This window comes from Procambarus clarkii, chromosome 50 (assembly GCF_040958095.1).
Source record: "Procambarus clarkii isolate CNS0578487 chromosome 50, FALCON_Pclarkii_2.0, whole genome shotgun sequence".
Taxonomy (NCBI): Eukaryota; Metazoa; Arthropoda; class Malacostraca; order Decapoda; family Cambaridae; genus Procambarus; species Procambarus clarkii.
The window spans coordinates 16,050,839-16,122,927 of record NC_091199.1 but is presented as its reverse complement, the minus strand read 5'-3'; the positions used below and the strand labels follow the sequence as shown (position 1 = coordinate 16,122,927).

General features: G+C 40.3%; 1 protein-coding gene across 1 annotated transcript; it reads right to left on the bottom strand.

Moving 5' to 3' along the window:
• Positions 1–22,189: 22,189 nt before the first annotated feature.
• LOC123772622 (zinc finger protein 84) lies at positions 22,190–47,561 on the bottom strand. Its single transcript, XM_045765871.2, has 2 exons — positions 46,273–47,561; positions 22,190–26,541 (listed from the first exon to the last, which is right to left on the bottom strand). The coding sequence occupies exon 2, from the start codon at positions 25,055–25,057 to the stop codon at positions 23,492–23,494; it is 1,566 nt and encodes a 521-aa protein (XP_045621827.2). The 5' UTR covers positions 25,058–26,541; positions 46,273–47,561; the 3' UTR covers positions 22,190–23,491.
• Positions 47,562–72,089: the final 24,528 nt, after the last annotated feature.

Here is a 72,089-nt window from a genome sequence, read left to right as displayed (position 1 = left end):
GGTGACCAGCCGGCCTCCACCACCCTGCACCCTGGTGACCAGCCGGCCTCCACCACTCTGCACCCTGGTGACCAGCCGGCCTCCACCACCCTGCACCATGGTGATGAACATCATCTGTCAGGTGCATCCTTTCTTTCCTTCACTGATGCCATCAAAGACCCTGAGAACTGCAGTGGCCACGGCCTGCTATCAGTTGAGGCCATCACCTCCCTCCCTGATGAGAACAAGAGCCAAGGCTAGCTTTCTAGCGAGCCCACCTGCTCCTCCTGTGACTAAACTGGAGATAGATTTTAACAGTGGGTTAGAAGAGCGTTTCCCTAGTTTGAGTCTCCCTGGTCCTAAGTCTCTGACGAATCGCTGGACGCTGATGACAAGCTGGAGTGGGCTAACACAGACATGCCCACAGTTCAGTATTGGGACAGAATGGCAGATAAGATATTGGAGATTATTGAATTGCTGGAATTTGTTATTGATAAAAGACAGTTGAAAAAAAATTTGGTGGAGAACGAGAAACTGAAGAAGTTCGAGGAAAGATTAAAGCAAAATGCTGAGAAAATGAAGGTGGCGAAGGAAACAAAGCAGCGAAAGGAAGAGAGAAAGATAAAAAAATTGATCAAATAAGAGAGAATGAGGAAAAAGCAGGAAGAACGGATGAAGTAAAGAGAGGAGGAGGAAAGGATAGAAAAGATGATGTGGGACAAGGAGAAGAGATAAAGGGAGGAGAGGACAGACCAGGTGAAGTTGGACATGGAAAAGAAGGGATAGGGGAAAGACAAGATGCAGAAGAAGACAAAGAACGAGGTAAAGAGAAAAAGTTAGAAGTAACAAAAGAAGGCACAGTTATAGAACCTGGCAAAAAATAGAAAAAGACAGAGAAAGAAAAAAAAAAGGATGAAACAATAGAAGAGAAAACTGTAGAGGAAGACGCTATAAAATTAACTTCAGGAATACACATCTCAGGACAAAGAGAAAAGATCTAAGAGGACCCTCTCTCTGGCTGAGGGAGAGAGCGGGTCTAAGAAAGCCCGCTTTTAGACTAAACAAGAAGTAAAGTTGAAATGTGCACACTCTCCGGCTGACGGAAAGAGAGGGCTGAAGTGGGCACACTCTCCAGCTGACGGAAAGAGAGGGCTGAAGTGGGCACACTCTCCGGCTGACGGAAAGAGTATGTCCACATCATCTAAATATTCCACACTGTTAAAAAGGAGCAACAGATAAGGTCGAGGAGACAAGGAAGAAGAGTGTTGAAGAGGCATATAGCAGCTACAGCAGGTAGTAAAGAGGCAGGTATACTGGATTTATTTATTTATTTATTTATATATATACAAGAAAGTACATTGAGGGTTAAGAGAGAACATAGAGTTTAAGTTGGAATTACAATCTTGTAAAGTCACTAGCACGTATAGCGTTTCGAGCAGGTCCTTAAACTAACCTTAGAGCAAATCCTTAAACTAACATAAAGTTTTAGAGAAATAAGAGTATAATTGATAAAAAGTGTTTAACAGGTACATTACAGCTTTACTTTACAAGTACAGATGATTTTAAGTAGAATAATTACAGTAAAATGGTAAAAAAAATGTTTACAGGTACATTGCAAGAATTTTTGATACAGAAGCAAATCAGAACAATACACAATAATAACAGTACACAATAATGAACAAGGAATCCTAACTACAATTAGGAAAACATCTCAGGGTTATACATTAAATCACTGAAGCACAATATGAGGATCATTACAAGGAGTAATGCAGTAGAATATGCACTCAATACAACAACCGTGATAACAGATGATCTAAGATTACAATGGTGAAGAATATGGCTTAAGTACAAAGAATGGGGGATTGGGTAGCACTAGAAACAGAGTGAAGATAAAGCACTAGGTAGAAGACTATAAAGATGAAATTAGGTACATTTGGTTTTATTTTTGAATAAGGCAAAAGTTGGACAGCTTTTTAGTTCATTAGGGAGTGAGTTCCATAGACTAGGTCCCTTTATTTGCATAGAGTGTTTACACAGATTTAGTTTGACTCTCGGGATATCAAAGAGATATTTTTGTCTGGTGTGGTGATTATGTGTTCTATTACATCTGTCCAGGAAGAGTTTACAGGGTGTGCACTTAAAAAAAGGGTTTTATAAATGTAATTAGCACAAGAGAATGTATGGAGTGAACTTATGTTTAGCATGTTTAGGGATTTAAACAGGGGAGCTGTGTTTTCTGAGAGCAGAGTTTGTTATTATCCTGATAGCAGATTTCTGCTGGGTGATAATGGGCTTGAGGTAGTTAGCAGAGATTCAACCCCAAGCACAGATACCATAAGTAAGATTGGGATAGATAAATGCATAATAGAGTGAGAGGAGAGCAGAGTAGGGTACATAATATCTGATCTTAGAGAGTATACCAACATTTTAGAAACCTTTTTAGTTATATGTTGAATGTGGGTGCTGAAGTTGTTTCTTGTCTAGCTATAGGCCAAGGAACTTTCCATCATTTTTATTGCTAGTAGTAGTAGGCATCCATCAGTCTCAGGAGACTATGGAGTTGCGCTCTGATGTCGGCCTGGTCTGGAGTGGCCTCTCCAGGGCGCAAAGCCAGGGTAGGTTGATACGGGGGAGAAGCTGTTACCCAGGCAGTGTCTGGGTAACAGCTTCTGGGTAATGTGTCTGTTTACATTATCTATCTGAAGCTGAATTGCATTTGTTGATTTGCTTCCAAATAAGATGCAGTAGGTCTTTTCTATGTTTAGTGTAAGTTTGTTGGTTGACATCCATAAGTAGACTTTTTTTTAGTTCATTGTTTACAATATTATTTAATATGAATGGGTTGGGGTCAGAGTAGATGAGAGTAGTATCATCAGCAAACAATATAGGTTTAAGCATGTTAGAGACATTAGGGAGATCATTGATGTATATAAGAAACAGGAGGTGTCCTAGGATGCTGCCCTGTGGCACCCCTACGGTTAGTGGTAGAGTAGGAGAGGTTATATTATTGATGGCTACATATTGGTGTCTGTCACTAAGATAGGATCGGATATAGTTCAGGACAAGGCCACGGACTCTATAATGGTGGAGTTTAAGTAAGAGATAGTTATGGTTAACAGTATTAAAGGCCTTTCTCAGGTCAATGAAGAATCCAATCGGAAACTCACTTTTATCAAAGGTTGAGTAGATTAAGTCAAGCAGACTAACAATTACATCATTGGTACTCTTTTGGGAGCGGAAGCCAAACTGATAGGGACTTAGTATTTTGAATTTTACTAGATAGGAGTAGAGTTGTTTGTAAATAATTTTTTCAAATATTTTGATAATATAGGAGAGTTTGAATAGCTGTCTGAAAGATATGCGCTAACCTGTGTCTGAGTCTCTGGGATTTTCCGGGCAAGGTTAGCACCAATCGATGAAAAGAAGCTATTAAATTCAGTTGCTGTTTCAAGATCTGTTGCAAGTATATAACCATCCTTGGAGATTTTTATCTTGTTATGTGAATGTTGTTTAGTTCCTATAATGTTAGAGATGGCTCCCCATGTGCTTTTCATGTTGCCTTTTGCTTCTTTGAATCTATTCTCATAATAGGAACACTTTACTCTTCTTATTATACTGGTAAGCACTGATGCGTATCTCTTAACTACTTGCTTTGCAACTAGGCCAATCCTATTTAAACCCAAGACTATACCCAACTCTACAACTTAGCTGGTTATAAAGCCATTCATAACTGCAGGCCTAATAAAAAGGGAGGTGGCACAGCAATATATTACAAAGATACCTTCATCTGCAATAGTGTCATTAGTGATAGGGACGACTATTGAGAATATACCTTTGCCAAGTTCTCCAGTAAATCCCTTAAATCCTCCCTGACTATCGGTGCCATCTATAGATTTCCTAATACCAACATAGCTTCATTCTCAGAAAACGTAAGGAATCTTATCATAAATAACAATCTCAACAAAAATCACATCATTCTAGGAGGTGATTTCAATATTGACCTGGGTCTTCAAAATAACCCTCAAGTTGACTATTTCCGTAACAGCATGCACTCCTGTATGCTAATCCCCACAATCACCAAGCCCACCTGAGTCACTCAAACATCAGCCACTACCTTGGATCACTTATGGACTAATATAACAGCTCCCCTTACATCTAGGGTAATCTATGATAGAACAACTGACCACTATCCTACCTTCCTCATAGTAAACATGGACACGATACGACCAGAAAACAAGAAACTCTCATTCAGGCTAGACAGTGAATCAGCTTCAGGCAATCTCTCTAATGCACTTTACAATATTAACTGGGAATTTGAATTCAATAATACACAGGATATAAACTCATTAACTAACCTCTTTCTCTCCAAAACTCTAAGCCTCTACAACACTCACTGTCCCCTCCTTACCAAACAAGTAACTGACAAAAGCAAAAACAATCCGTGGCTCACAAGTGGCATAATCAAATCAATCAACAAAAAACATGAATATGAAAAGAAATTTAGGATTGGCCTAGTTACAAAGGAAGTTGTTAAAAGGTACTCATCAGTGCTTACCAGTATTTTTGGTTTCTTGGCCTATTCCTAGACAAGAGACAACTTCAGCACCCACATACAACACATAACTAAGAAAGTCTCTAAAACAGTTGGGATACTCTCCAAAATCAGATATTAAGTACCTAACTCTGCTCTCATCTCTCTATATTATGCACTAATCTATCCTTATCTTAATTATGGTATCTGTGCATGGGGTTCAACCACTGCAAACCACCTCAAATCCATCATCACCCAGCAAAAATCTGCTATCAGAATAATAACAAATTCTGCTTTCAGACAACACAGCCCCCTTGTTTAACTCCCTAGACATGCTAAACATAATCTCACTCCACAAATTTTTTTGTGTCAATTACATATACAAAACCCTGTTCTTAAATGCAAATCCTGCTCTGAAACTCTGCCTGGACTGATGTAATAGGACCCATTATCACCACACCAGAAATAAATATCTCTTTGATACCCCCAGAGTTAAATTTAATCTGTGTAAACACTCAATGCAAATAAAGGGACCCAGTTTATGGAACTCACTCCCTATTGAATTGAAAAGCTGTCCAACTTTTACATCATTCAAAATCAATACTAAAAAGTACCTAATTTCATCTTCATAGTTTTTTACCTTTTGCTTTAAATTGCACTGTATCTATTGCTACCCAATCTCCCAATCTTTATGTACCCAATCCGAACATCTTTACCATTGTGATCACTGCTGTCTTATATGTGCTATCAATCTGCTGTATGGTGTCTATTAATCTTGTTTAAATTACCAATCAAGTGGTCAATGTAATCAATCAGAGCTTTAATATACCAATGTGCTTTAATATACTTACTAATCTCTCTCTCATCTCATTTTTTTCTTGCAATATATCTGCTATCATTTTATTAATTCTGCTAGAATTTACCTACTTAAAAGTATCTGTTATATTAAGGACCTGCCCGAAACGCTGCGCGTACTAGTGGCTTTACAAGATTGTAAATACTATGCTATGTATTCTCTCAAACCCAATGTACCTTCTTGTATATAAATAAATAAATAAACAAATTTGTAGATAGGGGTTACTCTCGCTTTTTTTTTAGAATATCTGGAAAGGTTTGGAGTTCAAGTTTCGTTTCTTGATAAACGTTTCTTGAGTTTCGATGAGATCCGCCCTGTCATGCCTGGTTTGTAGTGTTGTTAGCCCAATGGCCCTCAACCATTCCTGATACGAGAGATGACTTAGCTCTGGTATGATTTTTGTTGCCTGGTGTTGCACCGTCTCCAGAGCAGGTATGTCCTTCTGAAGATGAGGTCTCTATGTTTGGATGCAATAATTCAGGTGGGGGCTGTTATGATTCCAGGTAGCTTGAAAAACGAGTCTACCCTCTGTGAGAGTTATTTACCAAACCTGACCCAACGGAGAGGTCAAAGGAAATATAGACACGTAAATAAATAATAAATGCTTGACTAATGTTGATGAATAGTTTACAAGCATGGGCAGAGATAAATATGTAAATTAATGACTTGACATGAGATGTGGAGAGTTTGTTGAAGGTGTGAGGCTCGCTGGTCACTTGAGCACTAGAAATCGTGAGGGGAAGTCGTGTTCCATTGAGCTCCTGTTAGAGAAGAACCCCCTAATTGATATACCTTCAAGAGGAAGGAAGTGAGCAGACATTTCGGTTGTGGAATCAGTCTGGAAACATGTGGGTGGACGTGCAGGAAGAGATGTAGAGCAGTCCTGAAGCATTTTCGTGGGTGACTTGTCTGAGCGCCCTGGTCGAGCATCAGCGAGTAAGCGCCCTCAAATGGAACAAATCCTGTGGTAAGTCATTTTGACCAGTTGCTAGTGATTGCCTGTAGTTGATCGTGTGCCCAGCGATCGTGTTTGTAGATGCATTAGCCATATTTTATTAAGGTAGAAAGCTTAAATAAGAGAGTAAAGATTCAAATTCAAACTTTATTCAGGTAAAGTACATACATACAAGGGGTGATACAAATATTGATGAATTTATAGATAGAACTAGTACATACCATGCCTAAAGCTACTTATATGTATATATACAGCATATATATCTACCTAAGTAAATATCATCATCTCTGACCGACGTGTAGGGGTGCGAGTGTCAACTGGTGACGAGAACTGCTGCTGAGGTCCCAACTCAGCAACGTAGTCCGTGCTAGAGGAACTATGGCCCTCTTTATCCTCCTTCGGTCGGATTGCAGAAGATAGGGTGCTTTGACCCGAAGACAAACCAAAGTACCAGGGTACCCAAAATGATGATCTGTCTGAGATTGAGAAATATCCTAGGGACAAAAGGTGGAAAAATGGTCACTGCTTGATCGCAAGCGGGGATGTTTCTGATCGAGGAGAAAGAAACAATTGCGCAGCGCGTCCCGCGGCGTTGCGCGGGCAGTCTGGGGCTGTATAAATACGGGGAAACAGAGGGGCTCTGCCTCACTCCGCCTGCCCCCGCCGCTGCCCTCGCAAAGCCCACCCACCTCCCCTTTGCAAGCGGCTGTCTTTGTACCCCCGTCATGCTTTGCACAGTTGTCCCCTTTTCTCCCCACTGCATGTGGGAAGGGGGGTGCAGCGCCGGTCCCCAAGTGTCCCGCTGTCCGCAGCTAATACTTTGCCCAGTCTAGGTGCTAGTAAGCCCTACTTGTAGTCACCCCCCTTCTCCTTATTCATTAGGTCTTTTACGGCCTCTTGGCCGGGTACATTACGTGTTATGTGGTCTCTCACTTATTAGTTATTCTTTGTGTCCTGCCTGTTATATCCTAGTGTTATATAATTACTACACATTTGCACTCGGCCTTAATTCTAGTACCAGTTAACCTTTAGGTTTCTGCAGAATTAGTTTCCATGTCACTATAGGCTAAGGTCTCATACTTACTACGGGTGTACCTTTTAAGTTAAATCTAGTCCTCGGACTTGGAATTGTTACTGTTAATTCTTACTTTATATATTTACTTTATATATAACGCCTGTCCACAAATGTGGTGATCTCACAGATGTTAACAACTACAGACCTATATCAATCCTGCCAAACTTGTCAAAAATTTTTGAAAAACTAATCTATAAGCAGCTTTACTCATATCTAGCCAAACTCAATATACTTAGCCCTTGCCAATATGGCTTCAGGCCCAAAAAAAGCACTAACGATGCACTTATTAGTATGCTTAACTCGATTCATACAGCTCTTGATAAAAATGAGTTCCCTGTTGGGTTATTTGTGGACCTGCGTAAAGCTTTCGATACTGTCAACCACCAAAACCTTCTTCTTAAATTACATCATTATGGTGTCAGAGGACACTCCCTACAATACCTCAAATCCTACCTTACTGACAGGCTCCAATGTGTTTCTGTGAATAATACAATTTCGCCCACCCTACCCATCAACATTGGTGTTCCCCAGGGCAGCATACTTGGCCCTCTCCTCTTTCTCATCTACATTAATGACCTTCCAAATGCCTCCCAACACCTCAAACCAATCCTATTTGCTGACGACACAACCTTCATTTACTCCAGTCCTGATCCCCTTGCTCTAAATGCCACAGTAAATACTGAGCTAAATAAAGTCCATCTGTGGCTAACTGCCAACAAACTCACCCTTAACATTGACAAAACTTTCTATATTCTGTTTGGCAATAAATCCTCTAATCAAATAAATCTCAAAATAAACAATACCCAAATTTGTAACAAATTAGATGGCAAATTCCTTGGCATTCTCATTGACCACAAGCTGAATTTCCAGGGACACATTCTAAACATATCAAAAAAAGTTTAAAAAACTGTGGGCATTCTTTCTAAGATCAGATATTATGTACCACGCCCTGCCCTGGTGACTCTCTATTACTCCCTTATCTATCCATATCTCAACTATGGTATTTGTGCTTGGGGCTCTACTACCCAAAATCACTTACGTCCTCTAATTACTCAACACAAAGCTGCTATTAGGACAATATCCAACTCTGGCCCCAGACATCACTCGGTACCCCTACTCAAATCTCTGAATATGTTAGACATTAAGTCACTGCACATTCACTCATGTGTATTATACATATACAAAACGCTAAATTGTAATGCCAATCCTGATCTCAAAAGCTTCATAGAAGGTTGTAACAGAACCCATGAGCACCACACCAGAAATAAATACAGTTTTGATATTCCTAGAGTACGACTTAATCAAACCAGAAATGCTCTACAAATCAAGGGGCCCAGGATGTGGAATGACCTTCCCAACCATGTTAAAGACAGTACCTCTCTCAACCAGTTTAAGTTAAAAACGAAGCTATACCTAATAAATTCCATGTAACCTACCTTACCCTTCTATTGTCAACCCATGTATGTTTTTTGTTTTGTTTTTTGTTTTACAAATCAACGCTGTTTTAATGTAATTTTCTGTAATAATTTATAATTGTATTTGTGCTGTTTTTTCAACAATGTTCCCCCCCTCTTTTACCTCTATTTTTATTTGTACTCAACGCATTTTTTTCTTTTTACCCATTAGTTTTAAGCTTTAGTCAGTAGTGTTTTTTCCTGCCCGAAACGCTTTGCGTAATAGTGGCTTTAGGCATTGTATGTACTAGCTCTATCTATAAAGCCAACAAACTTTGTAAAATCTCTTTATGTATGTACCTTTGCCTAAATAAAAATTATTATTATTATTATTATTATATTTGAATATAAACTTTATATATTTACTTACTTTATATATTTGAAACTTTATATATTTACATGTTCTGCAGAATTTAATCTTCAATAAATTTAAAGCCCCATACTGCCAGTATCTTTCTCCCCCTGATCAGAAACACGAGTAATAACACGGAGGGAAAGACGACCAATTAAGAGAATGACTGCGGCCGACAGTCACCACGTAATCCAAAGTTATCCAACACTCACTATATGCTACTCTCGGAATGCACAATACACACAGCACCATATAAATATTAAAAGTAATGAAAATATTGAAACACAACTGTATCAAAGCCAAGTATGCTTACCACAAACTGACGTTCTGGTACTAGTACCTGAGTGAAGCTCCCGGACAGGCACCCATTAAATGTGACGGGAAAGTGTTGGAGTGTAGATGTTCAGCAGTCCTCCAATGGCTGGTGTCAATGCCTAGTCATACTTACAAAAAAAAAGATAGACTGCTTGCCTGTTTTCTGTCTGTCTGTGGTAAAGTAAGAGAAGACACGCAAAAACACAAAATATGAACAATGAAACTTTTATTAATCTAGAAAACAAATATAAACAAAGACAATCCCTTGGCAATGTACAGTGCAAAAGAACAAGTCAAAAACAATATAACATAAATGAATAATAGGGATGAAGTTGCTCTACAATAATATAACGTTTAAAGGTGAAAAATAATTAGGTGCTGAGAATATGGCGCTAGCTGTGAGACATCCACCTGATACAGCAATATCAGTTAGTTGTTCACTGCTTGAGAGCACATGGATATTCTGACTTCAATGGCTGGACCAAGCCCAGACATCGACTCAGGTAGAGGGCGCTGAGGTGCCGTGTGCAGGTTTGCAGTCAGCGAGTCACCAATCAGGAGCAGGCAGGCTGGGAAGGGTAGTTGGCTGGTTGATGACGAGCCGGCGTGGAGGGAGTGGAGTAGGGGGTGAGTTTTGGGTACGTTTTGCTTCCTGGTCAAAACGTTTTGTGCTACTGGTAGACGTATCTTGAAGGTAGCATCTTATTCATGTGTAAAATACGTAACTTCATGTAGAGAAGAGCAGGCTCAATCTCTCTTGAAAGAGATTAGAGTCACAATATATAATATATATATATATATATATATATATATATATATATATATATATATATATATATATATATATTATATATATATATATATATATATATATATATATATATATATATATATATATATATATATATATATATATATGCGAACAAGCCTGAATGGTCCCCAGGACAATATGCAACTGAAAACTCACACCCCAGAAGTGACTCGAACCCATACTCCCAGGAGCAATGCAACTGGTATGTACAAGATGCCTTAATCCACTTGACCATCACGACCGGACATAATGAGGTGATAGCCGAGGCTATTTGAACCACCCCACCGCCGGCACTCGGATAGTAATCTTGGGCATAGCATTTTACCAAATCACCTCATTCTTTGGGGCACACGTGAGGAACACAAATGCGAACAAGCCTGAATGGTCCCCAGGACAATATGCAACTGAAAACTCACACCCCAGAAGTGACTCGAACCCATACTCCCAGGAGCAACGCAACTGGTATGTACAAGACGCCTTAATCCACTCGACCATCACGACCGGACATAATGAGGTGATAGCCGAGGCTATTTGAACCACCCCACCGCCGGCACTCGGATAGTAATCTTGGGCATAGCATTTTACCAAATCACCTCATTCTTTGGGGCACACGTGAGCAACACAAATGCGAACAAGCCTGAATGGTCCCCAGGACAATATGCAACTGAAAACTCACACCCCAGAAGTGACTCGAACCCATACTCCCAGGAGCAACGCAACTGGTATGTACAAGACGCCTTAATCCACTTGACCATCACGACCGGACATAATGAGGTGATAGCCGAGGCTATTTGAACCACCCCACCTCCGGCACTCGGATAGTAATCTTGGGCATAGCATTTTACCAAATCACCTCATTCTTTGGGGCACACGTGAGGAACACAAATGCGAACAAGCCTGAATGGTCCCCAGGACAATATGCAACTGAAAACTCAAACAACTGAAAAACAACTGAAAAATGGTAAAATATATAAAATATAATATATATATATAATATATATATATATATATATATATATATATATATATATATATATATATATATATATATATGTCGTACCTAGTAGCCAGAACTCACTTTTTGGCCTACTATTCAAGGCCCGATTTGCCTAATAAGCCAAGTTTTCCTGAATTATTATATTTTTTCTAATTTTTTTCTTATGAAATGATAAAGCTACCCATTTCATTATGTATGAGATCAATTTTTTTTTATTGGAGTTCAAATTAACGTAGATATATGACCGAACCTAACCAACCCTACCTAACCTAACCTAACCTATCTTTATAGGTTAGGTTTGGTTAGGTAGCCGAAAAAGTTAGGTTAGGTTAGGTTAGGTAGGTTAATAGGTAGTCGAAAAACAATTCATGAAAACTTGGCTTATTAGGCAAATCAGGCCTTGCATAGTAGGCTGAGAAGTGCGTTCTGGCTATTAGGTACGACATATATATATTTATATATATATATATATATATATATATATATATATATATATATATATATATATATATATATTACGCTGAACTGTAATGCCAATCCTGACCTTAAAAGCTTCATTGAAGGTTGTAACAGAACCCATGAGCACCACACCAGAAACAAATAGCTTTTTGATATTCCAAGAGTACGACTTACTCAAACTAGAAATGCTCTACAAATCAAGGGACCCAGAATGTGGAATGACCTTCCCAATCAAGTTAAAGACTGTACCTCTCTCAACCAGTCTAAGATAAAAACGAAGCACTACCTAATTAACTCCCTGTAACCTACTTTACCCCTATAATGTCAACCCATGTTTGTTACTTTTAAACAATACTGTGTGTCAACCAAATTGTATTTTTTGCTGTTTTTCTGCCATGTTCCCCCTTTTTTATTTTTTTATTTTCTCAACACATTTTATACTTTAATCTCAATTAGTATTAAGTTTTAGTCTTTAGTGTTTTTCCTGCCCGAAACGCTTTGCGTAATAGTGGCTTTAGGCATTGTATGTACTAGCTCTATCTATAAATTCATCAATATTTCTATCATGCCTTGTATGTATGTACTTTACCTAAATAAACATTTGAATTTTGAATTTTGAATTTGAATTTTGAATACAAAAATATCTGCAGGAGAAAAGTTTGCCACTCAATGCCGTGCTTCTCCTCAACAATGCTCCTGCTCATCCTCCAGGCTTGCAAGATGCATTGTTGGACAAATTTAGTTTCGTTACAATAAAGTTCCTTCCTCCTAACACCACTCCTCTAATTCAGCTTATGGACCAGAAAATCATTGCCAATTTTAAGAAACTAAATTTATTAAAGGGCACTTTTCTGGAAATATTTCAAAGTGACTGATGCCACAAACCTCACCCTCAAAGAGTACTGGTAAAACCATTTTAACATTTGTAGTGCTTTGAAACTCGTTGACAAAGCCTGGTAAGAAGTGACTCAAAGAACCCTGATCTCTGGCTGGAGAAAACTGTGGCCTGAATGTGTTTCAGAACTAGACTTTGAGGAGTTTGAGCCTGCAAATGAAGTGCCTATTGTTGAGGAAATTGTTACCCTGGGCCAGAAAATGGGCTTGGAGTTGGATGGTGCTGATGTGGAGGAGTTGGTGGAAGAAGACATCGAAGAACTGACCACCGAAGAACTCCAAGCCCTTCAAAAAGAGCAGCAACAAGAGGCAGCCGAGGATATTTCTTCCGGGGAGGAGGAGGCAGTAGAGAATGTCCCTTCCTCAACAATTCAGAAGTGGTGTTGGCTGTGGGAAGAAATGCAAACTTTTGTTGAAAAGACTCACCAGAGAAAGCTGTAGTAGGCCGTTGCATTAACCTTTTCAATGACAATGTGATGCCTCACTACAGACAAGTGTTACAAAGAAGGGAAAAACAATCTTCATTGGAACGATTTCTAGTGATAAAATCAAGTAGTGAGCCTGAAGCAGGTCCTAGTGGTATACAGGCAAAACGTGCCAGAAAGTGTACCCAAGAGAAGTCATCACTGCCTGATGTTATAATGGAAGGGAACCCCCTTCTAAACAATAACACCTCTCCTTCCCCTCCTCGCCATCTTCCATACGCCAACAGGAGTCATCAATAAAGGTAATTAAAAACTTGTATATACTTTTGTACTTAAGATTTGGGTGAATTAGGTATAAAATTTACTTTAGAGTTAAGTTTTTTGGGAGTCTGGAACGGATAAATTCAGTTTCCATTATTTTTTATGGGGAAATTCGCTTCGATTTACGAATTTTTGGCTTACGAGCCCTCTCTGGGAACGAATTAAATTCAGAAACTGAGGTACCCCTGTTCTTGAAAGCTCTTCCTGTAATTAAGCCTGGGTGTGGAAGCATGGTGCAATACTGGGTTCTGAATGGGTCTTTGTTTGCCAGGAATGCCTTTGCCAAACATTTTTTAGTAACTGTGTCACAATGGAAAATCTAAACACACAGAATATTGGTTTATGACCTCTTTCACAAGGTACATATTGAAACTGTTCAGCATGTTTATGTCAACAAGGTGAAAAATCATGGTTTTGGTCCACTTCAGTGTATTTCGTACAAACTCGACAGCGCCCACCATCATGTCACATTTATCAACCAAACTCATGTTGATATTATTGTCAAGAACACAATCTTGTTTATATATTGGTGGTTTCGTTGCTCGGTTCACCTTGCCACTGTTCACCACTGTACCATCATGAATGGTTGTCAACATGTTCACTTCTCTCCTGTCTTTCCACTGCACTGGGAGTATCAGATCAGTTTTTCTTAGCTGGCAGTCACCTACTTCAATATTATTGTCAAACACTGGCATTTCCCTTCTTCTTGCCTTTACTATTCCACACACTCCAATTCTATTTTCAAGCAAGAACCTAATTAGCAAGGGACTTGTGTAATAGTTATCTGTGTATAAAATGTGACCTTTGTTCAGCCATGGTGCCCTCAGTGTCTTCACCACACTACCTGAGGAACCATGTTGGTCATTACCGGGAATGTCTACATTGGTAGCAGTATACAGAATCATGTGTAACACAATTCCTGTTTCAGTCACAGAGAACAAAGAATTTCAATCCAAATCTGTGGCATTTGGAGGGAATATACTGCTTGAAGGCAACATATTCTTTAAAAAGCACAAGGGAATTGTCAATCAGCAGCTTAGAAGCTGGTACATAAAAATCTCTGAACTTTCCAATCAGTTCATTCAGAACACGCCTCACTCTCAAAAGTCTACCATCCTCTGTCCAGTCTTCATTACTTGCAAAATGAAATGACCTGAGGAGTATATGAAACCTGCCTCGAGACATTTATTTCTTGAACAATGGTATTGGAACACTGTGGTCTTTGCTTCAATAATCTGAGATGACGTGTTTTACACAATGTCTCATCAACATACATGGTGCAAAAAATACATACATTTCACCTACATCAGTGTTTTTCCAATGCTGTAATCATGAAAAATCAGTTAGCTCATGTTCAGTGAGATGAACCGCGTAAATGTTTGTTTCCTGAACTATGTTTTATGAGCGACTCATAAGAGTATGCAGTAAAAAAAAAAAAAAATCCATTTCACACATGTCCTCACCAATATCAGGAAAAAGGTCTGTAGTCCCAATATCTTTATTGTCAAAGGCAGGAATTAGTGGAACAAAATCTTTACCATCACTCCATACAAGTACACCTGGTGTCTTGTGAGATGTAACGGCGGCACTATGGCGAGGAATCGTTCCACACCGTGGACAACAAGCTGAAGCTCATCTACGCACAGTACGGACGCGATCTGAAGATGAGGTAAAATCACAGGAACATGAGGGGCTTTGTTCTTGTCTCCGTGTGATGTCATGCGGTGGCATTTGGCTGGGCGAGTCGCTGATGCGACAATACATTGCTTGGTAGCACCACTGCCACTAGCAACAGGCCCTATAATACTACTTTCTGATTCAACTTCACTAAAACCAGAAAAAGAGTCACCTTCCTCTGACTCGTCACCAAAATTATCATCATACTTCAAATAACCACAAGATCTGTGTGGTCGGGGGCAAACTGGTGTAGAGTGAGCGAGGAGGCAATGGAGGCAGTGGTGAATGTGTATGCCTCACCCTGGGAGCAGGCTGCATCTCATTCTCACTCTCTGTTGGAATCCCATCAGACTCCTGTGTATAGTCTTTATTGATGTGGTTCTGGGAGTTCTATTCCCCAAGCCCGGCATGAGGCCAGGCTTGACTTGTGAGAGTTTGGTCCACTAGGCTGTTGCTTGAAGCGGCCCGCAGGTCCACATACCCACCACAGCCCGGTTGGTCCAGCACTCCTTGGAGGAAACCATCTAGTTTCCTCTTGAAGATGTCCACGGTTGTTTCGGCAATATTTCTTATGTTCACTAGGAGGACGTTGAACAACCGTGGACCTCTGATGTTTATACAGTGTTCTCTGATTGTGCCTATGGAACCTTTGCTCTTCACTGGTTCTATTCTGCATTTTCTTCCATATCGTTCACTCCAGTATGTTGTTTTTTTACTGTGTTGATTCAATATTTGGGACCTGGCCCTCCAGTATTTTCCATGTGTATGTTATTTGGTATCTCTCTCGTCTCCTTTCTAGTGATGGAGGGAGGGAGGGAAGGAGGGATGGATGGATGGATGGATGGATGGATGGATGGATGGATGGATGGCTGGATGGATGGATGGATGGATGGATGGAGGGAGGGAGGGAGGGATGGAGGGAGGGAGGGAGGGAGGGAGGGAGGGAGGGAGGGAGGGAGGGAGGGATGGATGGGTGTTGAGTTGAACTACGTGACCAGTGAAGCAGAGAGTTTGTATGGGATGTGGGGGGGGGGGGGTGGGGGAGGGACCGGCTCCCTCTGATAACTCTAACACACTCGACCTCGTTAGCCAGATTTGTTTCTTAAATTCTCGATGTACATCATCATAAATATTTTTACAGATTTTGTTTAGTAATATTATTAGGATAATAAAAAGTTATAAAAATACTTATTTCGTGAATGCTTTATTGCATTAGATGGTGATTCTCCAGGCTCTGGCTGGCAATCTACTGAACCACCTCCCAGAAGGCTCTCTTGGGGTGGAGGGAGACTGGAAGTGAGGGTGAGGGGTAGAGCTATAATGAGGGTGAGGGGAGAGATGCAGTGAGGGTGAGAGAGGGGACGATAGAGGTCGATAGCCTGCTTGCTATGTGAGGAGACACTGATGCCAAAACAAACCCAATACCGACTTATGGTTCTATAGACTGCCAGACCGGTATATGAGGCTCCAGATACCGGTCTCCCAAACCGGTCGTTATTACTGGCAGATCAGTAAATAAGAGGACATTAAATCGAGCAGATACTATACGTATATATTTACCTAAATTTACCCATGGACCACTATCTAGTGACCTCAACGAGGATAGAAAGTCAGGGACTTGTTAAAGGTCCCGCCAATTGTCCTAATGTTTTTGTCTAGCTGGATTTTGGCATTTAAGGCTTCAGCGGATAGGTGGTTCCATCGGTTTATAACCCTCTGGGTGAAAAAACATCTTTTTTTCAGGCCTACTTGAGACGACATACTCCCCAACGCTATATCTGTGACTGTCCTGTTATCAGTGACTTCAGACCAAATGCTATGAGGTACTTTTATCTTTGTAATTACTTTATACACTCAGAAATATTGGAAGATATTCTTGTGTTCATGGGTTCCGAATATCATGGTCATGAAGAGAATGGGTGAACTGGAGGACTAGCAGAGAACACGTCTTGCAGGACTCCAGGTCAAAGGTGTCATTGACCCAACAGGCAGCATGATGGAGGCTCAAAAGGTGACTGTCACCCTGAGGCAAGGGCTCAAGCTCGCACAATGCAAGGCAGAACTCAGAAGACGCATCCATGATACTGCTGAACTCCAATAGGGTTTTCCAGAGCCGGGAGACTGACTACTACAGAAAGCCCATGCAAGGCACAGCCAAAATTGGTGATCCCAAAACTACCAAGGGGAAAGACTGCTAATGTCTGAACCCCTGTGACATGTACACTCACAGGGACTTAGAAGAGGGCCACCCACATACTCTAAGACGATAAGAGACCCCTACAAGACAGACCCCCTACAAGCAAAAACAAAACACAAAAGAAAACCCCCCGCAAAAGTACAACGTTCCCAGAGGAACAGAAACACGGCTGCTGCATAGGTAGGCAAGCTGGGCAGTGCCTTGCACCCCAACCAGCCACAACACAACTACCTATCCAAGGCCAAACAAGAGCAACAAAAACCCCAGCTGGCTCCAAGGACGGGGTAAATGCAAGCACCCCTACAGAAGTGGAAGCTCGAACACTCTATGGAAGGTAACCCTAGGATGCAATGGTAGTATTTAAAAGGCACTTAGGGAATGGGGCCCTAAGCACATGCAGCCCAAGTACAATATAAACACCTGACTATTGGACCATAACAGCAGATATACCACAAGGAATATGAAAACTGCAAACACTAAGGGCAGCCAACAAACTGGAATTGATGTCAGAGTCATCAATATCACTTTCCTCACCATCAGAAAATAATTAAGTATTAATTTCATCCTCAGTCAATGATTGCATGGTGCGGTGCATTGAACGTGGTCGGGCATTCGGACGTGATGCACTCACTATGGTGTCTGCTGCTTATGGCTCCTATACAATGGCGGCCTACACTGGATTTTTTTTCACAAATGGTGTCTGTTTACTATCGGCCCAAGGCAGCAAATTGTCCCTCCCCCCTTCCCCCCTCAGCCCGTGGGATGTTTAACCCTTAAGCTGCTAAGGGGTCCCGAGGAGATTTACACCCCTGTGTGCAAGAAAAAAAATTCTAAAAAATTATTTCCTTTTCTAAAAATGTTAATTTGGGTTCCGTGAGCACGGGAAAAATAAAAAATCGTAGGTGACATATTTTGGGCGCAATAGGCCGAGGAAGCCTGGCAAAATGTGGCGTTGACAGAGCGGTCGTCAGAGCTGGTCAGCATCACCCGCGCTGACAGGTGGGAGTTGCCACAAAGATATTATCACTTAATTATTTCAATGTCTCTGATTTTTTCCTAGTTTTTTTTTGCTGTAATATTATTTAATAGTGTGTATTGTGATATATTTATATAATTAAAGGGGTGAATAATTGCTATACTCAAAAGTATGATGTCATAATAGTGATTCAATTATTATGTTCATAAAACAATAAACAAATAGTTTTGCTGTTATTACACTCTATACACAGGTTATATATAAGTATCTGCATGTTTTGTTCACCATAACAAACCACTAACAAATATTGAGAGTCGAAAAGCAACTAGGAGTGACCGCCACACACCAGCCAGCCACTCGTTGCCTCTCCCTCAACAATGCCTCACTCGCCCACTTTCTCATTTTATATTTTATTCACAATATTCAGACGTTATATATAAGTATCTACATGTTTTGTTCACCACAACTGTACAACTAAGCTGATATAGTTAGTTCAGGCACTAAGAGTTGTCGCTACTCACAGTCAGCTGGCGGCTCCCTCAGTCATTCAAGGTCACACACACTAAACTTTCTTCCCCAACAATACCGTTTGTGGTGTTATTACACTACTGTATATACAGACGTTATATATAAGTATGTATATGTTTTGTTCACCACGACTGTACAACTAAGCTGATATAGTTAATTCAGGCACTAAGAGTCGTCCCTATCACAGAGTCAGCTGGCGGCTCACTCACTCATTCAAGGTCACACACACACTAAACTTTCTCCCCCAACTATACTGTTTGCAGTGTCATTACACTATACACGCATATTATATATAAGTATCTATATGTTGTATGCACCGTAACTGAACACCTAAGCTTGTAGAGTGCCCAAAGAGCATAGTGGCCACCCTCTATACAGCTAGACAAATCATGCAGACGACGTCACCTCTGTCACTCAAATGGCTCCTCCCAACATAATCCTTTTGCTGTTATTACACTAATACACACATTATATATAAATATCTACATTTGTGTTCACCATAGAGAACCACTGAGCTGGTATGGTGAATGCAGACAATAACAGATGGCCACACAGTCAGTAAATGATGCAATCTCCCTCCGTCCCTCAGCATCACTCCTCTCACAGAGCTAATTATTACAACAATCCAGCTATTATCACAATCCTGGTCATTTTTATCACAGTCAGGGGTCATCTCTAATATTGTCATCCCTACATAATAGCAGTTATATACAGTGGGGCCTTGACTTACGATGGTAATCCGTTCCCAGAGATGGATCGTAAGTCGAAGCGATTTTTCCCATAAGAAATAAAGGAATTTAATTAATCCGTTCCCCACCCTCCAAAATATTAACTAACAAATACATTTTATACTGAATACAATGTTTTTTCTAACTACAATACAATGCATATGTTTATCTTACCTTTATGGAGGATTCATGATGCATATGGAAGATGGTGAGGATGGGGGAGGAGGAGAGGTGCTACTGTTTGGAAGGGGAGTCCCCTTCCATTATAACATCAGGCAGTGATGACTTCTCTGGGGTACACTCTCTCCTACATTTTGCCTGCATACCACTAGGACCTGGTTGTGAGTCACTGCTTGTTTGTCTCATTTAAAAACGTTTCCTGAGATTTTTGTTTTTCCATGTGTTTTAATTTTAGTCTGTAGTGAGGCATTACAGTGTCATTAAAAACGTTAAGGCAACGGTCTACTGCACCGTGATTTGGGTGAGTCGTTTCAGCAAAAGTTTGCAATTCTTTCCATGCTGCACACATTTTCTTAATTAATGAGGAAGGGACATTCTGTACTGTCTCCTCCTCCCCTGAAGAAATTTCCTCAGCTGTCTCTTGTAGCTGCTCCTTGTGAAGTTCTTCGGTGGTCAGTTCTTCACTGTGTTTCTCCACCAGCTCGCAACACACAACACTCAGAACACTACATATGAATGCCACTTCTTTTTCTAAATTCCTCAAACCATCCCCTGCTCGCTTTAAACTTTTTCGCATTTCCATTACTCGTTCCAGGGATTTTCTTTAAAAGGTCTTCATGCAATTTCCTTGCTTTTTCACAAGTGATGGCCTCTGAAACTCTCTCACCCGCTAACTCCTTGCTGTGTATCCAAATTCATAATAACTGTTCAACATCCTCAAGTGTCCTTTTGTCCTTTTTGTTAGCCAGTATGGTGGATATCGTTGACTGAGATGTGTTGTACTGCCTAGCTAATTCAACAACCCGCACACCATCATCATATTTACGAATGATCTCTTGCTTTTGCTCTATGGTCATCCTTACATGGGTTTTCATATGTTGAACCTTACCACTGACTTTCTTGGGACCCATGGCATAATATATAATAATTACTTTTATGTTCAAAAGGCAAAAAATCACCACAAAAACGAAATTTCTTATATGTGTGATCGTCACTAAGTGGGCAGCTGTTGTAAACTGAGGCAGGTTGGCCCGTGTGACCGGGAACCACGCGCTCGGTCGACCCAAACGTGTACCAACAAATATCGTTAGTCAACGACACCATCGTATGTCGAGTCACATTTTTCGATCAAATTTACATTGTAACTCGAAATTATCGTAAGTCGGGGCAAGCTTAAGTCGAGGTGCCACTATGTATTTTTACATTTTTCGGCGATGCTGTGGTCACAAGCTAAACAGCAATGCTGTCCGCTCATGCGTCGTGCGCCAGCCTTGGTTGCTCCAACAGTACAGTGGCTCTCACACCTGGGAATATTGCTCACGATTTTTTTTTTTAATGACGTCTGTTTACAAGAGCCTTGAGGAAGCTAATGTGAACCCAGTGTAGCCGCAGGCCATTTGAATCGTGCCTGGCACCCTATGGCGTATATATATGTCATGTGCACAGTGGGACATGTTTCTCATGGCGTATATATATGCCATGTGCAGTTTAAGGGTTAAATCTTGCATGGCACTCCAACACATCAATAGCTGTGATGCGCAATTCCATGGCAGTTACTCAACACAGCTATTGATGGGTTGTGCAGTTTAGTGGTTAAAGCTTCTGAGCCATCCATCACTGTATACACTCTTCTCAGGAATTTTCATTGTTTGGTGAAACTCATGTGCCTTTTCCATGAGAAGCCAGCATGCCATTGGCTTCTTCATCTCCTCATGCTTTTGTTTGTACTACTGCCACACTGCATTATCGACACTCCACTTTTGCTTTACTTACTACCTTTCTATTTTGTATATCCTTACCACTTTCACTTCTAGAGAAATAGTAAAAAATGATAGGTTTAGCCTTAAGAAGATCAAAAAGAGTGCTCTTGCTAATGCCATAGTCAGCAAACACGATACTTCTCAGAACTCCGCTCTCCACCTTCTTAATTATTTCAACTTTCTTCTCAAATGTCATCACTGACTTCTTTCTTTTATATATTCCACTTGTTGAAGCTTTCACTGACACAATGGGTACATTTGTGCTGACATGGTGCATGGATGTTCCTAGATTGTGATGATATATCCAACAAAGTCACGGAATGAACACTCCAGTCTTGTGACAAATCCAAACAATGGAAACAATGGGTCGTGATGTCACAGGGTAGAAGGCACTAGAGTGGCACCCGACATGGTCAGTGGGCAAACTAGGGACCCATCCCTCACCCAACTACCCTGGGCCACAAGGCCTGGCGGACACTTGCCCAATGAGATACCCAAACTATTTTATGCAAACCTCGCACTTCCCAAAAATGAGTATCTGAACCAACCCCAATCAGGAATTGGAAGTTTCGGATACACGACCTTCGCAAAGCACATGGGTGTCTGTATTACTTTTTAGATGACTTTACTATTCCTTTTCACTATTTTCAATAATATGTTTACTACATATACTAGGGCTTAGGTTTATATCCAACCTCAGTGAAAAAAAGAAAAAGGGATGTTAACAAGAACTAACTTTTTATTATAAATAATACATTTTAATTATACATATATATATCAATATAATCAAATAACAATTACACTATTATAAATATATTATTATAAACAAATGAGCTCATACATTAATGTTTAAAATATCAAACATAGTATACCTTTACTGGCATCCAAAAATCAAATAAATCACAAAATTACATAGTACCACTGGTCTACACTGTATAGTACCACTGGCCTGCTCTATATAGTACCACTGGCCTGCATTATATAGTACCACTGGCCTGCAGTATATAATACCACTGGCCTGCACTATATAGTACCACTGGCCTGCACTATATAATACCACTGGCCTGCACTATATAGTACCACTGGCCTGCACTATATAGTACCACTGGCCTGCACTATATAGTACCACTGGCCTGCTCTATATAGTACCACTGGCCTGCATTATATAGTACCACTGGCCTGCACTATATAGTACCACTGGCCTGCAGTATATAGTACCACTGGCCTGCTCTATATAGTACCACTGGCCTGCACTATATAGTACCACTGGCCTGCATTATATAGTACCACTGGCCTGCTGTATATAGTACCACTGGCCTGCACTATATAGTACCACTGGCCTGCACTATATAGTACCACTGGCCTGCACTATATAGTACCACTGGCCTGCACTATATAGTACCACTGGCCTGCAGTATATAGTACCACTGGCCTGCAGTATATAGTACCACTGGCCTGCACTATATAGTACCACTGGCCTGCACTATATAGTACCACTGGCCTGCACTATATAGTACCACTGGCTTGCACTATATAGTACCACTGGCCTGCAGTATATAATACCACTGGCCTGCACTGTATAGTACCACTGGCCTGCACTGTATAGTACTACTGACATGAAGTATACAGCACTTCTGGCCTGCACAATACAGTACTATTTACCTGCACAACAACCTACCCAAGATGTAGCAATATCCACCATCTACATGTAACATCAGTACTGCATTGTAGCAACTTCAACACAACATTCATTCTACATAGATGTATTATTTTCCTTGTTAAAAGACAACCATGACACCTATACCAACGTGGTTAATATCTTGGAATTTTTTAACATTTCTGTGATTTTTACACAACTTCCCAAATATTGGATTGTATGTTGATATTGCATGGCTTCTTGCCTTCATTTTTCCTCAAAATGTATTACTAGAGCAAATTTATATTAAACTGTATACTCTAAACCCTAATAAAGTTATGCATATATGAAATTAATACATTAACAAATTATAATTTATTTTATTTCAGGTATTGTAAGCATCAATATATAATAGTTTCTTTCCTGTATGAACTGTCATATGTGCTGCTAAATATGATTTTCGTGAAAAGTCTTTTTGACACTCTGAACACTTGTATGGTTTCTCTCCAGTATGAACCCTCAGATGTTGTACTAGATCGTATCTTTGTGAAAAGTCTTTTAGACACTCTGAACACTGATATGGTTTTATTCCTGTATGTACTATCATGTGTGTTGTTAGATGTGACTTTTGTGAGAATGTTTTTAGACACTCCAAACACTGATATGGTTTTTCTCCAGTATGAACTCTCATATGTTTTGATAGATGTGATTTTTGTGAAAAGTCTTTCAGACAATCAAAACATTGATATAATTTTTCTCCTCTATGAACTCTCATATGTATTGTTAGACTTGATCTGTGTTTAAAGCCCTTCAGACATTCTGAACACCAATAAGGGACCTCTCCTGTGTGAACTGTCATGTGTGTTGTAAGATGAGATTTTTGTGAAAAATCTTTTTGACACACTGAACATTGATATGGCTTCTCTCCTGAATGAACTCTCATATGCTTTGCTAGATGTGATTTTTGAGTAAAGTGTTTTAAACATTGTGTACACCGATACGGTTTTTCTCCTCGATGAACTCTTGTATGTGTCACTAGACTTGATTTATGTTTAAAGCCCTTTAGACATTCAGAGCACCAATATAGTTTTTGTAATGAATGAACTCGCATATGTGTTGTTAGATATGATTTGTTTGAAAAGTCTTGCAGACACTCTGAACATCGATAGGGTCTTACTCCTGTATGAACAGTCATATGTACTGCTAGATGTGATTTTTGTTTAAAGTCTTTGAGACACACTGAACACCGATATGGTTTCTCACCTGTATGTACTCTCGTATGATTTGCTAGATGTGATTTTTGTGAAAATCCTTTATGACACTCAGAACATTGATATGGTTTCTCTCCTCTATGAGCTCTCATGTGTGTTGCTAGACTTGACTTGTGTTTAAAACCCTTCAGACATTCGGTACACCCATATGGTTTATCTGCTGAATGAACTGTCATGTGTGTTACTAGATGAGATTTTTGTGAAAAGGCTTTTAGACATTCCGAGCATTGAAATGGCTTCTCTCCTGTATGGATTGTCATATGTGCTGCCAGATAAGATTTTTGTGAAAAAGCTTTTAGGCATTCCAAACACTGATATGGTTTCTCTCCTCTATGAATTCTCATGTGTGTTGCTAGACTTGATTTGTGTTTAAAACTCTTTAGACACTCTAAGCACCCATAAGGTTTCTCCTCTGAATGAACTGTCATGTGTGTTATTAGATATGACTTTTGGGAAAATGGTTTTAGACACTCTAAACATTGATATGGTTTCTCTCTTGAGTGAACAATCATATGGGCTTCAAGATATGTCTTTTGTGAAAACCCTTTTAGACACTCAGAACATTGATATGGTTTCTCTGTTCTATGAACACTCATATGTGTAGCTAGATCTGATTTATGCTTGAAGCCCTTGATACATTCTGTACACCAAAATGGTTTCTCGTCTGAATGCGTATTCATTTGTGTAATTTTATGTAATTTTGGGGATCAGTTCTGTATAGACTCTGAACTCTGATCAGATATCTCTACAAGTGAAAACTTTTATATGTTTTATTTGATTTATAAATAAATATGTTAAATTATTTGACTGTACAATTTCTCTCCTAATTAAAAAAATTATTTTTTTGAAAATTACACTATGAAAAAGTGCTTAAAGCACTGAACTTTACTAAGTTTTCTCTCTTATAAGACCTCTCATAAACTGTGAGCAATAATATTAAGTATTTGTTTAGAGTGCATGGTAAATGAATATGACTTTTTTGAAGAACATTTCAAACTCTTGAACTCTTACATGGGTTACCATCTGTATGACATTTTGTCATTTATAGATTTATTTTAAGACTCTTAAATAATTAATATGTATAATAATTCTTTCTTGAATCAATTTTCCTGAGCTGGTTAACACAAACTTTGCACCAAATAGATCAGATACCTGACACTATGTCCCCTTTATTTTAAAAGCCTTCTTTTTTAGCAGACTTTCTTTAAACTTTTACAATCCTAAGAACAATGATGATGTATTATTTGGCTTTAAAAATGTTGTTTGAACTTTTAATAGACATATAATGTTATTATTAATTTCCTTTTGTTATATAATCCATCAACATTTAAAATACAAAAATACTAAATACTGAAATGATTTCTCTCAAAAATAATGTGATAATGGGTAAGAAATAATTTAACACTAATAATACTCAAAATAATGATCTGATCTTTTGTTTAGTAATTACATTTGATCATCAATACTGTATTCTACTTCAAATTCTCCAATACAGTGACAATAAGCTTTTCCCTCCGGCAGTGTATGCGAAGGTGATACTACAGTACTGCAAACCTCCGCCTGCTAAGGCAATGTGTGCACAGGTAGTAAACACTAACTGATCTCAACAGTGCCAGAGTAATACTTGAACACTCTGTTTGGAGTTACACTGCATAAACAAATGAGAAAATTCAGCAATGTACACATCATCTCTAAAAGCAGGTGATCAATGTTCGTGTAATATAAATACTACTGTACCTTGTTGGGTCAAGGTCAAAGTTCATATACACAATACATTCTAGGATCAGGGGTCAACGTTCATGTAAAACATTCACTACTTCTGATTGAAAGGTAAATATCAATGCAGCAACTGTTTATACTACACATGAAACCCTTGAAATGGACAAGTTATCGTTTAAAACAGTGAGTGCCCAGGTGTACACTGGGTGTTGAGGGTGGCCCAGCTTACACTGGTCATTGAGGAAGGCCAGTAAATATTTTATTAAAATATTATCACATGAGCTCTTAAGATTTATCTATGATTTACCTGTAATGGATTTTAAGTATTGTATCTCTGCTGAAGCAGCCTAGCCAGTCTTTATGCCAGTTAATTTTGCAGCCACATTATATAAGCAGAGTTTGCATGCTGGCACTGCAGGGGTTCTCAGAGCATCATACCAATGAGCTGTAAAAGAAGACCAACACTCGGTATTACTTGAATCACACTTCCATAAAATATATACTGGTATTAAAGCTTATGTTAAATTAGTTATAATAAGACAGGAACCTTAGAAACCTTCTCCAGTGCACGCTAGACTAATAAGCAATCAGGATCAGAATAAGATACACAAATTATCTAAGACCACGCCTTCCCTTCGCATTTGATACCTTACCTTGATACCTGCTTGATGGGGTTCTGGGAGTTCTTCTACTCCCCAAGCCCGGCCCGAGGCCAGGCTTGACTTGTGAGAGTTTGGTCCACTAGGCTGTTGCTTGGAGCGCCCCACATACCCACCACAGCCTGGTTGGTCTGACACTCCTACACTGTTCTCTAACACACCTCTCAAATGTGAATCTTTAATAATATTGGATAAAATTAGGTTGAAACCAATTATTTTTATCCAATATTATATAAATTACTTTGATTATATGTGAAGTAAACATAAAACTTTAAATTTAAAAAAAAAAAGGCAAATTCTCAATTTTATACAAGTTTAATTTATCCACTGCACTGCACAGAGCGCCTTAAGGCGCTGGATTGAAGGTGCGCAGAGCGCCATTTGATAATCGTAGGTATGTTGTAGGATTCAAAACTGGCGTGCAGTGACCTGGGAACGAGATGGTTGCACGAAGCCTCCAGTAAGCGTCTGCCATTTTTTTTTTAAATCTCTGCATGCCTCACGACCATCGGGAGCCTTAGTATCAAGGTAGCAACCATGTCTGATGCATCACAACGAGCTCTCGGTCTTCAGTCAGCCACGGTGTTGAAAAACAACTCTCAGACTCTTCAGGGGCCTGACAGCTGAGTGGACAGCACTTCAGATTCGTAGTCTTGAGGTTCCGGGTTCGATCCCTGGTGGAGGCAGCAACAAATGGGCAGTTTCTTTCACCCTTATGCCCCTGTTACCTAGTAGTAAATAGGTACCTAGGAGTTAGACAGCTGCTACGGGCTGTTTCCTGGGGATGTATAACAAAAAGAAGGCCTGGTCAAGGACCGGGCCGCAGGGACGCTAAGCCCCGAAATCATCTCAAGATAACCTCAAGATAACCTCAGAAATGATACAGACAATGAGGTGGACGATGTCAAGAGTGCGTACAGTACACGCGTCTCGCCCAGCCTCCTATGCTGCCCTAGGTCAACATCACTGGATTTACCATCACCATCTGTGTCACCTGATGTGAGTCTACTGAGTGATAGTGTAAGTGATGAGTCAGTTTCTGGCTTCAGTGACATAGTCTCAGAAACAAGCAGTTTTGATGAACCGAGTGCAAGCAGCTATGGTGTTACTAGGCGAGGTTTTGCTACCCCAGCAACATGCTGAGGCAAGCGCCAGCATGTCACACGGCTTGAGGACAAAGACGACAGTGAGCCTCTGACATCAGGTGTTCAGATTAGTGGGCCAGCCAGAGGCTTAGGGCCCACGCAAGAATATCCCTGAAAAAAAAAAAATCAGGTGTTCGTGGTAGGCCTATACCTCGCAGAACAGACTCATCTCCTGGCATTCGCAGCTTTAGCACAATTGGTGCTCGTGCTGGTGTAGGCCGTGGTGTTGGCGCAAAAAAAAAAAAAAAAGGTGTATTTGCATGGGAGGATTGTGACAATTTTGTCCTGCAAATTCCAGCATTTGATAATACCGATGTTGGTGTGACACCCTTATTCCTCTATACTAGTGATGATATGCCTGAAATGGATTCTTTTATGGCATATTTCAATCAGCCATTCATAGACCATCTCGTTGCAGAGACGACCCAATATGCTCTGCAACTCATTGCCTTGGGAATTTTACCTGCCTCTCCAATGACACGCTGGAAAGCCACGATTATTGAGGAATTGTATGTGTATTTAGCGTTGTGCATGATGATAAAGCATGCAGAAAAACATGTGATCCAGGATTATTAGAACAAATACAGCCTTGTTCCAACACCCTTGTTCAACAGGTACATGTCACGTGATAGGTTCCTGCTGCTTCTCCGGTTCCTGCACGTTGAAAACAATGTTAATGAAGACAGACAGGACAGACTGTGGAAAGTGCGAAAGATATTTATTGAATTGAGAGGAAAGTACCGTGACTATCTTGTACCAACACAGAATGTCGTGATTGATTAATCACTAGTTCTCTTCAAGTGATGACTGGTGTGCAAGCAGAGCATACCATCAAAGCGGCACTGGTTTGGACTAAAGTTCTTCGTGTTATTTGACTGCAAAACTGGTATGATCATGGACATGATATTGTATTCAGGTACAGACGTTGACATACCAGGTCAAGATCCACACGGGTTCTCATTCAGTGTCATCAAAACCCTAATGGAACCGTTGCTGAACAAGGGGCATATCCTGTATACAGACAACTACTTTACCAGCCCCTTGGTGACCAGATTCCCCCTTGACCACAACACCGGCGAATGTGGCACTGTCAAGACACACAGGAGGGAAATGCCAGTATTTGGAATTGCAGTGGGTGAATACCAGCTGAGAAAGTGTGATCAAATGTTATCCATTCGCTGAAGGGACAGACGTGAGATGAATATGTTAACAACTACTCACACCACGGGTTCAATGTTGGACAGTTGCAAAGTGAACTTTGAAACAAAGTTAAAAATGTAAAAACCGATTGTGTCATTGACTACAATGCAAATATGGGTTTAGTAGATACAGTACATGTGACATAATGGTTGGTGCTGTCAAGTGCATGAGAAAATCTGTGACGTGGACTAATAAATTGTTTCTCCACCTTGTTGACATTCCAGTGCTGAAATCTTTTCAACCCGTATCTTGTGAAATCTGGCAAGATACCACCAGTCCGTACTCTCAGTGTTGCTCTAGTATCGCAACTACTTGCAAAATATTAGGTGGGAAGGGAAGGGAATTATCGGGGGGGGGGGGGGCCAAGTGCCAAGTAGTGCCAAGCCATTACGACTATATAGCTCTTGGAAGGGGTCAGGATAAGGATTTGGGATGGGACGGGGGAAAGGAATGGTGCCCAACCCCTTGGACAGTCGGGGACTGAACGCCGACCAGCATGATGCGAGACCCTCACTCTACTATCCAGCCCAAGTGGTTAGGCAATATTGGGTGGGAGGACAGTGTTGAGACACGTGGGGTGCCGGCAATAATGCCTCGCACAGTTCCTGACACTCAAATGTAAAGAATATCTTGCTGTATACAATCTTAGTTATATGCCAAGCACAGGAACATGTGAAAAGGGTAAACATGCTTGCATGGTTTGCAAGAACACACAACTTAAGGAATAGAAGTGAAAATCTGTCTGCACTTGGTGTGTTGAGTGCAAAGTTGCCTTATGCCCAGTTGATTGCTTCAGTGACTATCACAAACTCGTAATTACCTAAGTTTAATTACCTAAGTGTAGTTACAGGACGAGAGCTACACTCGTGGTGTCCCGTCTTCCCAACACTCTTTGTCATATAACGCTTTGAAACTACTGACGGTCTTGGCCTCCACCACCTTCTCACCTAACTTGTTCCAACCGTCTACCACTCTGTTTGCAAAAGTGAATTTTCTTATATTTCTTCGGTATCTGTGTTTAGCTAGTTTAAATCTATGACCTCTTGTTCTTGAAGTTCCAGGTCTCAAGAAATCTTCCCTATTGATTTTATCAATTCCTGTTACTATTTTGTACGTAGTGATCATATCACCTCTTTTTCTTCTGTCTTCTAGTTTTGGCGTATTTAACCCTTACACTGCTCAGGGGTCCTGGGGACATTTACACCCCTGTGCGCAAGAAAAAAAAAATCAAAAATTTTTTTTCATCTTCTAAACATGTTAATTTGTGTCCCCTGAGCACGGGAAAAATAAAAAATAAATCGTAGGTGACATATTTTGGGCGCAATTGACCAAGGAAGTCTGGCAAAAAGTGGGCGTTGACAGAGCGGTCGTCAGACCCGGTCAGCGTCACCCGCGCTGACAGATGGGAGTTGCCACAAAGATATTATTACCTAATTGTTTCAATGTCTCCGATTGATTTTTTCTTAGTTTTTTTGCAGTAATATTATTCAATAGTGTGTATTGTAATATATTTATATAATAAAAGTGGTGAATAATCGCTATACTCAAAAGTATGATGTGCATATTAGTGATTCAATTATTATGTTTATAAAACAATAAACAAATAGTTTTGCTGCTATTACACTCTATACACAGGTTATATATAAGTATCTGCATGTTTTGGTCACCATAACGAACCACTAAGTTGGTATTGAGAGTCAAAAAGCAACGAAGAGTTACCGCCACACACCAGCCAGCCACTCGCTGCCACTCCCTCAACACACGCACTAAACTTTCTCCCCCAACAATACTGTTTGCAGTGTTATTACCCTATATACACATATTACATATAAGTATCTACATGTTTTATGCACCGTAACTGTACACCTAAGCTTGTAGTGCGCCCAAAGAGCATAGTGGCCACCCTCTAAACAGCTAGACAAATCATGCAGACGATGTCACCTCCGTCACCCATATGGCTCCTCCCAGCATAATCCTTTTGCTGTTATTACACTAATACACACATTATATATAAGTATCTACATTTGTGTTCACCATAGAGAACCACTGACCTGGTATGGTGAATGCAAACAATAGAAGGTAGCCACACAGTCAATAAACGATGCTGTCTCCCTCCGTCTCTCATCATCTCTCCTCCCACAGCGCTAATTATTACAACAATCCTGCTATTATCACAACCCTGGTTATTTATATCACAGTCATAGGTCATCTGTAATATTGTCATTGCTAAATAATAACAATTATATATTTATTTTGACATTTTTCAGCGATGCTGTGGTCACAAGCTGAACAGCAATGCTGTTCGCTCATGCTGCGTGCGCCAGCCTTGGTTGCTCCAACAGTACTGTGCCTCTCACACCTGAGAATATTGCCCACGATTTTTTTTTAAATGGCGTCTGTTTACAAGAGCCCTGAGGAAGCTACTGTGAACCCCGTGTAGCCGCGGGCCATTGAATCGGGCCTGGCACCCTATGGCGTATATATACGCCATGCGTACTGTGGGACATGTTACTCAGGGCGTATATATACGCCATGCGCAGTTTAAGGGTTAAGCCAGATCCAGTAACATAAACCTCTCTTAAATATTCGATTTACATCAAATTATATATTTTTGGGTTATATATTTAGTTTAGAAACATTATTACGGTAATAAGAGCTATAAAAAATACTTATTTTGGAACTGATTTATTAATTTTATTATTTCGAAGCCGTAGGTCACTGAACTGTGGCGACGAAATCGAACACACCGGGTGTTGTGTTCGATTTCCAGTAACATAAATTTCTCTCAAATATTTGATTTACATCAAATTATATATTTTTGGGTTACATGTTTAGTTTAGCAACATTATTACGGTAATAAGAGCTATAAAAAATACTTATTTTGGAACTGATTTATTAATTTTATTATTTCGAAGCCTAGATCACTGAACTGTTGCGACGAAATCGAACAAAACAAGCATGGTGTTGTGTGGACAGGGATTAGACCCGTCCACTCGTGTTGGAGTTGAGCCGCCAATAACGTGAATAATTTCTCAAATAGCAGATATCTATCATATTACAGTTTATTTTTGGTTTTATTTAGTTTAGTTTAATTAGGATAATAAAGAGTTATTAAAACACCAGGTTTAGAAATGATTCAATGTGAAACGTTCAAAGTCATGGGTCACTGAACTATGACAACACAGACGAAAGTGAGTGAAACCTCACTATACAGTGAGGTTTACTGTACAGTATTCCCTTATCTGTACACCCTCACTCGTCTTGTTTCATCACAGAAAATGTATATAAGAAGATTTCAACACATTAGCTAGCTATTCACGCTTCAGCCTTTAAATTAATTTACAAAGATACATGTGCCACAAATCGGTGAACCAAAATCATTGAAACTCTGTCGTTCACTTGTGTGGACCACTTTGGCTGGTGTTTAGTTAATATGCGTCACTTCTTGTGTGGTCCACTTGTGTGATCCAACTTGTCTTACGAAGGAATTATTAATTGTAATCTGTGATGGTATGGTAAAGTTTTCCACCACTCTGTGATCTCTGTCCCAACATCATAAGCTTGTGGACCACTTGTGGACCACTTGTGCGGTCCACTTGTGTGGTCCACTTGTGTGATCGAACTTGTCATATGAAGGAATTAATAATTGTAATCTGTGATAGAATGGGAAAGTTTTCCACCAGTTTGTGAACTCTGTCTCGACGTCGTAAGCAAATCCGAACATCCCCCGCTTCGGTGAACCATTGTTCTTCGAACCAGGTGAGTAAATCCGGCCTGAAAACTGTGCGAACTAGCCAGAGATTCATTGAATCGGGGTACGTTGAATCGAGGTTGTACTGTATGTGCATAGTATTGTGGAAGGAGGAATAATTTTGGTGAGGGAGGGAAGGAATCCAGGTAGCGTCACTGTGTGTGGCAGCCATTCTTGTTTTGCTCACCATACTAGCTTAGTGGTTCACTATGGTGAACATATATGTACATGGGTATATACAATGTGTGTATATAGTGTAACAACAGCAACAGGAGTATGTTGGGAGGAGTCATTTTGGTGAGGGAGGTGGCGTCATACTCGTAGCGTCGTCTACTGGCTGCTGTGTGATTTCTCATGCAGTGTATGGTGACCACTGTGCAGTTTGGACACAATACCAGCTTACTTGCATAGTTAAGGTGAATAAAACAAGTAGGTATGTATACATAACGTGTGTAAATAGTGTCATAAAAACAATAACAGTATGGGGGGAGGGAGGGAGGAATATTGGCGAGTAAGGTGTAAGGAGTAAGCTATGTGTTGGAGGAGTGAGGGAGGGCTGGCTGGGTATGGCAGCTCACATTTGCAGAGTTCTGAGTGTGTTGATGGTGAATGTATATAGTGTGTGATAGCGTATAGTGTGTAAATATGTTGTAAATATATATAAATGAACATGAAACATTGGATATATGAGCAATATATGTGGACACATTTGTGACACATATAACACAGTGTCTTGGGACAGTACGGATGTTCTACTACCATAATATTGTGTATGTGTTCATTATACATAGGATTGGCAAGAAAAAACAAATGTATTTGGAAATGAACGCAAAAAATAAACAAAAAAAATATTTGTGGCAACTCGCGCATGTTGAAGCTGGTGGGCGACTGGCTCCGGGAGTCTACGTTACAGGCGACCACCAAATTGTGACGTCACACGCCATTTTCCAGACCCCATTGCGGCCAAAGTAAGTACGAGTTCAATTTTCTTTTTACATATCTGTGATCAAAGAAGGGGTATTTAACATTTTCAAAAAAAAAAAAAAAAAAATTCCCAAGAATTTATTTCCTGCGCACAAGGGGGGTGGGGGGGTGGGGTGCTGTATTTGGAAGGCGAGTAGCACAGTGGTTAACGTACCCCGATTCACCGCATCTCCGGCTAGGTCGCACACTTTTCAGGCCGGATTTACTCACCCGGTTTGGCGTACTCTGGTTCACCGAAGCAGGGGCTGTGCAGATTTGCTTACGATGTTGGGACAGAGTTCACAGACTGGTGGAATACTTTCCCATTCTATCACAGAATGAGGTATGAGCTACGAGGAGAGACTACGGGAATTAAACCTCATTAAACCTTCTGTCTTCGTTGGAAGACAGAAGTTAGGGGGGACATGATCACCACATTCAAGATTCTCAAGGAAATCGACAGGGTTGATAAAGACAGGCTATTTAACACAAGGGGCACACGCACAAGGGGACACAGGTGGAAACTGAGTGCCCAAATGAGCCACAGAGATATTAGAAAGAACTTTTTTAGTGTCAGAGTGGTTGACAAATGGAATGCATTAGGATGTAATGTGGTGGAGGCTAACTCCATACACAGTTTCAAGTGTAGATACGATAGGAGCCCAATAGGCTCAGGAACCTGTACACCTGTTGATTGACGGTCGAGAGGCGGGACCAAAGAGCCAGAGCTCAACCCCCGCAAGCACACCTAGGTGAGTACAGGATACAATTAATAATTCCTTCATATGACAAGTTGGATCACACAAGTGGTCCAAACAACAAGTGAACCATATGAATCAAATACAGGCAGAGTGGTCCACACAAGTGAACGACTGTGTTTCCATGATTTTTGCTCACTGATTTGTGGCACATGTATCTTTGTAATTACCTAAGTGTAGTTACAGGATGAGAGCTACGCTCGTGGTGTCCCGTCTTCCCAGCACTCTTTGTCATATAACGCTTTGAAACTACTGACGGTCTTGGCCTCCACCACCTTCTCACCTAACTTGTTCCAACCGTCTACTACTCTGTTTGCGAAAGTGAATTTTCTTATATTTCTTCGGCATCTGTGTTTAGCTAGTTTATATCTATGACCTCTTGTTCTTAAAGTTCCAGGTCTCAGGAAATCTTCCCTATCGATTTTATCAATTCCTGTTACTATTTTGTATGTAGTGATCATATTACCTCTTTTTTCTTCTGTCTTCCAGTTTTGGCATATTTAATGCCTCTAACCCCTCTTCGTAGCTCTTGCCCTTCAGTTCTGGGAGCCACTTAGTAGAATGTCTTTGCACCTTTTCCAGTTTGTTGATGTGCTTCTTAAGATATGGGCACCACACAACTGCTGCATATTCTAGCTTTAGCCTAACAAAAGTCGTGAACAATTTCTTTAGTATATCGCCATCCATGTATTTAAAAGCAATTCTGAAGTTAGAAAGTGTGGCATAGGCTCCTCGCACAATATTCTCTATGTGGTCCTCAGGTGATAGTTTTCTATCTAGAACCACCCCTAGATCTCTTTCTTTATCAGAATTCATTAACCCTTAACATGCTCGGGGTTTAATACCCACAAGGGGTTATTTAAGTATAAAAGACTTCCTTTTGGACTCTCCTCGTCTCCAGCAATTTTTCAGAGATTCATGTCCCAGTTGTTAGTTAACATTGAAGGTGTGGCTAGTTTTTTAGAAGACATTATTGTATGTGGAGAGAATGAGGAAGTGCATGATGCTAGATTAGAACAAGTTTTGAATCTTTTGCAAAAGCACAATGTGAAGATTAATAAGGGAAAAACAACATTGAAGACCAAGGCCATTGAATACCTGGGGTACCATATTTCAGGTAAGGGCTTTACTCCTTCTCACAAAAATGTAGCGGCTATAATAGATGCCCCAGCCCCAACATCAGTTTGGGAAGTACAGTCTTTTGTTGGGATGGTTACATATTTTTGTAAGAAACAAAAGCTTTGTTGAAAAGCTTTAGCCCCTGAAAACAGGGGCTAAAGCTTTGGGACCAGATTCACGAAAGCACTTACGCAAGCACTTACGAACGTGTACATCTTTCCTCAATCTTTGACGCCTTGGTTACATTTATTAAACAGTTTGCAAGCATGAAAACTTCCCATTCAACTGTTGGTATTGTTATAAACAGCCTCCTGGTGCTTCGGAGGCTCATTAACTGTTTAATAATTGGAAACAAAGCCGTCAAAGATTGAGAAAAGTTGTACAGGTTCGTAAGTGTTTGCGTAACAGCTTCGTGAATCTGGCCCCTGGAGGCTTTTTTGTAGATTAGAGTTGGTATCTCCACAAGGGCAGTAGACTTGGTCTTAAGGGAAAGGATTACCTCATTTAGATCAGTGGAATTAGCGGGCATTAGGTACAGACACTGTGGGTAGTTACCTGTAAGATAGTCCTGAACATTAGTACTGGAAGATGGAATATCATTAGCAAGGGATGACCAAATGGATGAGAAGAACCTATTGAATTCAACAGCAGTATCAGAGGCTGAAAGCAGACCATCGTTTTTGGACAGGATTATTGGTTTGTTATTTAGAATCGTTTTTGATCACAATATATGTGAAATTGTGCTCCATGTTTTCTTGATGTTGTCCTTTGTTTGAGTAAATTTATCTTCGTAGTATTTAATTTTGGCTCTTCTAATTATTTTAGATAGTAATGATGAGTAATTCTTTGAAAGTTCTTTTGAGACAATACCTAACCTATACTTCTTCTCAAGGTCATGTTTTTTATTAATATATTTAAGTATCCCCTTTGTAAGCCAAGGATTGTTTAGCCTTTTAGTTGACTTGTTTCGTTAGGATAGGACATTGGGTGTTATAAAGGCTGAGAGTTTTTTGAAGAAATGATTGCACTGCTAGGTTGATGTCCCCTATGGTACCTAATTCGGACTCCCAGTTGATATTAGCAGCAGCAGCTATAAAATTGCCCATAGAAGTTTCACTGTGCAGCCTAAAGCTTATCTTCCTTGTATCTAGAAGTGGTTTGTGAATGTTGGTTAAGAGAAATGTGGAGTAATGGTCTGTAGTGCTATCAATGACTATCCCTGAAATAAGCGAAGAGGTTATGCGGACAGGTATTTGGGAGCCATTGGCGCATGTGCCACCCATGGTTGCTCATTCAGTACTAACCCAGCCAGCAGCCCTAGGGCATTCTGGGAATTTTTTTCAAGATGGCTGCCTCTCACTGGTCCTAAGAGTCCATTTCGTACACAACCAACCTCATACACATTTAGAATTGGTACCGAGAAATCAAAAAGTGTTTTCTAGGTTGGCGCAGTTTCCCGCCGACCAAGAATACTCGGTTGGCACAATTAAGTGGTTAAACTGCGCAACATGTCATATGACGTTTTGAGTAACTTGCTATAAATTGAGCATCACGTCATATGACGTGTTGGAGCACTACGCAAGATTTAAACGGCCTGTGGATACACAGGGTTCACCTTACCTTCATCATGGCTCTTGTAAACAGACCCCATGTAAAAAAAAAAAAAAAAATTGTGGGCCACATTCCCAGGTGTGAGGTCCTCAGTACTGAATGAACCACCAAGGCTGGCGCATGTATCCTGAGCTCACAGCAACTGCTGTTCAGCTTGTGACCACAGCATCGCCTAAAAATGCCATAATATATATGTACATGCTATTATTTAGCTATGATAGTATTACAGAAGACCCTTGACTGTGAAAAAAATGACCAGGATTCTGATAATAGCAGGATTGTTGTGATAATTAGCACTGTAGTGGGAGGAGTAATCTTGGTGGGGAGGGAGGTAGCATTGTCTGCTGACTGTGTGTGACCACCTTTTACTGTCTGGACTCATTATACCGGCTTAGTTGTTCGCTATGTTGAACAAAAACATGCAGATACTTATATATTACATCTGTATATAGTGAATAAAAGCAAAAACAGTATGGTGGGAGGAGAAGGGTGGCAATTCAGGGGAGGTGAAGGAGGGAGGGAGGGAGGGAGGGAGGGAGTGACAGCCAGTGGTGGGCTGCCACTGGCTGCCACTGCCACTCAGCATACCAACTTAGTGGTTTGTTATGGTGAACACAAATGTAGATATTTATATATAACATATATATATATAGTGTAATAACAGCAAAAAAAGTGTGGGGAGAAGCCATTTTGGTGAGGGAGGTGGCAACATCTGCATGATTTATCATGCTTAGTTGGGGTGGCCACTATGTTCTTTGGGCATTATACCAGCTTAGATGAACAGTTATGGTGAAAAGAACATGTAGATACTTACATATAACGTCTGTATATAATGAATTAAAGCAAGAACAGTATGGTGGGAAGAGGATGTGGGCGAGTGAGGAGTCATTGAGGGAGTGGCGGTGAGAGGCTGACTGGCAGATGTGGTGGCCACACCTCGCTGCTTTTTGACTTGCAATATCAACTTAGTGGTTTGTTATGGTGAATAAAACATGCAGATACTTATATATAATCTGTGTATATAGTGTTATAACTGACAAAGTATTTGTTTATTGTTTTATGAACACAATAATTGAATCAATAATATGCACACCATAATTTTGAGCACAGCGATGATTCACACATTTTATTATATAAATATATCACACTACACACTATTGAATAATATTACAGCAAAAAAACAAAGAAAAATCAATGAGAGACATTGAAATAATTAGGTAATTATCTCTTTGTGGCCACTCCTGCCTGACAGCTGGGGCTGAGCAGCCAGGTTCGGATGCACGCTGAGTCAGTGCCTCTTTTTTGCCAAACCTCCCCACCTTATAGCAGGCAAAATATGCGACTTACGATTTTTTTATTTTTTTTTCCGTGATCAGGGAACACACATTAACAGGTTTAGAAGAAAAAATAATCTAATTTTTTTTTTTTTATGCACCTGTGGGGTGACAATGGCCAAATAGCCCTTAGCAACACAAGAGTTAATCTACAACCAGGTCCCCAGATAGAACCAGGTCTATTCTATAAATTCATAAACAACAAATTGCAGGTAAAGGATGATATACAGAGGTTGAAAATGGGAAATAGATTCACGAAAAATGAAAAGGAAATGTGTGAAACATTAAGCGAAAAGTTCCAAAGTGTGTTTGTACAAAATGAAATCTTCAGGGAACCAGATACAATAAGAATTCCAGAGAACAACATAGAGCACATAGAGGTGTCTAGAGACGAAGTGGAAAAAATGCTCAAGGAGCTAAATAAGAACAAGGCAGTTGGTCCAGATGGAGTTTCATCATGGGTTCTGAGAGAATGTGCACCTGAGCTCAGCATTCCTCTTCAACTGATTTTTCAGGCATCCCTGTTTACAGGAGTTGTAGCTGATGTGTGGAAAAAGGCTAACACAGTTTCCAATCTACAAAAGTGGAAGCAGGGAAGACCCCCTTAATTATAGACTGGTATCATTGACAAGTGTAATAGTCAAAATATTGGAAAAAATAATAAAAACTAAATGGGTAGAACACCTGGAGAGAAATGATATAATATCAGACAGACAGTATGGTTTTCGATCTGGAAGATCATGTGTATTGAATTTACTCAGTTTCTATGATCGAGCAACAGAGATATTACAGGAAAGAGATGGTTGGATTGACTGCATCTATCTGGACCTAAAAAAGGCTTTTGACAGAGTTCCACATAAGAGGTTGTTCTGGAAACTGGAAAATATTGGAGGGGTGACAGGTACGCTTCTAACATGGATGAATTTTTTTTTGACTGATAGAAAAATGAGGGCAGTGATCAGAGGCAATGTATTGGACTGGAGAAATGTCACAAGTGGAGTACCACAGGGTTCAGTTCTTGCACCAGTGATGTTTATTGTGTACATAAATGATCTACCAGTTGGTATACAGAATTATATGAACATGTTTGCTGATGATGCTAAGATAATAGGAAGGATAAGAAACTTAGATGATTGTCATGCCCTTCAAGATGACCTGGACAAAATAAGTATATGGAGCACCACCTGGCAAATGGAATTTAATGTTAATAAATGCCATGTTATGGAATGGGGAATAGGAAAACATAGACCCCACACAACCTATATATTATGTGAGAAATCTTTAACCCTTAAAGTGCGCATCACGTCATATGATGTGTTGGAGTACTACGCAAGATTTAAACAGCCCGCGGATACACGGGGTTCACCACACCATCATCAGGGCTCTTGTAAACAGACGCCATTTTTAAACAAAATCGTGGGCCAAACTCCCGGGTGTTATTGGCCTCAGTATTGAGTGAGCAACCAAGCCTGACGCACGCAGCATGAGCTAACAGCACTGCTGTTCAGCTTGTGACCGCAGCATCGCCTAAAAATGCCAAATTATACTTGTTCATGCTATTATGTAGCGATGATATTATCACAGAAGACCCCTGACTGTGATAAAACTGACCAGGGTTCTGATAATAGCAGGATTGTGGTGATATTTAGCGCTGTGCGCCATGGAAGGAGGAGTAATGCTGTGGGAGGGAGGGTGGTGGCGATGTCTTTTGACTGTGTGTGGCCACCTTTTATTGACTGCACTCAGCATACCAGCTTAGTGGTTCGCTATGGTGAACACAAATGTAGATACTTATATATAACGTGTGTATAGAGGGTATAAACAGCAAGAGAAAGTTTGGAGCCGCCATTTTGGTGAGGGCGGTGGCGTCGTCTGCACGACGCCACCGTGCAGACGACGGTGTTGTTTACTGGTTACCACGATGGTCTTTGGGCACCATACCAGTTTATTTGTACAAGTATGGTGAATAAAACAGGTAGATATTTATATATAATGTGTGTATATAGCGTAATAACACCACACAGTATTGTTGGAGGAGAAATATTAGTGCGTCTGGCCTTGAGGGCGGCCGCCGATCAGCTGACTGTGTCAGTAGGCACATCTTTGTGCCTTTACTCACCATACAAGCTTAGATGTACAGTTATGGTGAACAAAACATGTAGATACTTATATATAACGTCTGTATATAGTGAATTATAGCAAAAACATTATTGTGGGAGGAGAATGTGGGTGAGTCAGATGACTGGAGGGAGGGCGGGAGTGGCTGGCTGGTACACGGCGGTCACTCCTCGTTACTTTTTGACTCATAATAGCTACTTAGTGGTTCGTTATAGTGAACAAAACATGCAGATACCTATATATAACCTGTGCTTATAATGTAATAACCGACAAAGTATTTGTTCACTGATTGATGAACATAATTGAATCAACAATATGCACCATATTTTTGAGTACAGCAATGATTCACTCATTTTATTATATAAATATATCAAACTACACACTATTGAATAATATTACAGCAAAAAAAGTATGAAAAATCAATCAGAGACATTGAAATAATTCGGTAATTATCTCTTTGTGGCAACTCAGGCCTGACAGCTTGCGAGCAACAGACCGCCTGGGACGCACGCTGAGTCAGCGCCTATAATTTGCCAGACTTCCCCGCCCTATAGCAGACAATATATGCCACTTACAATTTTTTTATTATTTTTCCCGTGATCAGTGAACACAAATTAACAGGTTAGAAAGAAAAAATAATATTTTTTTTTTTCAAAATGACATGCGCCTGTGGGGATGACAGGATATTAATCACTAACAATTTCTGGCTCTCCTCCTCTACAGGAATTTGCAAGTAAGCATCTTCAGGTCAGTCTTAGAAAAAATTGCCCCCTTGCAGACCACTGACAACAACTCATTTATCTTAGGTAAAGGGTACTTCTCACAGTGTATGCAGTTGTTCAGTTCCTTGAAGTCTGCACAGATTCTCAAGGATTTCTGATCTGCCTTCAACACTGGTACAATTGGGGCTGCCCACTCACTATGTGTAATTGGCTTTAAGATGCCTTCTGCCACATGCTTTTCCAGGGCTGATTCTACCAATTGCTTGTAATGAAACGACACTGTTCTTGCCTTGAAAAATTTAGGTGACGCTTCACTTTTCAGGTGAATTTTTGCCACCATGCTATTAATTGGCTTATCTGCCTCCACTGAATATTTATCTAATATTTGTTCGGCACTTTTAATTGTTTTAACTATCGACAATTCATCTAGGCCCGCCAAGAAAATTCCCACTTTTTCCATGAGATCCTTACCACATAGGCTAGGATTATGTGAATCCACTACATAAAAATCCTTTACAATTTCTTTTCCATTATAACCTACTTTTGCCGACACCTTGCCATAGACCTTACTCAGTACATTATCATAAGCACTTAATGATTTTTTACGTGGTTTTACATTCAAATGCATGGTATCTGCCCAATCTCTAGACAATGCTGACACTGCAGCACCAGTGTCCAGTTCCAAGGGAACTACCCATTAATTACAAAATTCACCACTTGTGACTTCACTGAACATACCTTTAATTTCACCGAATATAGTCTGTTTTCCTCACCTGCAGCTTCTTCAGACGGTTTCCCTTTCTCTACTGCCTTGACCACAGTACCACTACCTCTTCTTCTTGCATTCCCTGGTCGTCTCCTTTCCCAGGCCTTGCTGTTCCTGTTCAGATATTCCCTACACACTCTCTGCAAGTGTCCCTCCTTGTTACAAAAGTTGCATATATAGGCACGGAACTTGAACTTGCTACTTATGTGATTGTATCCACAGTGTTTACATCTGGTCTGGCCCTGTACGACCATAATTTCCTGAGTAGAAGTCCTACTTCCAAAAGCCCATTCCAGGTTCAATATCTTCTCGAGCACTGTCCATGAAGTCATCGATTGTAGATCCAAATTTTCTGCCACCAGGTTAGGGAAATAATTCTCCTTTTCCACTGCCATGAACAACTGGTCCCTAACCCTGCCATCCAACTGTGCTCCGAAGTTGCAGTGGTTAGCCAAAGCCTTCAATTCCACAAATAAATCCTGTATGGATTCCTGCTGCTTTTTCGTCCTCTTCTGGAAATCCATCAAACTCCTGTGATATGATGATTTCACCACATACTGACGCTTAAGAAGGGCAATCAGGTCTACATAGGTCTTCGTGTGAGGTAGTTCAGGTGCACACAAATTTCCGAGAACACTATACACTTCAGAACCCAGTGAAACTAAGAGTACCACTTTCTTGTTGGCGTCCTCCTTAACCCTTAACATGCTAGGGGAGTAATATCCTTTCTTCCCCACAGGCGCATGTAATTTTGAAAAAAAAATGTATGGTGAGTAAAGGCACAAAGACGTAGGACCTCACACAGTCAGCTGATGGCTGCCGCCCTCAAGGCCAGACGCACTAATATTTCTCCTACAACAATACTGTTTATGGTGTTATTACGCTATATACACACATTATATATAAATATCTACCTGTTTTATTCACCATACTTATACAAGTAAACTGGTATGGTGCCCAAAGACCATCGTGGTAACCAGTAAACAACATGATAAATTGTGCAGACGACGCCACCGCCCTCACAAAAATGGCGGCTCCCAACCTACTCCTCTTACTGTTTATACCCTCTATACACACGTTATATATAAGTATCTACATTTGTGTTCACCATAGCGAACCACTAAGCTGGTATGCTGAGTGCAATCAATAAAAGGTGGCCACACACAGTCAGAAGATATCGCCACCACCCTCCCTCCCACAGCATTACTCCTCACTCCATGGTGCATAGCACTAAATATCACGACAATCCTGCTATTATCAGAACCCTGGTCAGTTTTATCACAATTAGGGGTCTTCTGTAATAATATCATCGCTACATAATAGCATGAACAAGTATATTTTGGCATTTTTAGGTGATGCTGTGGTCACAAGCTGAACAGCAGTGCTGTTAGCTCATGCTGCGTGCGTCAGGCTTGGTTACTCACTTAATACTGAGGCCAATAACACCCGGGAGTTTGGCCCACGACTTTTTATTTAAATGGCGTCTGTTTACAAGAGCCCTGATGAAGGTGTGGTGAACCCCGTGTATCCGCAGGCCGTTTAAATCTTGCGTAGTACTCCAACACGTCATATGACGTGATGCGCAGTTGACTGGAACAACGTCCAACACGTCATATGACGTGATGCGCACTTTAAGGGTTAATCTCCCGGTACTGAAAGTTTGCTTCCAGCAGGCTGAGCCACAGGTCCAACGAGATCTTGGCAGTGTTTAACGGCTCATTGACATGAGTGGCGTAGCCATGGCCACGGTGGTAGCACACTCCACTGTTGTATGCGAAGCGTCCACTCGTCCACACGATGTACCCTGCTCACTCTTGATCCTCACACCACATCTCGTACCCAGGCTCTCTGCCGGAGATGTTTAATCCTCATCGCCACTGTTATGGTTGTCAGAGAAACAATCAGAGAGCAAAAACAAACAAAACAGAGAGAAGAAACAAGAGAAACAATCTTCGTCCACATGATTTTATTCTCAGCCAGTAACAACAACAAAACAATTATCAGGTTCATAAAATATTATTAACAAGATCATAAACAAAAGAGCATCTGCTCCAAACATTCTACTTCCAACATCTGTAGTACTCAATCCCAACAATAGGATTACAAGGGTGACACTCAGAGCTACAACTGGATACGCTCGCTGTATCATCCTCATAGGTGCTGTATCACTTGCATCCGACCTTTGTGTTAGGTCCTTATTGTGCCTAGCTTCATCAATATTATGACTCTTATGTTCTTCAAACAATAAGGTTTGAATTTCACCAACAGAGCTTTATCTTTCAACACCACGTCGGACAGGTGTTTGGGGGCCAGAGGCGCATGCGCCACCCATGGTTGCTCATTCAGTACTAACCCAGCCAGCAGCCCTAGGGTATTCTGGGAATTTTTTCCAAGATGGTTGCCTCTCACTGGAGGTCCTAAGAGTCCATTTCGTACACAACCAACCTCGTACACATTTAGAATTGGTACCGAAAAATCAAAAAGAGTTTTCTCAGTTGGCGCAGTTTCCCGCCGACCGAGAATACTCGGCTGGCGCAGTTAAGTGGTTAAATCACTGTTCATCCTCTCTTGTGTACTCTATATATTTAAAACACTGAATACTAATGTCAATCCTGACCTTCAATGCTTCCTAGAAGGTTGTAACAGAACTCATGTGCACCACACCAGAAACAAATACCTATTTGATATTCCAAGAGTACGACTTAATCAAACTAGGAAAGCTCTACAAATCAAGGGACCCAGAATGTGGAATGACCTTCCCAATCATGTCAAAGATTGTACATCTCTCAACCAGTTTAAGATGAAAACTAAGTACAGTACTATCTAATTAACTCCATGTAGCCTACCTTACTTCTAAATGTCAACCCATGTCTTACTATTTAAAAACAAAAATGCTGTTTGTTGACCAACTTGTATATTGGCTATTTTCTACCATGTTCCCCCCTTTTTTTAATCTTTTACTATTTTTTTTCTTTCAATGCAATTTATACTTTAAGCTCAATTACTATTAAGTTTTAGTCTAAGTGAAGTCTTTTTCCCCACCTCACCTTGCCCGAAACGCTATGTGTACTAGTGGCTTTAGGTATTGTATGTACTACCTCTATCTTTAAATCAAACAGAATGTTTGTACTGTAACTCTGCAACTATGTATGTACTTTTCCTAAATAAATTATTAATATTAATATTAATTAATATTAATATATTAATCAAGCTTCCATACTCTCGTCTCGCACTCGATCTCCTCGACTCTGCCCACATTCAGAGCACCATGCTCTACACACTCACCCCGCATCCAAGCTGCTCTCTACCCCCGGCCTCACTCAGCTCTCTGCCCTGCTCCAGGCTTCGTCTCAACTTCTACAACACTTCTATGCTGCCAACAAACTGACTGCTGTAACCAAGACTATACAAAATAAATTTAAAAAACAACTACACTTAATGTATCTAATCAACCAAATACGTACATGTAATAATACATTACATTTTATCTGTACATAAGCTAATGAGAATATGGAGCAAGTATATTACTAACATAATATACTTGCTACATCAACACCCAAAGGCCTATCTTATCCCCAGGTCAGGTTAAGTACAGGGAGGGGATCATTATTTCACAAGATTCTTGAAATTACTCTTGAATAGGTGCTGATCTCTGTGTACTGAAGTCTGTAGTCTGATGTCCCTAGTCCAAACAACTATCCAAGCTGCAGTCTGCAGTCCGAGCTGCGGGCTGCAGTCCGAGGTACAGTTTGCAGTCTGAGCTACGGTCTGCAGTCCAAGCTGCAGTCTGCAGTCCGAGCGGCAGGCTGCAGTCTGAGCTACAGTCTGCAGTCCAAGCTGCAGTCTGCAGTCCGAGCTGTGGTCTGAGCTGCTGTCTGCAGTCCCAACTGTGGTCTTAGGTCCTAGCTACAGTATGATCTGCTGTCCGAGCCGCTGTCTGCTGTCCAAGCTGCTGTCTGTTGTCCAAAGTGCAAAAAGCTACAGGCATCTATTAGGAAATCTGGCCCATGGAGAAACAAGGCTAAATTACCTGTAGCACCTCTCCTGGTCCTCTGCCTGAGGTGAGCTGTAACAGTAGTGTGTCCTCCAGCAGGTGTCAGCAGTGCTGCAGGAGCTGCCTTCCTGAGTGTCAGCAGTGCTGCAGGAGCTGCCTTCCTGGGTGTCAGCAGTGCTGTAGGTGCTGTCTTCCTGGGTGTCAGCAGTGCTGCAGGAGCTGCCTTTCTGGGTGTCAGCAGTGCTGTAGGTGCTCTTCCTGGGTGTCAGCAGTGCTGCAGGAGCTGCCTTTCTGGGTGTCAGCAGTGCTGCAGGAGCTGCTTTACTGGGTGTCATCAGTGCTGCAGGAGCTGCCTTTCTGGGTGTCAGCAGTGCTGCAGGAGCTGCCTTTCTGGGTGTCAGCAGTGCTGCAGGAGCTGCCTTCCTGGATGTCAGCAGTGCTGCAGGAGCTGCCGTCCTGGGTGCCAGCAGCTGCTGTAATAATTCCCGTTGTTGGGAACAAGAAGCCTGAACCGAGGTTTGTATAAAGATCCTCACTAGGGTGAACCTCTAATATTCCCCAGAATGCAACCCATAATAGCTGCTTAATTAGCCACTGGGAACTTATTTACTGTTGGGTGAACAGAAGCATCAGATGAAAGGAAATGTCCCCAACCATTTCAGTGTCAGCAGTGCTGTAGTGCTGCAGACTGGACAGCACTGCATATACATACAGTTCACTGTTTTATATACATATATAAAATGCTGAACTGTAATGTCAATGCACCTCAGTGCTGCAGGTGCTGCTGTACTGAGTCAACAGTACTGCTGTTGCTGCTGTACTGTCAACAGTGCTGCTGTACTGTGTCAGCAGTGCTGCAGGTGCTGCTGTACTGTGTCAGCTGTGCTGCCGTCCTGGGTGTCAGCAGTGCTGCAGATGCTGTCGTTCTGGGTGTCAGCAGTGCTACAGTACTAGGTCAGCACTGCTGCAGGTGCTGCTGTACTGGGTGTCAGCAGTGCTCCAGATGCTGCCATTCTGGGTGTCAGCAGTGTTACAGATGCTGCCATCCTGGGTGTCAGCAGTGCTGTGGGTGCTGCCGTCCTGGGTGTCAGCAGTGCTGTAGGTGTTGCCGTCCTGGGTGTCAGCAGTGCTGTAGGTGCTGCCGTCCTGGGTGTCAGCAGTGCTGCCGTCCTAGGTGTCAGCAGTGCTGTAAGTGCTGCCGTCCTAGGTGTCAACAGTGCTGCCGGCCTGGGTGTCAGCAATGGTACCGTTGGCCGCAAACAGTGCCGGACTGACGCAAGTCCCGGAGGACGAGAGTAAACAACTTGCTTCACATCCCCCACAACGCTCTCCTCCCCCAGACCCCTAACCAACAGGGAGAGGAAGGGAGAGGTTCCCCATGAACCTCCTCACCACACATGTAGTATAACCCAGGGCTCCCTTACAATATATATATTTTAAATAATAATATTCAATTAATTCATGTATTTTAATCATAAGTACTTGTCAATAAGTGCATAATTAATATTTTGCTGGATAGTAACAATCGCGATGTTTAGAAATTAATTCACCCGATTTTCCTGAGATCGATTGTTTTTAAATTCAAATTCAAATGTTTATTCAGGTAAAGTACATACATACAAGGTGTGATACAAATATTGATGGATTTAAAGATAGTTAGTACATACAATGCCTAAAGCCACTATTACGCAAAGCGTTTCGGACAGGTTAGTTTAGTTCATTTATTATGCACCCCATACCCATCCCGTGGGCGGTAGTGGAAAGGGTTACAGAAGCACATATGTGATGGAGTGCGAAAAGATACGTGAATTTAGAGACAATTCTATAACCAATGTTCCAGCGATGTGTCAATATTTCATTCAAAATGATCTGATCATTTTGATCAGATCCAAAAATCTGCTCCAAAAGAGCACCACCGATGCAATCATTAGTCTCCTTGACGTTATCTACTCAGCCCTTGACAAAAATGAGTTTCCGATTGGACTCTTCATTGACCTAAGAAAAGCCTTTGATACTGTTAATCACAACTACCTCTTACTTAAACTCCAGCATTATGGAATCCGAGGCCTTGCCCTTGACTACATCCGATCCTATCTTAGTGACAGACACCAATATGTAACCATCAATGATACAACTTCTTCCACTCTACCAATTACCGTTGGAGTGCCACAGGCCAGTATCTTAGGACCTCTTCTATTTCTTATATATATGGCCACTGCTTCGCAAGCGGGGATGTTTCTGATGGGGGAGAAAGAAACATTTGCGCAGCGCTTCCCGCGGCGTTGCACGGGCAGTCTGGGGCCGTATAAATACGGGGGCGCAGAGGGGCTCTGCCCTCACTCCGCCTGCCCTCACAAAGGCCTCTACGGCCTCTTGGTCGGGTACATTATGTGTTATGTGGTCTCTCACTTATTAGTTACTCTTTGTGTCCTGCCTGTTATATCCTAGTGTTATATAATTACTCCACATTTGCACTCGGCCTTAATTCTAGTACCAGTTAAGCTTTAGGTTTCTGCAGAATTAGTTTCCATGTCACTATAGGCTAAGGTCTCATACTTACTACGGGTGTACCTTTTAAGTTATATCTAGTCCTCGGACTTGGAATTGTTACTGTTAATTCTTACTTTATATATTTACATGTTCTGCAGAATTTAATCTTCAATAAACTTTAAAGCCCCATACTGCCAGTATCTTTCTCCCCCTGATCAGAAAATAAACGATCTGCCTAATGTCTCTAATATTCTCAAACCTATATTGTTTGCTGACGATACTACCCTTATCTATTCAGACCTCAACCCACATACACTAAATAATGTTGTGAATAATGAATTAAAAAAAGTCCACTTATGGATGTCAACGAACAAACTAACATTAAACATCGAAAAGACTTACTACATCTTATTTGGAAGCAAATAATAAATAAATAAATAAATAAATGTTTATTTAGGTAAGGTACATACATAAAGAGATTTTACAAATAAATAAATAAATAAATAAATGTTGATTTAGGTAAGGTACATACATACAAGAAATTTTTACAAAGATTGGTTGACTTATAGGTAGAGCTAGTACATACAATGCCTAAAGCCACTATTACGCAAAGCGTTTCGGGCATGAAAAACTTAAATGACAAGCTTAATACTAATTGAGCATAAAGAGTAGAATGAAAACAAGAAATGAAAACATAGCTGAAAAAGCAGCACAAATACAATTATGTCCACAAACAGCGCTCTTTAAAAAAAAACAGACATTGGTTGACAATAGAAGGGTAAGGTAGGTTACAGGGAATTTATTAGGTATAGCTTCGTTTTTATCTTAAACTGGTTGAGAGAGGTACAGCCTTTAACATGGTTGGGAAGGTCATTCCACATTCTGGGCCCCTTGATTTGTAGAGCATTTCTAGTTTGATTAAGTCGTACTCTAGGAATATCAAAACTGTATTTATTTCTGGTGTAGTGCTCATGGGTTCTGTTACAACCTTCTATGAAGCTTTTGAGGTCAGGATTGATCCAACAAACAAAGTTTGTTGGATCATCAAATCATCAGTTGGATCAGCAAATCATCAAATGCAATTCAGCTACAGATAGACAACATTAACATCAGTAATAAAAATGATGGCAAGTTTCTTGGCCTATTCCTAGACAAGAGACTCAACTTCAGCACCCACATTCAACACATAACTAAGAAAGTCTCTAAGACAGTTGGTATGCTCTCCAAAATCAGATATTATGTTCCTAACTCTGCTCTCCTCTCACTATATTATGCACTAATCTACCCCTATCTTAATTATGGTATCTGTGCATGGGGGTCTACCACTGCAAACCACCTTAAGCCCATCATCACCCAGCAAAAATCTGCTATCAGAATAATAACTAACTCTGCTTTCAGACTCCCTTGACTCAGCTCCCTTGTTTAAATCCCTAAACTTGCTAAATATTAACTCCCTCCACACATTCTCTTGTGTCAACTACATTTACAAAACCCTGTTCTTAAATGCAAACCATGCACTGAAACTCTCCCTGGACAGGGAGAGTAATAGGACCCATTATCACCACACCAGAAATAAATATCTCTTTGATATCCCCAGGGTCAAACTTAATCTGTGTAAACACTCTATGCAAATTAAGGGACCTAGTCTATGGAACTCACTCCCTAGTGAATTGAAAAACTGTAAAACTTTTGCCTTATTTAAAAGCAAAACCAAAAAGTACCTAATTTCATCTTCTTAGTTTCCTACACTGAGCTTTAAATTTGCTCTGTACCCAGTGTTACCCAATCTCCTAATTTTTATGTAGTATCAAACAACCTTAATTATCATTGTGTTTATTGCTGTCTTCTTTTATGTGCTAGCCATATGCTGTATTGTGACTACCAATTTTTGTCAACTACCATTCAAGCTGTCATTGCAATCAATCTTATGTTGTTTCTGCTGTATTGTGCCTACCAATTTTTGTCAACTACCATTCAAGCTGTCATTGCAATCAATCTTAGCTACCTATGTGTTTTAATATACTGTACCTACAATTTTCTCTCATCTTCTTTTTTTAATTCCATGTAACTGTTATCATTTTTTTGTCTATAAATTTTGCAAGTATTTACCTACTTAAAATTTTCTTAGATTAAGGACCTGCCCGAAACGCTGCGCGTACTAGTGGCTTTACAAGACTGTAATTACCATATTATGTATCCTCACATTCCCAATGTACATTCTTGTATATGCATAAATAAATAAATAAATAAATAGATCTGCTACCAGAAATTTTAGCCAAATATCCCCAGTTTGCTAACTGTAGGTAGTAACTGAGTGATTGTAACCTATCCGCCGCTGCTCACTGGATGGGGGGCGGTGTGCAGGACAAACATATAAATTTTGACACTAGCTCTCCACATATGTCAGTTGCTTAATTTAGAACCGGTACTTGAGGTCGATCTCGAACCCATTGTTGATGTGACGACTTATATTGAATTTTGTAACTAGCTCATCAAGATTGTAACTTGGTTAGCTAAATGAATTGTGGGGTTCAGTCCCTGAGTCCATTATGTGCCTCTGTAACCCTTTCCACTACCGCCCACAAGATGGGTATGAAGTGCATAATAAATGAACTAAACTAACTAGAAGCACATAATGGGCTCAGGGACTGAACCCCACAATTCATTTAGCTAAGCAAGTTACTTAATACAAGTTACAATCTTGATGAGCTAGTTACAAAATTGAATATAAGTCGTCACATCAACAATGGGTAACGTAGATATATGACCGAACCTAATCAACGTACCTACCTAACCTATCTTTATAGGTTAGGTTAGGTGGCAGAAAAAGTTAGGTTAGGTAGGTTAGGTAGTCGAAAAACAATTAATTCATGAAAACTTGGCTTTTTAGGCAAATCGGGCCTTGCATAGTAGGCTGAGAAGTGCGTTCTGGCTACTAGGTACGACATATATATATATATATATATTTTCTGACCAGGGGGAAAAAGACACAGGCCGAATGAGCTTAAATTTTTTATTAGTAAATTAAATTCTGCAGAACATGTAAATAATATAAGTAGGAATTAACAAATGTAACATGTCCATGTCTGAGGACTAATTAACTTAAAATGTACCCCCGTAGTAGTAAGCATAGCCTAGACATGGCAAACACGTTCTGCAGAAACCTAATGGCAGATGAAATATAATTAGAACTAGGTATAACAGTCAGGACACAAAGGGGGAATAAAGTGTATAGACACAACACTTAACGGAGCCCTACCAAGACATAATGGGAAATCCTAGAATTAACAGGCGGGCAGAAAATACCTAGTGACTGGGGAGAAGTTTTTCCCAGGGCGTGAGGCCGGCCGCCAAGGAATAAGAAGTGTTTCCTGACTCTTACTAGCACCTAGACTGGGCAAAGGATTAGCTGCGGACAGCGGGACACTTGGGGACCGGCGCTGCACCCCCACCGCAGGCCAGCTGGCCGGACCCCCCCCCCCCAGAAGGGCGAGGCCCGCTGGTCGCAAGGAGGCCTCAGAGTGGCAGAGCAACAACGTCCCGGACGTAGTCAGCTGGGGGGGTCCAGCTGGTTGCCTGACCCGCCATTATCTCCGATGGCGAGCCCGTCAAGAGAGCCGAGTGGCCCTGTCAATTCTAAAGGTAAGAGGGCGTGGTCGGCTGAAGGCGAGCCTAGCTCTGCGAGGGCGGCGCGAATTAATCGCCCTGAAGAAGTGTTGCCTGTTCCTTGGGGCACGGGCCGGGTAGAACTTGCCGGGGGGCGCTCGCTGGGCTAGGGTATGCGTGCGTCCTGCGCTGTGCTTGTAGGATCCGAAGAGTGTTGATTCCTGACCATGTAAACGATACCTGGTCCAGTCGGAGCGTGCGTCGATTTTTTGTCGCGTAGATCACCTCCCCCTGGCTGAAAGATATAAGGCAGTGTAACGGTTCTATTGTTACGTAAAGTATGGTGACAAATATACACAGACACTAAGATATATATATATATATATATATATTTGGTCGAATATACAGAAGTACACAGGTGATACTTTGGTGTGAGTTGAGCGCACTGAGCGTCAGTACAGTATCTCGCAAGTGTCTGCTCTAGACCACACTTGAAAGTAGAATCTGGTTAATGTTTGCTATTCTGCTGCTTATATGCTCGGGCAACACCTCACCGTGTTGCCCAGGCAACGCCTCACCTCATTCATCTCCAAAGGTTGACAGGAATATTAACAATGCATTTGGAGCGAGTATATTATTGGGATATTCTACTCGCTACAGAACTCCCCCTCCCAGGGGATGAAAGGAAAAATACTTGATCAAGGAACTTAGCTGGTCGGTGAATTGTACGCCCTGCTCGCGTTACATAACCATCAAAGTTAACTTCCTCCTCTTCGCTGATGTCATCTAACTGGGGTCGTAGGGTGGGAGGTCGCACAGGATCGTCGTCGTCGCAGGATCAGGTTGTGCGGCTGGTAACTGGGGTTGTAGGGTGGGAGGTCGTACAGGATCGTCCGTTGTCGTAGGTGGCGGTGCTGCTGGTAACTGTGGTCGAAAAGTGAACTGCGTAGTCGGCCGATGTGTCTCTGGATTTAGCAGTGTCGCAGACGTTGAGACGAAGCCTGGAGCAGAGCAGAGAGCTGAGTGAGGCCGGAATCGTGGAACTCTATGTGGGAGAGCGTGGCGGCTCGATTGAGAATTGTGAGTGTCTGAACTCGGGGAGCGAGAGCGTGGCGGCTCGATGCGGTCGTAGTCTGCTGTCTGCTCTGTGTCGAAGCTGTAGCGTCTTGGGTTGATTAGGACTGTACACGCCGAGTACTACATTGTTGACTGTGGAAATTGTAGTCTGGTACTAAAAGATGTAGGCAGTGTGTGGACAAGCTCGGTGTAGCAGGAGAGAAGAATGTGCATAATTGTTGCGTCCTTGGGTCGCTGGTGGAGCATTTAGATCCGGGGCGGATGGGCTCAGGCACCAGGACATTAGGAGGTAATGTAGGCACGTAGTTAGGACAACGAGGTAATCACATCTGGAGCTGAATTGTCCTGAAGGCGACGAAGTGTCGGAAACGCAAGCTGTAAATCCTGTACTGCGCAAAGGGCTTGAGTCGGCCGAGTATCAAAATGCAGTGAACGTGTAGATGAATCTGATGACAGAGCAGCTGTCGTGGGCGTAGGACAAGCAGTGCCCTGGCAGCGACGGAGAGTCGGCAGGACAAGCTGTAGATCCAACATGATGTAATCATTGATGAGGCTGTCAGATGAGTGAGTAACGATCGTGGAGCAGCAAGCCGTAGTAGATGAAAATGCAGAGATGGACGCGATGAAAATCATAGCTGTGGCGAGGGTGTTGGCAGTTCCATCACAGCAAATAGTAGCAGTAGAGGTCCAGTGAGAGTCCATGTTGTAGTCCATCGTGGCTGGGTATCGTCGAAACTCTCTGGGGTCACCAATGTAACGGTTCTATTGTTACGTAAAGTATGGTGACAAATATACACAGACACTAAGATATATATATATATATATATATATATATATATATATATATATATATATATATATATATATATATATATATACATATATATATATATATATATATATATATATATATATATATATATATATATATATATATATATATATTTGGTCGAATATACAGAAGTACACAGGTGATACTTTGGTGTGAGTTGAGCGCACTGAGCGTCAGTACAGTATCTCGCAAGTGTCTGCTCTAGACCACACTTGAAAGTAGAATCTGGTTAATGTTTGCTATTCTGCTGCTTATATGCTCGGGCAACACCTCACCGTGTTGCCCAGGCAACGCCTCACCTCATTCATCTCCAAAGGTTGACAGGAATATTAACAATGCATTTGGAGCGAGTATATTATTGGGATAATCTACTCGCTACAGAAGTAAGGGTGGGCAGAAGCGGCATGCAGTGTTATCGTGACATGCAAGAGCACAGACGAGAGGTAAACCCTAGCTGAATCAATACGGAGACGAAAACGGGGGGAGGGGGCCCAGCAGCAGGAATTAAGAGATTCCATAATTAACAATCCTGGATGAATAAGAGTTTTCCGAATAACTATACTGTAGCAATGAAGGGGGCTAACAATTCTAAGAATCTTCCAGCAAACGGAAGGGGGAAGTACCTTTGCTATGAGCAAAGGTGGGAGAAAGCCAGTAGAACAGCAAGGAAGCACAAAGCAACTATAAACAGGGATAATACGAAACACTATAAATCTTGATAATATAAACAATACATATACCAAGAACGGGTATATACAACAAAGCAATATATACATAAACAATAAAATTGAATAAGAACCAATTCTTAAAGCCAAATCTATAACATGCTTGTGTCCTAAGCGGATGTAGAATGTGAGCGGGGAACATTACCCTTGGTCTCCATCCCATCTCTGCCTCCAGACGGGTGATAGGGCTGAATAGAAGCCAAGGAGTCTGCCTTAAGTGGCCGCTGAGTGTAGTCTTGTGTTGTCAATGAGCGTCTGCAAGCCGCAGCTAGTACGCCGTGAACTTCGGCTGCATCTTTTAGAACAGGAGCAAAGTGAAATCGACGGCAGGGAACTGGCATCCAGTAACTGTAATAAGGATAATATTAAGATTATCCGTGGTCCCGCGGAGAAACAGTCTCCGTGGTGTAGTGGTAAGACACTCGCCTGGCGTTCCGCGAGCGCTATGTCATGGGTTCGTATCCTGGCCGGGGAGGATTTACTGGGCGCAATTCCTTAACTGTAGCCTCTGTTTAACGCAACAGTAAAATGTGTACTTGGATGAAAAAACGATTCTTCGCGGCAGGGGATCGTATTCCAGGGACCATAGGATTAAGGACTTGCCCGAAACGCTACGCGTACTAGTGGCTGTACAAGAATGTAATAACTCTTGTATATATCTCAAAAAAAAAAAAAAAAAAAAAAAAAAAAAAAAAGAATATAATGTCGTAAATAATCGTACAATGTAAGAATACAATGTAATATCGTAAATAACCGATGACGGCAAGTGCCGCGTTTGTCGACATAATTGTATTTGTTCTGTTTTTTCATCTATGTTTTCATTTCTTGTTTTCATTTTACTCATTATGCTCAATTAGTATTAAGCTTGTCATTTAAGTTTATCATGCCCGAAACGCTTTGCGTAATAGTGGCTTTAGGCATTGTATGTACTAGCTCTACCTATAAGTCAACCAATCTTTGTAAAAAATTTCTTGTATGTATGTACCTTACCTAAATAAACATTTTATTTTATTTTATTTTTTTTTATTTTTTATTTAAAGGGTTAGAATGAGCTGGTCTGGACTGGCTGTGGGTATAAGTTTTGCTACTCTGTGGGGTATAATTATTTTTATTGGGCCTTTTGCCAGCCAATTGGTAGTTTTCTGCCAACTTGGCCAAATCCCCTATTTTAGAATTTACCTCTACCCTTCCTCTTATATACTGAGCTACAATGTCTGGCATATTATCTATAAACTGTTCTATTAACATACTATTCTTAAGTGCTTCGTATGTTTCTGCTTTAGCCGAGCGAATCCATTTATCAAACAATCTAATTTGATCATTAGCAAATTCAGTGAGCGGTTGGTTGTGGGTAGGCCTAAGGTTGCGATAAGCTTGGCTGTGAGCTTCAGGAGTAATTTCATATGCCAGCAAAATACGTTCCCTGACTTTATCATATTCAAAACACTCGTTGTCAGGCATGTTTATAAAATATCTTGTGCTTTACCCCTAAGTCTTCCCTGTAGGATTTTCACCCACTCTTCCTTTGGCCAGTTCATGGACATGGCCAGTCTCTGAAAATGGTTGAAAATCCTTTCAGTGTCCGACTCGGAAAATTCAGGCAAATTATGCTTTTTCTTATAATGCCTGGGGTTTGAATCCCAGGCAGGTGGAGCTAGGTCCAGTGGCATTCGCTCTAATTCTAGCCTCCTCGGTTTTGAGTCTTTGCTCCTCTAATTTTATTCTTGCTAACTCTAGAGCTAACTCTCTGTCCCTATGAGCTGCACTTTCTGCTTGGCTAGGCTGGCATAAAGGTATATCACTTTCCAATAGTTCTTGATCAATACAATGTTGTAATATTTCATTCACCAAAGTCCACTTTTTATCCGCGTCATTTAATTCTAGGTCAAATTCCTTGCCTAACAATACTAAATTAGACTTGGTAAGTTTCTTTATCTCTACCACTGAAGGCTCCCTTGCCAGTCTCTGCATTTCAGATGACATTGCTAATAAGTTTAGCTCCCAGCCAAAGAAAAAATTAAAAAATAAAAATTGGAAAAAAAAAAAATTTGCACGGCCCCTAACACAAGGCCACACTAACCTTAATCGTGAAGGGATCCAGCTGGGTGTCCAGTCAGTGCAAGAATGTCCTTTGCCAGATGAGCTGGACCCTAGGCTAGCACACAACCGTTCTGCGGAAAACAAAAAATTTTAGTTTTGGCACTCAAGAATCTAATTTTTTACAATTATAAAGTTCCTCCCGGACTGGCCAACCGCTTGTTATAATAAATGGGTGGGCTTGCTATGGGGAAACTGGTACTATTCAGGGGTAAGGTCAGTCAGAATAAAGATGTATCTATTTGGGGAGATCAGTAAGGCCCGGCCCCCATGGAAACAAGAAGTAGTGCTGACTACTTGGCTACACAACAAGGTCAGTCTAGGGAATGATCAAGATCTCCTACACAGGAAGAACGATACTCTTATAATTCATGTACTTATTTATTAACCCCTTAACAGCCCCCCATATAAATATATAAATAAATAAATAAATATGTTTATTCAGGTAAGGTACATACATACAAGTGATGTTACATTAATGGATCGATATATAGATAGAGCTAGTACATACAATGCCTAAAGCCACTATTACGCAATGCGTTTCGGGCAGGAAAAACATTAATATCTAGAACTTAATACTAATTGAGCATAAAGAATAAAATGTGTTGAGAACAAATACAAATAAAGATAAAAAAAAAGGGGGAACATGACTGAAAAAGCAGCACAAATACAATAGGTTGACAAACAGTGTTGATTAAAAAAAATAACAGATGGGTTCATGAGTATATATTCACACCAATAACAATAAAAATAATAACTTTACCACACTACCTTACGTTAAAAGCCTTGGTCCACATAAGCAGGATACAAGGTTTTACACTGAACACAAGCTAGGGTAAAGCTCTACTATTGAATTACTTGAAGTTAGAGTCAGCTTAGGGTAGGGGGACCACGTGGTTCCAATGGGACCCTCTTTAGAATAACTAGTAATATAAACTCTAAAAACACCTACTACACACAGAGTATACTACTCTACACATAGAACATGAGTATGCAAGAGATTGAATAATGTACTCAGTATATACTTATCTTGAACAAGACACAGAAATAAGGAAACGAAGAGGAAGAGTAGGAGGATTCTGTCCACACCATGCCAGCTCAGAAAAAGATGGAGTCTCAGTCTCCTTCCCCCCAGCTGGCTCGCTGTCGGCAGACTGCTCAATTAATCGTACCGCAGCCCTATACCAAGTTTACTCAGGTTTACTTTACAAATGATTAGAAAGTATTAGTAAGCATAGTTGGTGCCTATGTTATTATTTAATAATCAACCCCAAGCTCAGTCTTTAAATGCTCTTTGAGAAACAAGAATAGTCTTACGTCTGGCAAGGAAGATACAAACAAAGACACATCGAGTTGCGTTTTGCTAATCTAACGTAGCTTATTTAGTTCAATTTTGACCTCTGGTTTCCACTGAAGAACCCAGGGTCGTAACATAAGTATATTAAAGCACATTGTTATATTAAAGCTTTGATTGATTACATTGACAGCTTGATTAGTAATTTAAACAAGATTAATAGACACCATACAGCAGATTGACAGCACATATAAGACAGCAATGAACACAATGGTAAAGATGTTCAGATTGGGTACATAAAGATTGGGAGACTGGGTAGCAATAGATACAGATAAACAAGATTAATAAACCCCATACAGCAGATTGACAGCACATATAAGAAGACAGCGATGATCACAATGGTAAAGATGTTCAAATTGGGAACATAAAGGTTGGGAGATTGGATAGCAAAAGATACAATGCAATTTTAAGGCAAAAAGTGAAAAACTATGAAGATGAAATTAGGTACTTTTTAGTATTGATTTTGAATGATGTAAAAGTTGGACAGCTTTTCAATTCAATAGGGAGTGAGTTCCATAAACTGGGTTCCTTTATTTGCATAGAGTGTTTACACAGATTAAGTTTAACTCTGGGGATATCAAAGAGATATTTATTTCTGGTGTGGTGATAATGGGTCCTATTACATCTGTCCAGGGAGAGTTTCAGAGCAGGATTTGCATTTAAGAACAGGGTTTTGTAAATGTAGTTGACACAAGAGAATTTATAGAGTGAGATTATGTTTAGCATGTTTTAAAGAACACAATAAAGTAGCCGTCACAACTGCAAGAAAACTGACAGGTTGGATAACAAGAACTTTTCACACTAGAGATGCTATACCGATGATGATACTTTTCAAAACGCTTGTGCTCTCTAGAGTGGAGTACTGCTGCACAATGACAGCCCCTTTCAAAGCTGGAGAAATTGCTGACCTGGAGAGCGTGCAGAGATCCTTTACTGCTAGAATCCACTCAGTAAAACATCTAAACTATTGGGACCGACTAAAGAGCCTAAAACTGTACTCCCTTGAGCGCAGGCGGGAGAGGTACATAATAATTTACACGTGGAAAATATTAGAGGGGCTGGTCCCAAACCTGCACACAGAAATAACATCACATGAGACCAGAAGACATGGCAGGATGTGCAGAATACCCCCGTTGAAAAGCAGAGGTGCAACAGGTACTCTGAGAGAGAACTCTATCAACATCAGAGGTCCGAGACTGTTCAACACGCTTCCACTACACATAAGGGGCATACCTGGCCGACCCCTCACAGTGTTCAAGAGAGAACTGGATAAGCACCTCCAAAGGATACCTAATCAACCAGGCTGTGACTCATACGTCAGGCTGCGAGCAGCCGCATCCAACAGCCTGGTTGATCAGTCCGGCAACCAGGAGGCCTGGTCGACGACCGGGCCGCGGGGACGCTAAGCCCCGGAAGCACCTGAAGGTAACCTCAAGGTAATAGTAGCTTTAGGCATTGTATGTACTAGCTCTGTCTATAAATCAATCAATTTTTGTATAACCTCTTGTATGTATGTACTTTACCTGAATAAACATTTATTTACTTTATTTATAATCTTGACCCTACACTCTCGCGAGTCGTGTTTCTTACTACAATACCGACACTTGAGGTCAAACTAGCATTTCCATGCCATATGTCCCCAACGTGAACACTTCATGCATAATGTACTATTGATATTATGTACTACAGATATTATGTACCCCGCCCTGCCCTGGTGACTGTATTACTCCCTCATCTATCCATATCTCAACTATGGTATTTGTGCTTGGGGTTCTACTACCCAAAATCATTTACGTCCTCTAATTATTCAACACAAAGCTGCTATTAGGACAATATCCAACTCTGGCGCCAGACATCACTCGGTACCCCTACTCAAATCTCTGAATATGTTAGACATTAAGTCACTGCACATTCTCTCATGTGTATTATACATATATTTATTTATTTATTTATGCATGCATGTACAAGAATGTACATTGTGAATGTGAGGATACATAATATGGTAATTACAGTCTTGTAAAGCCACTAGCACGCGCAGCGTTTCGGGAAAATTTAAAAGAGGTAAATACTTGCAAAATTTATAGACAAAAAAATGATAACAGTTACATGGAAAGAAAAAAAGAAGATGAGAGAAAATTGTAGGTACAATATATTAAAGCACATAGGTAGCTAAGATTGATTGCAATGACAGCTTAAAATGGTAGTTGACAAAAATTGGTAGGCACAATACAGCAGAAACAATATAAGATTGATTACAATGACAGCTAGAATGGTAGTTGACAAAAATTGGTAGTCACAATACAGCATATGGCTAGCACATAAAAGAAGACAGCAATGAGCACAATGATAAGGTTGTTTGATACTACATAAAAATTAGGAGATTGGGTAACACTAGGTACAGAGCAAATTTAAAGCTCAGTGTAGGAAACTAAGAAGATGAAATTAGGTACTTTTTGGTTTTGCTTTTAAATAAGGCAAAAGCTTTACAGTTTTTCAATTCACTAGGGAGTGAGTTCCATAGACTAGGTCCCTTAATTTGCATAGAGTGTTTACAAAGATTAAGCTTGACCCTGGGGATATCAAAGAGATATTTATTTCTGGTGTGGTGATAATGGGTCCTATTACATCTGTCCAGGGAGAGTTTCAGAGCATGGTTTGCATTTAAGAACAGGGTTTTGTAAATGTAGTTGACACAAGAGAATGTGTGGAGGGAGTTAATATTTAGCAAGTTTAGGGATTTAAACAAGGGAGCTGAGTGTTGTCTGAAAGCAGAGTTAGTTATTATTCTGATAGCAGATTTTTGCTGTGTGATGATGGGCTTAAGGTGGTTTGCAGTGGTAGACCCCCATGCACAGATACCATAGTTAAGATAGGGGTAGATTAGTGCATAATATAGTGAGAGTAGAGCAGAGTTAGGAACATAATATCTGATTTTGGAGAGTATACCAACTGTCTTAGAGACTTTCTTAGTTATGTGTTGAATGTGGGTGCTGAAGTTGAGTCTCTTGTCTAGGAATAGGCCAAGAAACTTGTCATCATTTTTATTACTGATGTTAATGTTGTCTATCTGTAGCTGAATTGCATTTGATGATTTGCTTCCAAATAAGATGTAGTAAGTCTTTTCGATGTTTAATGTTAGTTTGTTCGTTGACATCCATAAGTGGACTTTTTTTAATTCATTATTCACAACATTATTTAGTGTATGTGGGGTTATATAAAACGCTAAACTGTAATGCCAATCCTGACCTCAAAAGCTTCATAGAAGGTTGTAACAGAACCCATGAGCACCACACCAGAAATAAATACAGTTTTGATATTCCTAGAGTACGACTTAAACTAGAAATGCTCTACAAATCAAGGGACCCAGATTGTGGAATGATCTTCCCAACCATGTTAAAGACTGTACCTCTCTCAACCAGTTTAAGATAAAAACGAAGCTATACCTTATAAATTCCCTGTAACCTACCTTACCCCTCTATTGTCAACCAATGTCTGTTTTTTTTAAGAGCGCTGTTTGTCGACAGAATTGTATTTGTGCTGCTTTTTCAGCTATGTTTTCATTCCATATTTTCATTTTATTCTTTATGCTCAATTAGTATTAAGCTTTAGTCATTTAAGTTTTTTATGCCCGAAACGCTTTGCGTAATAGTGGCTTTAGGCATTGTATGTACTAGCCCTATATATAAATCCATCACTCTTTGTAAAATCTCTTGTATGTATGTACCTTATATAAATAAACATTTGATTTGATTTGATTTTGATTTGATTTGATTTGATTTGGCTCTTTGGTCCCGCCTCTCGATGGTCAATCAACTGACGTTGATTGAATTCACTCCCTAACGAATTGAAAAGCTGTCAAACTTTTTCCTTATTCAAAAATATATCCCAAAAGTACTTAATTTCAATTTCATCTTCATAATTTCCTACCTAGTGCTTGAAACTCGCACTGTATCTAGTACTATCCAATTCCCCCAATATATGCACCTATCCCATACAACTTTACCATTGTAATCATTGCTGCTATCTTGTATCATATTATACACATAGTTTGCTACATTATATCTTGCAATAATCCTCAAATTATGCTGAAATGTTCATGTGGATGACCCTTAAATTTACTTTAATATATCTACTTTTTTCTGTCAAATTTCTTATGCAATGTTCTTTTTGTACTTTCTTACAATTTTTTTTTGTACTTTCTTATAATGTATCTGTAAAAATAAATTAATTTTGCTAGAAATTACCTTCTTAAAATTATATGTTAAATTAAGGATCTGCCCGAAACGCTATGCGTGCTAGTGGCATTACAAGAATGCAAAAAAAGAAACTTCAAGTCTCTGTACTCTCATGAACCCAATGTATTTTCCTGTATACATAAATAAATAAAAAAAAATCTAATGTCTCTCAGGTGTTCACATTCACGTAGATAGTGGTCAAGGCGGTGTCCATCACTCTCACCACAGATTCTGCACCTTCGCTGATCAACTGTTGTTTCCATTCCATATCTCCAAGGATATTTGTATCCAAGACGGATTCTCGCTGTTACTGATTCTTTCCCTCGTCCTCCTCCTCTTCGGCCATAATGACTGGGATTGCCAGCTGCAACCATGTTGTACCATCGTATAGATTCACTGGTTTGTGCTTCTATCCTCCTTTCCTCAGTTACCTTGTCACGGCGATGTTGCCTGACAATACCTCTAATTTGTAGTAGAGTCTTGGGTATGAAGTATTCAATATGGTCTCCTTCAGCGCCTTCAGCAGCCAGCACATCTGCTCGTTCATTCCCACATATTCCAACATGGGAGGGGATCCACAGAAACTTGATGACTCTTCCCTGACTGGTAAGTACTCTCACAGCTCTCTTAATTTCAGCGACTATTGCAAGATTTTCTGCCCGATTTTTACTTAGGCTTTGCAGTGCTGCTTTTGAATCGGTGCAAATCACTGCACCATTAGTGTTCCGTTCAAGAAACCTTAACGCCATAACAATGGCAGTTAGCTCTGCTTGCGTTGAAGAGGCATAGTTCTCAATACGTGCTTTTTCTTCATTTCTGCGTTGGAAAGTATTATCCTTGATTACCGTGTATGCTGCACCAGCCCTGCCATTGACAGGATTAGATGACCCGTCAGTGTAGATTTGATCTAGTTCATCTCCAGCTTCTTTATAAATTTCCTCGAGATACTTGCGCCTCATTTCTTGTGGTATCATGTTGGATTTTTTCGTTGCCATTTCATTGATGATGATCTTGCATGAGTCGTCCTCCCAGGGAGGTAACCTCTCTACAGGCAGGAGCTCACGGGCTTGCTCAAGCAGGTGAAGCTCTTCGAGGTAGCAGACTGATCTGTGATGCCATTTTTTGCTTCTCCTGTTTCCCCCTGAAAGTAGCACAGAGCTCAGTTTTTTCTTAGCAATATCATTGTAATGGGGATCTCTGGCTATCCTAATTGCAAGCTTAGCATTCAGCTCCTGAATTCTGCTTTTAACACTGGGAAGGGACAACTCCTCTCGTAGATTAGACGTTTTGGCAGTCCTTGGAACTCCAAGAATGATTGGCATGGCTTCATTTTGAATGCTTTCAAGCCTTTTTATATCGCTTTGGGAGTAGGTGCACAGAACTGGTGCGGCATAGTCTATGACGGAGCGCACATAGGCTGTGTACATCATTTAAGCACGGCAATAGAGGCTCCATGTCCATTCCAGGTCATAGCTTTCAGTGCCCTGAGTCGACTTTTGCATGTTCCTATGAGTTGGTTGAGCTCCTCTTTCTTTCCCTTGTTAGAGCCGACAGTGACGACAAGGTACCGATAGTGGTCAACCCATTCAAGTGTTACACCATTAATTTAGTTAGTTTAGTTCATTTATTATGCACCCCATACCCATCTTGTGGGCGGTAGTGGAAAGGGTTACAGAGGCACATAATGGGCTCAGGGACTGAACCCCACAATTCATTTCAAAATCAAAATCAAAATCAAAATGTTTATTTAGGTAAGGTACATACATAAAAGAGATTTTACAAAGAGTGATGGATTTATAGTTAGGGCTAGTACATACAATGCCTAAAGCCACTATTACGCAAAGCGTTTCGGGCATAAAAAACTTAAATGACTAAAGCTTAATACTAATTGAGCATAAAGAGTAAAATGAAAATATGGAATGAAAACATGGCTGAAAAAGCAGTACAAATACAATTCTGTCGACAAACAGCGCTCTTAAAAAAAAACAGACATTGGTTGACAATAGAGGGGTAAGGTAGGTTACAGGGAATTTATAAGGTATAGCTTCGTTTTTATCTTAAACTGGTTGAGAGAGGTACAGTCTTTAACATGGTTGGGAAGGTCATTCCACAATCTGGGTCCCTTGATTTGTAGAGCATTTCTAGTTTGATTAAGTCGTACTCTAGGAATATCAAAACTGTATTTATTTCTGGTGTGGTGCTCATGGGTTCTGTTACAACCATCTATGAAGCTTTTGAGGTCAGGATTGGCATTACAGTTTAGCGTTTTATATATGTATAATACACATGAGAGAATGTGCAGTGACTTAATGTCTAACATATTCAGAGATTTGAGTAGGGGTACCGAGTGATGTCTGGGGCCAGAGTTGGATATTGTCCTAATAGCAGCTTAGTGTTGAGTAATTAGAGGACGTAAATGATTTTGGGTAGTAGAACCCCAAGCACAAATACCATAGTTGAGATATGGATAGATGAGGGAGTAATAGAGAGTCACCAGGGCAGGGCGGGGTACATAATATCTGATCTTAGAAAGAATGCCAACAGTTTTTGAAACTTTTTTTGATATATTTAGAATGTGGCCCTGGAAATTCAGCTTGTGGTCAATGAGAATGCCAAGGAATTTGCCATCTAATTTGTTACAAATTTGGGTATTGTTTATTTTGAGATTTATTTGATTAGAGGATTTATTGCCAAACAGAATATAGAAAGTTTTGTCAATGTTAAGGGTGAGTTTGTTGGCAGTTAGCCATAGATGGACTTTATTTAGCTCAGTATTTACTGTGGCATTTAGAGCAAGGGGATCAGGACTGGAGTAAATGAAGGTTGTGTCGTCAGCAAATAGAATTGGTTTGAGGTGTTGGGAGGCAGTTGGAAGGTCATTAATGTATATGAGAAAGAGGAGAGGGCCAAGTATGCTGCCCTGGGGAACACCAATGTTGATGGGTAGGGTGGGAGAAATTGTATTATTCACAGAAACACATTGGAGCCTGTCAGTAAGGTAGGATTTGAGGTATTGTAGGGAGTGACCTCTGACTCCATAATGATGTAATTTAAGAAGAAGGTTTTGGTGGTTGACAGTATCGAAAGCTTTACGCAGGTCCACAAATAACCCAACAGGGAACTCATTTTTATCAAGAGCTGTATGAATCGAGTTAAGCATACTAATAAGTGCATCGTTAGTGCTTTTTTTGGGTCTGAAGCCATATTGGCAAGGTCTAAGTATATTGAGTTTGGCTAGATATGAGTAAAGCTGCTTATAGATTTTGTATTTTTGCAAACTTTTTGACAAGTTTGGCAGGATTGATATAGGTCTGTAGTTGTTAACATCTGTGAGATCACCACATTTGTGGACAGGCGTTACTCTCGCTTTTTTTAGAATATCTGGAAAGGTTTGGAGTTCAAGTGACTTGTTGAAGAGCAAAGCAATAGCAGGGGCTAAAGATCTGGAGGCTTTTTTGTAGATTAAAGTTGGTATCTCCTCAAGGGCACCAGACTTGGTTTTAAGGGAAAGGATTATCTCATTGACGTCAGTGGAATTAATAGGCTTTAGGTACAGAGACTGTGGATAGTTACCTGTAAGATAGTCCTTAATGTCAGTACTGGAAGATGGAATATCATTAGCAAGGGATGAACCAATGAAAGAGAAGAACCTATTGAACTCAATAGCAGAATCCGAGGCTGAAAGCTGACCATCGTTATTAGACAGGAGAGTCGGTTTGTTATTTAAAGACTTCTTTGATCCCAATATTTGTGAAATTGTTCTCCAAGTTTGTTTAATGTTGCTCTTTATTTGGATAAATTTATCTTCGTAGTATTTAGTTTTGGCTCGTCTAATTATCTTAGATAGCAATAATGAGTAATTCTTTGAGAATTCTTGGAGACAATTCCTAACCTATACTTCTTCTCAAGGTCATGTTTTTTATTAATAGATTTAAGTATTCCCTTTGTAACCCAGGGATTGTTAAGTCTTTTGGTTGTGACTTGTTTTGTAAGCATAGGACAGTGGGTATTATAAAGGCTAAGAGTTTTTTGAAGAAAAGATTGCACTGCTAGGTTGATGTCCTCTATGTTACCTAACTCGGACTCCCAGTTGACATTATCAGCAGCAGTTATAAAATTGTCTATAGCAGTTTCATTGTGTAGTCTAAAACGTATCTCTCTTGACTCAAGAGGTGGTTTGCTAATGTTAGTTAAGAGAAATGTGGGGTAATGGTCTGTAGTGCTATCGGTGATTATGCCTGAAGTAAGCGGAGAGGTTATGTTTGTCCAGATGTGATCTAGAGTCGTGGCAGTGCTATCAGTGATTCTAGTAGGTCTAGTGATTAAGGGTATGAGGAAGCAGGAATTCATACAGTTGAGGAAGCTAACAGCAGTAGGGTGTTCTGGCTCGCAGAGGTCAATATTAAAGTCCCCTGCGATAATTAGGTGGTTTTTGTTCAGTCTGTTATCAAGTATTAGATTTCTAAGGTTTGAGTGGAATTCGGACACATCAGTGTTAGGAATTCTATAAACTGCACCCACAGACAGGACAGACTCGGCACCCTTGACTCTGAAGCTGGCGAAGATATACTCCCCATAGCAGTCTCTAGTTCTAATTTCTTTTAAGCATGTTAGTTCTTGGTGGTAGTAAAGAGCAGTGCCACCACCTCTCTGAAGTTGACGACAGTTGTGAATTGCTGAGTAGTTAGGCATGTTAAAGAGTTGAGTAGTATCCTCTTTCAACCATGTTTCAGTAAGTATAATAAAAGAGAATTTGTTGTCAATAGCTTCAATCAAGGCACTAACATCATCGAAGTGTTTACCTAGGGATCTAACGTTCAAATTGATTACAGAGATATTGTGATTATGAGTTAATACATTGTTTACATCATGTGCTGCAAAATATCTGCAATTTAGATCATTAAAGTGATTATTGTCATAGATAGTGGATAAGAGGTTAAGTTCTGGGTCTATACTTGTCTGCATAAAAAAAAGCTGATTGCAGGAAAAACAATGGAAGAAAGGCAAATTACAAGGTAGAAATAAGCTATAAAATATGGAAAAAAATGTACACAATACTGTACAAAACAAACACAAAAGGGGCTTACAGGGGTACAATGGAGTAAGGGAGTATGGCTAGGCTAGGCAACCTAGGTAATAAATGAGATTAAAGAAAAAACATATAAACATGGACTATACAAAACACAAGATATAGACATACAAAAAAAATATAAACAAGACTAAGCAATACAAAAACAAATTGAGCAAAAATGAAAAATGAGGTAGATTGCTTACAAGTACTCTCAGGTACACTGTAAGTAACAATTTGCAATTTGAGATGCAGGCAAAGCCAGGGGTACAATGGAGTAAGGGAGCATGGCGAGGCTAGGCAACCTAGGTAATAAATGAAATCAAAGAAAAGTTGAATAATAAGCATAGGCAAATTTAAGCTAATGATTATTAACTATAAATAGTTCAGTTATGACTGTATAATTAATAAGACCAGAAGAACTATTAATGCACTCAATTAAATAATTTCAGTAAATGACTAGTTAAGAGTAAGTTAAAAATTAAGTCAGAAAATGAACCAAGGAGACTTAGGAAACCTAGCCCCACTAGTTGACAGGGGGTTAATTAAGTTAATTCACTGGGAGTGATAATGAGGTCAGACAAACCACATTGGGAGAGGAAAGTGTTGAGGTTCTCTTCTTTAGTAATTGTGAACATTTTTCCCTCTGCGGTTTTTCTCACCTTTATCAGTCCATCTCTAACGAAGCACTGATGAATCGCATCTGGGTTTTGTTGACGGATTTGACGCAGGCGGTAGAGGATTTGCTGTCTGTTCCTAGTCAAGCACTCGTTGATGTATAATCCCTTCCGTTGGAATGCAGCTGTCCGGACTAGATGGGATTTCGTGAACTGGGAAGACAGCTTCAGGCGAATTTTCCGTTGGTTTTGACTTGATGGATTCTTTTTGCCTACTCTGTAGGCGGCAATAACGTCAGTTTTGTTTAGAATGAGCTGCAATTTGTTTTTTAAGGGATCCTGAGCTATTTCGACACAATTTTCACCTTCATCTTCTTGGGCTGTGATTGGTTCCACATATTCGTCATCACTAGACAGTGCTCTTGTTATTCTAATTCTTCTGTCATCATGTCGCAGGAGCTGTTCCCTGGTGATTTCTGCGGGGAGAGAGGAGGAGGATGCTGCATCACTCCACTTGTGAATTAGTTCCTCAGCCTTACCCTGGGGGTCTCTGTGAGCCGCAGGCCGGGCTCTGCCACCCTTAGCTATCTGAATTTTTGCCCACACTTGTCTTGCAGATGTTTCCCGTCCAATAGAGCTAGTGAACTCAAGTCATTGTCTTTCCCGCTCTTTAATCTTCTCTTCCCTGGCTACTTGACACACAGTTTTAAGCAACTCCTGGTTACTTTCAGTGGGATGTCTCCGGTACTCTCTACTCATGTCTCGCACATTTGCGTTAAGCATCTTTATGTAATAATTTTCATACCATTTTATTTTCTTCCTCTGAGGGTTACTTCGCCCAGGTGTACGGCGCGGAACTCTTAGACAGCTCTCAATTTGGTGATTAAGGTCATCAACAAATGTGTCAATGTCTTCTGGGATTTGGTATTCCGTGAACCAAGCGAGAGGGAGTGAGATCCGTGTCTAACCAGATTCAGACAAAATCTCTTATTTAAACTACGTGGAATTTGCAAAAGATCCACTGCTATTAAACATTGTTTTGTGCGCGATGGTAAAATAATAGCTAGGAAGACTGACTCTGGAAAAACTTATGTAATAACCACTGAGGCACACCTCACTTCTTTCCTGGATGACTGTGGGATATCAGCTGAATAACCAGAACATAATTTGTAGTCTCACATACAACCAAAGTGTACTTAAGCTCTGCCTTTCCTTTCCAAAGGTGTTTATTTTTATTTTTATTTTATTTTTTTGTTTGTCATCTTTGCCTGTTTTATACTCTTAATTATTTGTTCTTAGTTAATCCCCTTGTCACTAAACCTAGGGCTTTTTATTACCCTGTTAATTAACCATTACTATGCTAATTATCTTCAAGATCATTTTTTTATGATTATTATTTTTCTTATTATTTTTTATTTTACATTTATATTGTCAGTCTCTACTGATTTTTTGTTTTTTATTTTATGTAACTTCTGTGTCCTCCCTGGCTATCTATTGGATCTTTATTTTACTTCTAAATTGTTACTATTTTATTGTATTTGCTTTTATTCTTGTGTTTTGCTTTATCGTGTATCTTGTATCGTGATCCCTCTGCATCTCTATGCACACTGATATTGATCCTGATCAAAATCTTCTGTCTCATATCTATACCAACCAGCACATTGATCATCATTATTGCAAGTATTACACAGCACACCAGGCTAAAAACAAACTCCAAAATAGCACCTGCTTATCAGTTTACAACCAAAATGTTAGATCACTTGGTAAACATTTTGACGATTTAAATGCACTACTCACAGCACTAGGTACTAACCTATCGTTCATTATTTTAACAGAAACTTGGCTAAATAAAGACTATACCCAACTCTACAACTTAGCTGGTTATAAAGCCATTCATAACTGTAGGCCTAATAAAAAAGGTGGTGGCACAGCTATATATTACCGAGATACATTTATCTGCAACAGTGTTATTAGTGACAGAGATGAATACTGTGAATATACTTTTGCTCAGTTTACAATTAAATCCCTTAAATCCTCTTTGACTATTGGAGCCATCTATAGATTTCCCAATACTAACATAGCTTCTTTCTCAGACAACCTAAGGAATCTTATTATAAACAACAATCTCAACAAAAACCATATCATTCTGGGAGGAGACTTTAATATTGACCTGGGTCAACAAAATTGCTCTCAAGTTGACTATTTCCTTAACAGCATGAACTCCTGTATGCTAATCCCCACAATCACCAAACCTACCCGAGTCACTCAAACATCAGCCACTACCTTGGACCACATATGGACAAACATAACAGCTCCCCTTGTATCTGGTATAATCTACGACAGAACAACTGACCACTATCCTACCTTTCTCATAGCGAACATGGACATAACACCACCAAAAAGCAAGAAACTTTCATTTAGGCTACACAGTGAATCAGCTTTAGACAATCTTACAGAGGCACTTCACAATATTAACTGGGATTCTGAATTCAATAATACCCATGATATAAATTCATTAGCTAACCTCTTCCTCTCCAAAACTCTAAGCCTCTACAACCTTCATTGTCCCCTTCTTACCAAGCAAGTAACTGACAAAAGATTAAACAATCCATGGCTCACAAGTGGCATTCTCAACTCAATCAACAAGAAACATGAATATGAAAAGAAAGTTAGGATTGGCCTAGTTTCAAAGGAAGTAGCTAAAAGGTACTTATCAATGCTTACCAGTATCATAAGAAAGGCAAAACTTGCATATTATGTGAATAGATTCAATGAAGCAAAAGGCAACATGAAAAACACTTGGAAAACTATCTCTAGTGTCCTAGGAACTAAACAACACTCACAACACTGCCCTGGTGTTCCCCAGGCAGCATACTTGGCCCTCTCCTCTTTCTCATCTACATTAATGACCTTCCAAATGCCTCCCAACACCTCAAACCAATTCTATTTGCTGACGACACAACCTTCATTTACTCCAGTCCTGATCCCCTTGCTCTAAATGCCACAGTAAATACTGAGCTAAATAAAGTCCATCTGTGGCTAACTGCCAACAAACTCACCCTTAACATTGACAAAACCTTCTATATTCTGTTTGGCAATAAATCCTCTAATCAAATAAATCTCAAAATAAACAATACCCAAATTTGTAACAAATTAGATGGCAAATTCCTTGGCATTCTCATTGACCACAAGCTTAATTTCCAGGGACACATTCTAAACATATCAAAAAAAGTTTCAAAAACTGTGGGCATTCTTTCTAAGATCAGATATTATGTACCACGCCCTGCCCTGGTGACTCTCTATTACTCCCTTATCTATCCATATCTCAACTATGGTATTTGTGCTTGGGGCTCTACTACCCAAAATCACTTACGTCCTCTAATTACTCAACACAAAGCTGCTATTAGGACAATATCCAATTCTGGCCCCAGACATCACTCGGTACCCCTACTTAAATCTCTGAATATGTTAGACATTAAGTCACTGCACATTCTCTCATGTGTATTATACATGTATAAAACGCTAAACTATAATGCCAATCCTGATCTCAAAAGCTTCATAGAAGGTTGTATCAGAACCCATGAGCATCACACCAGAAATAAATACAGTTTTGATATTCCTAGAGTACGACTTAATCAAACTAGAAATGCTCTACAAATCAAGGGGCCCAGAATGTGGAATGACCTTCCCAACCATGTTAAAGACTGTACCTCTCTCAACCAGTTTAAGTTAAAAGCGAAGCTATACCTAAT

Bases quoted from the DNA above. Each gene is read 5' to 3' on its own strand.
- LOC123772622 (XM_045765871.2), bottom strand. From the start codon at position 25,057: ATGAATACGCATTCAGACGAGAAACCATTTTGGTGTACAGAATGTATC.